This window comes from Manacus vitellinus, unplaced genomic scaffold (genome assembly GCF_001715985.3).
Source record: "Manacus vitellinus isolate BGI_N305 unplaced genomic scaffold, ASM171598v3 scaffold_112_pilon, whole genome shotgun sequence".
NCBI lineage: Eukaryota > Metazoa > Chordata > Aves > Passeriformes > Pipridae > Manacus > Manacus vitellinus.
Window position 1 is genome coordinate 395,126 of NW_021938853.1, and position 69,947 is coordinate 465,072.

Consider the following 69,947-nt stretch of genomic DNA (forward strand, 5'->3'; position numbering starts at 1 on the left):
TCTTTCGGGGTTTCCTTATTAATTTCATCCTACTGCTCCTTTTTCATCTCTTTCTCTTCCCCCCTGGGGCAGAGGGAAGCAGCAGCAGAGAAGGAGAAGAGGGACGCGTGTGACAGCAGCTTTTCCCCAGTCTGCCCTGCAGTGTCACTCCATACTTGGAAGCACAGGACGTTCCCAGGACCGGTTCTCATTGCTGGAGGAGGAAAGGCAGTGTCTGAAGAGGCAGTGTCTGAGCCAGGAAAGATCAGGATGTTACTCAGCCAGGGCCTGTAGTCCCCAGTGTAAGGGCTGGGCTGAGAGCACCCGCAGGTGTGGTTGTGAAACTGGCAGTAAAAGTTGCTTCCAAACTTTCTTCATGAGTGTTAGAGATCACACAGGGAACCGATTGAAACCAGGAAGGAAGGGAGAACTGCTGGCATGGCCTTGGTTTTTTATATTATCATTTCCCAAGGAGCTGTGACTCCACTGTGACACTGGAGCAGGAGCTTTTACAGTTTTAAAAACATTCCAGGCTCTGGACGAAGCATCACATGAGGCTGGGATAAACCATCACTCCTTTGTGCAAGCCTTTGGGGCAGCACTGGTCTGTTTGAGCTCAGACAGTTCAGGATCACTAAAACCCGGGGCCCAGCCTTAGCTCCAAAGCAATGGCACTACTTTTCTGAGGGGTAACAAGTCACCTTGTCCCCCTTGCATCCCTTCTGCTGCTCCTGCCTCGGTTTAGTCACCTCACTCTGCTGTCCTCTCGTCTCCTCAGCTCAGTGCCTGCAGCAAGGGCAATTACTGCAAAGCCACGGCTGGCTGGCTGCTGGAGAGCAGAGCTCTGTCATTATTCCTGCCTGCCTCTTAAAAGGGTGAGCAGGGCTGGTTCCTTCCTTCCTGCCCCTGGCCTGCCTCCCCACGCGCTGCCTCACCTTGCCCATCGCAGCCTGACGCGCCGATGGTGAAGGAGCTTCCCCTCCTCTCCGAGCACGGGCTCCTGGCAGCGCTCCCCATGCAGGACAACCTGCACGCCCTGAAGAAGATCCTGGCCTTCTGGACCGTGCCACGACGGTGCGTACCCAGCTCCACAGGCTGCAGCAGATCCCTTTGGGATTTTACACCTCCCTTGGGCACCCGGGCCTTTTGCTGTGGCTTCCGCATCCCTCGGGAAAACTTAAGCTCCCTTTGGTGACAGTGGAAAGCAGTTCAGTGCTGCTCATTTTGGGAGGGATGGGACGCTGCCTTTTGCTGTCACCTCTCGCTCTGTTTGGTGTCATTTGCTTGTTCTTTTAGGCATGAAGCTGTACAGGTGAGCCCAGTTGTGCTGGTGCAACCAGCTGGCCAGAGGAGATGGCATTTAGCTGCGAAGCAGTGCCAGCTTGCACCAACCCGCGCGTGCCTGGTTTGCTGGCTGCTTTGTGTCATGCTCTGTATGGGCTCCATGTTGTGAGAATGAGAGTTTCTGGTGTTTAGATGATGACAGGTTGATCAGAACAGCATCATATCACCTGGGAGCTTAATCACAGGTGGGCATTGTGTCACTCAGACAAGTCCTGCCTTGGCTTGGCTCTCGTGTTTGATCACCAGCTGTATAAAATGCATAATATTTGCTCCTTTCCTGATGGTTTGTTTATTCAGGGGCTGGGGATGAGATTCAGGAGTTAGTTGAAGTACCAGAGATTGCAGAGATCTGTTTTGCAGCCCCAACACTGACTTTGCAATCCTTCCAGTCCGATTCTAGGAAACAAACCTCTTTGCCTTTGCAGGGACACAGAAGGTGGTGGCACTGAGGATTTTCACCCCACAGGAGTTAGGGCCTAATGATAGCAGGTGTGGAGCAGCCTTGTTTTATAGCACCAGTGTAGCTTATAATTTAATCTTGAGTCTATAAAATTCCAGGACACCTTCCTTTTCTGCCAGGGCACTGTGCCTGCCAGTGCCACCATACTTAGTGCAGATTGCTCCCAGGTGTCTGGCTGTGGATTGAGGGCATGGGCTTGTTTTCAGCTATTAAATGAACACTCTTTCAGTGCTCTGTTGCCACGTAGTCTTGGATTACTGTGTGATTCCTGAAGACATCACTGTTCATTCACTCCTTTTCTTGGGGTGGAAATGTTTGAGAATTAAGATACACCTGGCTTGGCTTTTCAGAAATACTTAGTATCTATGACAATCCCAAGGCAATTATCATGAGTTGCAGCGTAGATATACTTAAATTGAGACATTTTTATTTAGAGGTCAAAGATTTTAAGTGTTTTACCCAACCCTGGGTTATGTCATTCTCTACCACTTACAGATTCAAGTGTTACTTTTGTTATTTAAGTGCTAAGTGTGAATTCCTCTACTTCCAATGTAAACAAACCACAATTTGTTTGAGTGCTGGAAGTTAACAAGAGTTTAATTGATGTCAGCACAGGGTGTGTTACATCAGGGTAGCATGGCACAGGAGTTCGATGTGGAGCAGTTCCCTGGGCATCCAGAGAAGAGGGATTTTCTCTCTGCCAGAGCTGTTGGATCACAGGGCTGGATGGGAAACAGCAGGTTCTGAAAGTGCCACTGCAAAACTTCCGGAGAAAGTGGATGGAACTGCTGGGCGTAAGCATGGGGGAAGGTTTTGAGACCAGATTTGAAAGTTAAAAAAAGATCAAGGTTAATTTAAGTGTGCCTTTACACCTATGGTAAGTGCAGTTCTCCTTCTGGGAAGGAGCTGGTGAGGTGCCTCTCAGAGGACTAATGACAGGGTAGAGCAGATGGAGTCCCTGCCGTGGGAAACAGCCCCGTGTCCTCGGAGCAGGCACAAACAGTGACTACCAGCAGGGCCTGGCACAGGCTTGGCCACAGGCTTGTTCCTCTGCGTTACAATGGGACAACTCATGGGCTTCTGGTTCTGGGGAGAGGCTCAAATGAGCTCAGCCTATTCTGAGACAGAGCATGAAGATCTTCCCAAGGGATCTCCTAGGATAACAAATGAATTCATTTCATCAGCATCTTGAAACTGTCTCAGCCCAAGTTCTTTGCTGGACAGCAGGTGGGACCGATGTGCTTCAGGGCTTCTGTTCAGCTCAGTGATTGGCATTTGAGGCTCCTTTTTTCGTTTTATTGGCTTGCACAGTGGCTACTTGTGAAACAGCATGTGGAACTATTCTTCATGTGGAACTATTCTTCATGTGGAACTATTCTTCTTACCGAGACTTTGAGGGATCCCACATGTATTTTAGATTCAAATATATTAAACTCAGGCAAGCCTCGGGCACTTTTGTTTCCTTTTATTACATAATATCCTTCCTTGCAGGAAACAAATTCCAGCTGCCTTGAGCTCTCGTCACAGAGGGGTCCATATATACAAGGGGCAACTGAGCCCACAGCTCTCACATTCTGACAGAACTAGACCTGGATCAGAAGCCTCGTGCTCCTGATACCGTTCCAAGCGGTTTTCTTCATTTTCCCTCACGCCATTCAAATTTTTATTTCTATTTTTGGGCCATGTTTTCTGTGCTCTGGTGACTCTCCCTTTCCCTCCTGGTTTCCCTGAGCTGTGTCAGTAATTCAGTGTAAACTACCCCCCACTGCAGCTGTGAGGCTCAAGGGACAGCGCCTCTCGTTAGTCACCAGGCTGCTGCCTGGCACCCAGGAATGCAAGCAAAAACCCCATTTGTGCCTTAAACCTTTAGCAACCCATTAAAGCAGGAGTGACCACTGACCTAGAAATGTGGCAGCTGCAGCCCTGGCCAGCACTGCAATAGCCTCCTGCTGACCTAGTTTGTCCCAGCCCCGAGCATCTTGCTGCACAGGGGTGGATCCTTCCCAGTAAACTCATCAGCAAATGCTTCTTGCTGCTGAAATTTGGGAGAGGTTGGAAATTAAATGGTTAAACGGCAGGAACCATGAGGTTCCTTTTTTAGGAGCCTTGCTGCTTTACACCCAGCTGTCAGCCTGTCCTTATCTCTGTAGTTACAATAGTTACAAAGGCCTTAGACATGCACTTAGGAAGCCCCTGAAGAAGTTGTCCAGCCTCACTGGCACACACCAGGCTAGAGAACTCCCTCCTATACATTTATTTTGGTTTAATTATCCTTTTGCGCTCCCCCATTTTGGTTTGTGCAGAGCAACAGTGACATCCATTGGCTTATTAAGCTAATCCAGAGTATTGTACAGACACCACGTGTTTACTCAGGACCACAGTGTGTGTGAGAGATTATAATATGTTGACTTCTCTGAATAATTTTCAGTGCTGCAGAACCAACCCAGCTGGAAGATGTTAGAGCAAATTTCATTCAGCTTATTCACTCCTGATAATATCTCAAATTTCAATTCTTACCAAAAAGTCTGTTTTATTTTAAAAGCTGCATCCTTTCTTGAAGACAAGAGGGTTTAGAAGGACCACAGGAGAAAGAATTGGGAGAGATTGCGGTGGAGGAACTGACAGCCAGAAGGTTGTAAAGAAAAAAAACCTGAATGAAAGACTCAAAGTCTGAAATAGAGGATTCAGTGACAAAAAAATCCAAAACAAAATAAATTATTCATGTGAGAGGGAGATCTGGAGGATTCTGATTTCATTCCAAAAACCCTGAAAACAGTTCAATTTATTTTTAACCTTGTGAGTGAATCAGTAGACATTTCCTGCAGTATTTCATTGAACAGAATCAGTGTCTGCAGTAAATTTTTCACCAGTGTAGTTCCCATCCCATTCCAAGGTCCAACACTGTGTCTGTGACAGGGAGTCCCCATGAGAAGGAGAACTGAATTCATGAGCCCGGGGGCCTATTTTTGTTGCCCCACAGCACAGGGCTGTGTCTGCAAGGAGGTGCAGCCTCTGTCTTGTGACTGGGACAACTGGAGCTTGCAAAGGCACCACAAGGGTCTCCCTTCCAGCATCACCAGAGACAGAGGAAAAAGGGAGTTATGCTGATTGATGCTGTGGCTCTTAGTAAGAAAGGGAATTGTAAGTGCTGTGCAGGGCGTTCGTAACTGAGGGGAGCTGCAGGTGCTCAGTGTAAGGGTTTCCATCCCATTCAGCAGCTTTGGATCAGGTATCACGTCCACAGCACCTAAGAGGGATTTTCCATTTATTTAGATGGTCACTTCCAGTGGGAGAGGCCAGGAAGCATTCCCAGGTGATGCTCAGTGTACTGGAGAATTTCAGTCTGCCCTTTGTGGGTGTGTGCACAGCGAGCAGTGGGGAAGCTCATGAAGAAGCTTTGCTTCCTGTCCCTCCAAACTCCAGCAGGCTGGACATGCTTTCATCCAGCTTATGTGATTTTAGCCCTTAGAATCTCCCTCCTTTGCCTGCATGCCTCTTGGATTGCCTTTGGATGCCCTCACAGCTTGCAAATCTTTCTGCTGGATACTTCATTGACACTGACACCTTACTGAGCCCAGTCTAGCCAGTCTGTTCCCTTTGGAGACCCTCTCTTCTCCCTGCCTGACTTTGGGAACTTCTCTGCAGAGATTTGGTGATGCTTTCCTTGTTTTTTCACCTCTTTCTGAAGTGCTTCCTTGCCTCTCCATGGCTGCATGTCTGCAGCTAATGCGAGGGCATTGTTGCTGTGCTTTCAAGGACTGAGAGAAGAGCACATAATTTCTTTTTTTCACCTCTCTTAGTCATTCTCTGGCTGATTTCTCTCTCTCTCTCTCTCTCTCACACACACAGGTTCTTTGCAGGTTGGCCCCACACAGCATTTGAGTTTGCAGGGGCTGATCTTCCCCAGCCATTACCAAAGGCTGAAATTTCCCTGGGTGTTGACTTTTTGGTGCCTGTTGAGTTCCTTTTCTCATTCCTGCACTGTGTTTTCCCGGGGAGTGGCTGGCTGTTGGCTCAGTTCCTTTGACTACACCATGTATACATTTTCCATGATCAGAGGGGAGGACCGGCGGATAAAATCCTGCTGTTTGCGGATAACAATGGATAACATTGTTGTGCTAAGAGACATTTGCATGAGAGATATGAAAACAGCCCCATTCATACCCTTCTGTGACAGTGCTGAGTCTTACAACTGCTTTGAAATCTGAGGTGAGCTGTTGGCTCCATTAAGGCACCGTCATTGCCACGGCTTTCCACGGCCTGCAGGTGCTCTGGACTTGTCTGTCCTGGCTCAGCCTGCCAGCAGCAGGGGGATAAGGACAGCATTCCTGCAAAGCTCCCGGCATCCTGGGGGAAGCTACAGACTGCTCACAGGTGTCTTGTCTACAGATTTCCAAAGACAGAAGGGAAATATTTGCACTCCAGAGCAGGCTTAGCCCTGTTCTTACCCATAACATGGGATAACTAGCAAAACACCACAAGTCTTGGTAAGGAATAAGCCAAAAAGGTGGGCTTCTTCCACAGAAAATCCTGACATTTCATTGAAAACCAGAACCCCCCCAAAGCACAGCTGCACATCCAGCACCACGCACGGCACAGACTGCACCGACCAGTTTTATCCCTGCGAGGCCGGCGTTCAGTCGGTCCTTCCGGCGAAGACAAACACGGTTATCACCTCGAGGGTGCTTGGAGCTGCCATGAAAGGAAGGCTTTCTTCCCCATTTCCGAGAGGAACCAGGCTTGATGCTCTCCTATCACTTGTGGACCTTGTTCTGCCTGTTTGTCCCCAATTAATGGCATCCGGTGCTGATTACTGGTGGCACACAGTAGCTTCCAGTACTGCCCACTCAGGTTCTTTATTTTCCTTGTGCTGCTACACCAGATTGCCAAAATGGAGTTGATTTTAGGCAGCAAGGAAGCTTTGATTTAGAAAATTCAGTCCTAGGGTTCTGCTGGGAGCTGCTTTAGGACTGGCAGAGGTGCCTGAGGTGGCACCATGTGGCCCATTCCTCTGCCCTGCCTGGGTTGTGGTGGGGCCGAGTCCCTGCCGTGGGCTTTCATGGCTCTGCTGTGCCAAAGGGGAACAGCTCCCAGTGTTTCCTTGCTCTCACATGCTGGAGCTGTTTGCACATTTTGAGCAAATAATGCTTTATTACTGTTTTTGTGAAAGAAGGAAGGCAAAATAAATAAAAAAATAAAAGAAGAGTGGGAACATCTTGTGAACCTGCTGTTCTCAGATCTCCCCGATAAGGACAGTTCCAAGTGCGTGAGAAGTTTCCTACTCCAAGATTTATTTACTTCTGAAAGAAAAGCCACCTCCATCTCATTATTTTATTTTCAATACAGGTTTTAATTTGGTGAGAAAATATCTTCCCCATAAAGAACCTATTCTGCCTCATTAACTCCTAAAAAAAGCACCCCCCCAAGCTCAAAATGTTAAAAGAAGCATAAATTAAGGCTAAGTTTGTTGTTTGCCGCTTTAATCAACAAACAACCTTAAAAAGGACTCACAAAAGGTTCTGTAAACTAAATTTATTAGTGAACAGGAAAACAGGCCCTCAGCTGCAGCCTCCTCCCCTTCCCAGCCCCCTGGATTTGGAAGGGGGTGGGTTTTTGGAGTGACTGGTTTTGTTTAGTGTCTTATTCTCTTGGGCAGGTTGTTGTGGTCCCATGGATCTCTGTCAGACTTTTGTGATGCAGCTGAACTGAAGTGACTTGGGACAGTCTGTTAATTATGTCTTCAAAGCCTTCTCTTTTTTTCTTCGCTGTACAAATGTCCTTTTTTCCTCTTCTTTTCCCTAAATCTTCTTGTCAGTAGCTCAGAGGCAAAGAGGGGATTTTTTTTCACAGCAAGAGAAAACTGCCATTCCATTTGCCTTCCTTTCTCCTCTCTGGGATGCTGGAGGAAAAATAGGTGGACATCTCTTTTCTGCTGTTTTCCTCTCCTTGAAATGTTTAGGAACCCTTTCACTGTTTCCTCTTTGTGCTACCATCATCCTCATTTACTTCTACCCTGAGGGATATCTCCACTCACAGAGTGGTGCTCCCAGTGACTGTGGTACCAAGAACCAAGGAAAAACGTAGGGACATGGTCTAGGAAGTATCAGTTTAGAGAATGGGGTAGTTGGATAAAAACATTAGGAATTAACTTTCCTGAGTTTGCACATGTAAATATGTAATTTCTTTCTGAATTCCCCTTGACATTACGGTGAACTTCCTTACAAACCTCTTGTGTTCAGACTCAGTTCAATCTTAAACTGTTTTTTTGAGAGAAATCTCCATGAGAAAATTTAATAATGGATTTTGTTCACTGCTGCAAGATTTGGACTTCTTCAATCCTTATTTTTTTTCACAGCTATCTTAAGCTCAGTCTGAGATATGCAGTGTAAGAGAGATCCAAGAAAAATCCCTTTTGTTCACTGGAAAAAACAGCCTTGACCCATTAGAGAGCGGTTTCTGATATTTATCTGAACAGCTCCTCACCTTCCAGGAGTTAATTTGAATTGGAGATGAGCCAATGGGGAGTCTCTCTAAACTTCCCCTGGCTTTATGGGCTTGGATTCAAACAGTCCTGGCTCTGAACAACTCGTGGTTCAGGTCTGCAAAACCAAAAGGCGCCTGGGCACGTTTTGGAAAAGCGGAGCCTCCCGGGGAGTTCTGATCGATGGCCCTGGCTCCAGCCCCTCCATACTCTCTCTCGCTCTTCATGGTCCGTGGGTAGGTCAGCACTGCAGGCACTCCCCAAAGGAAATCATCCTCCTTCAGTGCAGCCCGTGGCTTATTTCAAAAACCAATTCCTTCTGTCCATCCCACGCCTTCCCTCCCTCCACCAGCAGACGTGATGCAGGTCTCGCCTTTCACACCAGCTGCCTGAGCAAATGTCCTCAGCCTGGCATCTGCAGCAGCCAGCGAGCCAGGGGCATGGGTTACAGCCACAGGACAGGCTCCTTTGGGAGCATTTATCATTGTCCTCTCAGCCTTAAAAAATAAGATCTTTTTCCATCTCTGTGAACAAGAGCCCTATCCCAGCTCTGTATCCAGTGGTACTGTTGAGGGTCCAGGTGCATCAGGGGAATACAGCCTCCCAAAAATGCACTCAGCACTCCCCTGCTCTGTGACACCTGGGCTTTCTCATTCTGCCATTTAGTCTTTAATTTGCTGTTGGTCCTCTGATGAGTCTCTCATATTTTTGATGTTCATTTGGGGGTTTGAAGGGTTTTTTTGTGGTGACTAGACAAAAGCAAAGGAGAAAAGACTCCTGGATGAATGGCCGAGTCCTTTGGTTTCCCACAGCAGAGTTATTCCTGTCATCTCTGCTGGAGTATACAGGGAAGTGGAGGGGGATGTGGATGGCACATAGTACTAGAGCATCTTCATCTATTCCCAAAAGCAAATGCAGCCAGTGCCCATCACAGTGGTGTGTATACTTTAGGGTTTTTTAGGCTGTTAAAAACAGCCCTCTGAGTCTCCTTCCTGATTCTTAACCCTTGCAGGATATAACATTTGATACTGGCCACAGGAGTCACCTGGTGGAGAAACCCTGCTTTGTTACAGACATTCTTTCATTTGTTTGTCTGGAAGGGCTTTTCTTTGCAGAGTAAGCCCCGAAGGCCATGAAGCCTGGTCTCTGCAGCACCTCAGCTCCCTGGCATGGATGTTTTGCCCGTGCCTGTTCAGTCTAAGGGAAGCTGTGGTCGCTGCTCCAGGGTGGCCTGGCTGGAAGTGGTGTGGAAGCTTTCGTTTTGTCAGCACTCTGTGCTTGTTGTGATCCCTCCCAGTGAACTCCCACTTGGATTAGCTGCCTGACATCTGCCTCAAGGCAAGTCCCTGTGCTATCATAAGTACTTGATGCTTCAGTAAATACTCCAAGGTTATGGGGAGCCTCAGGTTTATGCTGCAGGTGGTAATGCTTTTGTTGTTGTTTTTATCGCAGAAGGACAAACATTCACGGGCTTTTATGATCACATCCCAAAACTGGACTTTGTTTCATTGCCTGGTAACGTCTGTGAACCTGTTTGCCACCCGCTATCTCACAGAGTTACTGGCCAAGATGCAAAGTACACTTAAAATGTTTAAAATCCCAACAGAACCATCTGGAGTGATTTCATGAAGCAAATTAGTGTTGGTCCCTCTGGCTCCTGAGTAGGTGACATGCCCTGCACATGCCAGTGTGGGAAGGTACAGCGTTCCACGTAGCTTTCCAGTGAGAGAGAGGAGAAATCCTGCCATCAGGAGGGGTGGTAGCCAAAGCCATGCCTTTAATGACTGCCATCTGCAAGGGGACAGGCAGGCAGGAAGGCGCCACCTGAGTCATCCCTCCTCCCCGTTATTACCAGGCTGTGTAATCCTGCTTCCCAAACCTGCCCTTTCCTGTCATAAGAAAGTGATTTGGAGCTGTTGGAATTATTAACCCATCCCGATGACGCATCCCCTTAGGCACGTGCTCGGGAGGAGGATCGTGGTGTCCCCGATGGAAATCTGGCTGTGAGGGCTCGGAGTCCTCCCAGACCAGGTGTGTGAGAGCACCTCGGATTTTATACTGACAAAATATTTTCCCTAGGAAGCACCAGTGGAAAAAATACAGGGAATGGTACCTAACCTGCTGAGAGAGGTGCTACTTCATGTGGGTTTCCTAGTTAGGACTCGGAGCTAATGCTCTCTGCCTTTATAACCTCACCTCAAGTGTTTCTTCTGCATCTCCCACGCTGGTTTATCGCTATGATTTCTGCAGCTGGTGAAGCAATAATCATTTCAGGCTGGTGGTTATGAGTTTGCAGATAGGGAGAGAGACGTCAGCATGAAAAGCAGCACTGGTTGAACATAATTTCACCTGATACAGATGCACCCATCAAATATTTTAGTTCAAATGAGACTGACAGGAACCACAGCTAGGCCTGAATAAGTTACTTATAAACAGAAATAAAATTATCTGTGTAACCTGGTGTGATAGCTTAATGGTGGGTGAATAAATGGCCTCGGGGCAGCCCGTGCCTCTTGAGAAGAGCATGTTGGGAGTGGGATCCTTTCCTGCTCAGGTTAAGGGCACATTACTTTTCCTCCCTCTATAAAATATCAGTCTCCTTGTATGTAAAATAGGGATACTTTTGGGTGGCCTTTGGACATTCCTGGATAAAAGATGGGTCAGATACTCTTGTTGTGAAGAACAGCTTTTTCAGTATCTCCTTCAGTCACCTCTTTGGGATCAAAAGGTACTTTCCTTCAGGGAATAAGCATCACATTCCCCCACAGACTTGCCATCTTCCCTCTGCATAGTTCTCTGGTGCTCCCAGCAGCCTGCAGAGGAGCGCTCATTTCGTGCCAGCCAAGAGCAGGGCATTGGAAGTACAAAATCCTGCCTTAAACTTGAACTCCTTCCCCTGGTGTGTACCAGAAATCATTCTGCGGCTTGAAAGGTTTTGTTTTATTTAGTTATTCACAGCAATTTGAGAAATGGGAAGGGTTTATTTATCCTGTCCCTGCCTGTCATGAGATCTTTTCATGAGATACAACAGTTGTTTCATGTAGCTTTTAAACTAATTTCACGTACCTCATTTGCTGATTAAATGAAACAAACGTAGCAGGTGACGGCAGATGCTGTTAAAGCCACCCCTGCAGTGGCTCGCTGTGGCCGGTGACACTCGCTCTCAGGTACCCCGGCGGGACCACCGAGCCATGGACGATCAGGGCAGCGCAGCGTCTGGTTTATGGGATGCTGCGGCTGGACTTCTCTCGGGGAAAGAACGGCAGCGCTTCGGAGAGAGCGCAGTTCAGTGCGGTCCGGGCCGGCGGAGGGGGATGGCGGCTCGGTCCCGGCTGCGGGGGCCGGCGGCCGGGCTGTGGGCGGGCGCGGGGCAAGCCTGGCGGGGTTTCCTGCGGCGGGGTTCCCGCGGCGTGGCCTCGGGGGGCTGCCGCGGGCGGGGTCGGTGCTGGGGCCGGGCTGCCCGCCGCGGCACCTGCCGGGGGCGGCCGGACACGCCGCCTGGGTCTCGGCGCCCTCGCCCGGCGCGGCTGCGAAGCGCGGAGGCCGCCGGCGCGCCCGAGGGCACGGAGTGAGTGCGGCGCCTGCGGGGGGCACCGGGCTGCGGGGGGTGCGCGGGGAGCGGGGTGGCGCGGGACCCGCGGCGTGGCGGGGGCTGCCCCGCGGTGGCGGGGCGGACCGCTGTCTCCCTCTGCCAGGGCCGGGCTAACAAAAGGCGGCGGCCCCGCAGCCCCGCCGGCACCGGCGGAGCTTCCCGGGCAAGGGCGCCCGCCCCCTCCCCTTCCAGCTGCTGTTTTCTTGCTTGGTGTTTTCGGAGCCTCTGGATGCCGGGAAGGAGCGGTCGGGGAGGGAAGGGGTGTAGGATCAGACCCCGCGTGTGAAGCTCGTTACTCGGGAGGGATTCTCCAGGTGGGATTTAAATCCCGTCGTTGTGCTGTGATTGCACGGACACTTCTTGGACCGCGTCATCCGCTGCCCTGCTGGGTCCGGGCTGCAGCTGGGCGAGAGCTGCCGGGTTTGAGGGTCCCTTCACAGCACTTTCTCTAGAGGCAATTGCCAGGCATCAGAACAGCGGGAACTTTCGTGGGTGCTCTCACCGTGTTGCATGCTTTAGTAAGCAGTGTAGTGTTCCTGGAGGGAGTTCTGCTGGCAAGCACCTTGCAACTGGATACGGGGACAGAAGCTGAGAAATTTTGTCACCTGGTTGGAATGACCCCCAGACTCCTTAAAATGGCTAAGAAAAGAATTGTGTTCAAATAGAATGTTATCAGCCAGCATCTGTCTTTGTAAATTTGGGAGGAATGTGACTCACAGACCTCATTTGCCTTCACTCCAACTTTCTCTTCTTCTTCTGCCCAGGAGGTGCAGAGGTCCATTTTCCTCATTCCCTGCTATAATGCCTTTTAAAGACTGACCTCTGCACGTTCTTCTGCCTATACCCAGCCTTAAATTAGGGTGACATTATGTGACACCAGCAGCACCTGTTGAAGCACATGCTTTTTCATCCCAAACCTCAGCCCTATTTTGCCTTCTTCAGCCCGGTCAGCAGTGGGGTGAAGCTCAGATCCCAGTGTGTTTCCTCAGCCATGGAGGTCTGACTCGGGTCCTGCATGATGCTTGTCAAGATTTTCCTTGACTCCAGCACAAACAATGTTAGGGAAAAATCAGTGCCCTAAAAGTCCTTTGACTCAGAGAGGTGAAGTCCAGGCCAGCCTACAGCTGGGAGAGGGAGGGGTGCTCTGCAGGTCCATAATATGGGGATTTAGAGGATTGAGAGCTTGTTGGCCCATACTGAACGGTGCTTGGCACCTCTGGTTCTTAAATCGAAGAGGGAAGTTCAGTTCAACTGAAATAAGGATTACTGTAATTTTTTATGGGAAAGTTCAGGCTGTCATTTAACAATCCCAGAGGCTTTTCTTCCAGAGGTCAGCAGGCCAGAAGTTTAACTATAAAACATTGCTCAGAAGGCAACAACTGCATACAGGGTCAGCTCCAGCCTCCTTGGCATTGCTCCTTGGAGAGGGCCTGCTGCCACGGAGTGTGGGAGTCCTGCCCCTGGGAGATGGGCAAGCTGTGGTTCTGCAGCAGCCAGGAGCCTCCACAAATGTCTCTGTGTTCAGTAGACCTGAACAGACCCCAGGGGGTTTTATGAGAAGAAAAGCAGGGTGATGTAGAGCCCTTCTTGCTCTGGAGAGCGGCCTTGCTCTTGGCAGCAATGGGAGAAGCAGGATGTGTCGGTGAGCAGATGGACTCGAGAGGGGTGCTGAGGGAACAGCAGTGATGGGAAAGATATCCTTCCTGCATTTGTTTAGTTAGGGTGGACCCTACTTTAATGGTCAGCCCTCTGGGTGAGCAATCATCCTTCCCTTGGTGTTTGCAGAGCAGCTGGCACAGTGGGGCCTGGTCCCTCCCTGGGCTTCCTCTCCTCAGCGGCGGTGTAAGTAAATAAATAAGCAGGATATGACATCAAACAGGGTATAATGCCCCTGTGGGATTCCCACTTGGCTAACATTTGTTCAGACAGAGGGTTCTTATGGCTGGCACTGGGTGTTTGGTAACCACAGCTCGGTGTCTGGCCTTTGGACATCCAGGTGAAGCAGTACCTCTGCTTCTGGAGCAGCATTATGGGTGTAAGCTGATGATTTAGGGGGCTGTTCCCAAGTTTAACTGGAATGAAAAGCTTGGCTAACTGTGATGTGCTGCATGCTTGCCTGTGTTCAGATGAGAGCCACTTCTCTAATCCTTTACATTCTAGTTGCAACAAGGCCTGAATTAGTGGCAGTGTCCTTTGGGTTTAAAGAACCATGAGGAATTCCAGTCATCAGTTGTTCGTGATGGAGAGGGACTGGGTGGGCTTTTGATGTAGCAGTAACTGCTGTATTGGCTCAGTTCTAGTGGTCGGGATCAGAAGGGTAAATTTGTGCCTTTGAAAGAGGAATCTGATGGAAATGAAACCAGCCCACTTCACCCTGATTAGATTTCATCGTGCTGTGCCTTCAAAATGCCTTCAGCATCCTGGCAACAAGGGCAGAGATTTGAGAAACATCCAAAAGTTAAAAGGACACGGTTCCGATGGATTATCAGTGCGTCTGTTATTTAAAAAAAAACCCTCATCTTTACTATTCTTTCAGCAACTTAAAACGACGTTGAAGAAAAGTATTCAGGGAGACAATAAAAATAGCCAGGCCAAGTGCTCTCCAGCAGGGACCTGATCCCATCTCGTGTGCTACGGAGGGCACAGATTCCTTTGCAGTTACAAGCAGGCTCCGGGCTGGAGACAGACTCCATTTCAGCCTAAATTAAGCAAATGTATGATGATAACTGGTGGCCAGGACAGTTACAGTTGGGCCGGGGCCCCCATGTGAGATGGCTGCATCCTCTTTGTGCCATGGCAGCTTAAATTTCCCTGGATACATGGGAGCAAATGTGTGCTGTAGTAAGGCATGGCTCTAAAAGCTCTGATGGAAAGATCCAGCCTGGAGCGTATTTGTCTCAATACTGTGTTTTCCCACCTAGGCAGAGAGAAGGAAACGGCATATACCACCCCCCAGGGGCAGGAATGATGCACAGGGAGAAGGAGAAGCTGGGATATGTGAAGTGGCTCTTGCAGTCAGGGAGTTTGCCTTGTGAAATCATCCTTTGATTTGTTTGTTTTCCTGTGCAGACATTGTTTGCCTGGGAGCCCCTTACCCCGTGCTAGTTTGAGAGCTTAATTCCCTGCAGCCCAGACTTCAGGATGGGTCTGCTCTGTGTTGGGAAGAGAGTGGTTGAGCCAGCAAAGCCTCTCTGGACCAGAGAGAGGTGTGTGTTGAGAGGAGGATTGAGAGAAAAAGGTTTTATGGGGCCCAGTGGCTTTGCTGTGAAGGATGCCAAACCTCCAGGCTGGAAACTGGGAGCTATCACTGTCCAGGCAAAAAGGGAGCTTAGTTTCTAAGTGGCTAATGAGTTTACTACCTTGTTTCTGTCAAGGGGTTTGCAGGAGTGATGCTGATTAATGTTGTGTCCTTCCCCCTAGTCTATCTATCCCTTTCCTCTTCCATCTCACCACACTCAGTCTGACACCATTTATTAGGCCACTTGTCCCTGATTTGTGTGGAATAAATATTGACACTGGTGGCTGCTTAATAGGATTTGGGTTTGTTGTTCTCTCTGTGAAAGAGTTTGGCACTTGTGACTCAATCTGTGTTTGGGACTGGCTCCACCAAGGCTTCATTTCGGGAGGGGTGCTTGTAATGATGATGGTAACAGCTTGTCCTGTGTACAGGGAGAGGCTGAGACTAGGGGTATGTGTTACTCCCCTTTTTTCCTACTGACATGCAGAGATTTCCAGGCTGTGGCTCCCAGTCACTGCATGTCCATAGCAAAGATTCAGCTTCTTTTGAGAGGGTGCTGCTGCTCCAAGAGGAATTTTTGATGCCTCTTGTTATTGTGTAACTGCTGTGGAAGAGCTCAGGTCAGACTGCCACTTGGCAATGCAGTAGGTGCTCATCTCCTCCCCACTTTCTTCATGTGCTTGCTCCAAGGAAAAGCAGTTCATACTGTTTCAGAGTGTTTGGGGTGGATTTTTGAGACGTGTCTGAAGTGAGGAAAGTCCCACTAAACACTGATAGGTATTTAGGCTAAGTGAGGTTTTCTGGGATTCCCAAGAGCTGTGAGACGTTTTTCATCTACAGAGTAGCACCTTCATGTTACTGGAAACTCAGGAGGATCTGAGAGTTTTTCCCTGGACGTCAAAGCCATATGCTAATCTGTAGTGGAATTTCTCTTAACTGTTCCTGGAGGTGCTTCACCTCATTGGTACTTGAGGGCAGCATCACTGGGGAAGCCCCTGACCTCATCCAGGTGAGCTTCCCAAGCCTCTGCAGGCGCTAATCCAGTCCCACAGTGCTTGCAGAGAACACCCCGAGTTGCAGATCTTGCTTTGAGCCCGAGGAATGATTTGAGTCTGGAGTCAGGATCCTTGGTCCAAAACACAATAGGCAAGGTGATGGGAATGAGATTTCCTGCTGGCACTGAGCTGTAGGAGCAGGTGAGAGGGGCCAAGGGTTCCTCTCTCCATCTCCTGTATATTGTCATGGCTGCAGTCCTCATCCTTGCCCAAGCTCATCTCTGCCAGACTGGCAGATGCTAAAAATATTTTGAGTGACAAGCAGACACTTATTTATTTATTTATTAGCTTAGCAGCCAGCATTTCTGTACCTTGCCTGGGGCACTCTCATCAAGCTGGCCAAGTCCTCATCTCCCTACTCAATCTATCCTCATTTCTCATTTGAGCAAATCTCCTGCTGAAATCTCCAGGAAATAAATGGAATGCTGTGTTGAGTTAAGTATTCAGGAATGTGTCCAGGAAGAGGGTGATGAGTGGGATGGAGAAGCAGCTCATAAGGAGTAGCTCATATTCTGGGATTAGGCATTGCTACACCTGTAAAGGGATTTAGGTCTGTGCACTCCACCCCTCAAGTCACTGCAATTAAAATCTGGAATACCAGGAAGCAGTGCAAAATAATCAGGAGAGACAACTCAGCTGCAGACTAGATTTTTCGGTGCTGAGTGTCCAAATGTGAGTGCCTGTGACAAATGTGAGCATGAGCCTTTCTTCTGCCTCCTCTGAAGAGATGCTCAGATTGTCACTCCTGAGACCAGTTTCTCCAAAAAGCAGCTGAGCCACTGTTCCAGCACTTTGGTAACATCCATATTTCCATAGGAGAGCTGCTAGGGTAGAATTTCAGGGTGTGTTCTATAAAGTGCACCACATATGCAGGTGAGGAAAAGAGATCCAGCTGTGCTGGCGGAAGAGATTAATGCCCTCGCTTGCTCATCGGTGCCAGAAACCTCATCCATCTGCCCTTGGAACAGTTCCTGTAAGCACTCCCTTAATCTTTAGCTTTAAACCATTTAAATTGTTGGTCTGAACTGACCTAGTTAGGTTTGTGTGGAACACATTAGGAAGTGCTCATGCAAACCACTGCACCAGCAGATCCAGCCTGGTCCCAACTCCAAGCTGCTGCTGGAAAACGCTCCCACTGAGGGCTGGGCTTGCCTTTCAGGTCTCAGGTCTGCACCCCAGGGACGGGTCCCAGGTGGGACACATCTTGCCTGACATTCAGACCCCTCCCTAGGATGGCCCTTTTGTAGCTGGAAAACATCACTGTTCTGAAGGGTGAGTGTAAATAGAGTAATTCTGGGGAAATATCCTCTGCTTATCCAGTCTCTTGCTGTGAACATCACTATTCCTTCAGCATGCTGGGTTTGTAGTCTTTTTCCATGCAATCATTTTAATTCCCAAATCCTGAAAACTAGTCCTTATTTATAAGAGTATGACTTTTGCTTCCTCCTTGTGGCTGCTTTTCTTCGTAGGAGCTGCAGTTATACTTTTTGTTTCACTTACGCTTGTCAGTTAGAGCCACCTTGTGCTTCGGTGTGTGTTACATAAGAAAGGTTAAACGTTGTCATTTTTACAGAATGACTTTTGATCCCCATGATTCAGCGTTGGGATACCCCAGAACCTGGCAAGACTAACATTACTGATTGACCTTTGTGTGATGCTGATCCCCCAAGCTGATCCTACAGCATCTCCAAAAGTGTCTCTGAAAAACCTCAGGAGATGTTCAGTAATGGTCAAGAGTTTACAGATAGTCCTGTTCGTGGTGGGGTGGAAAAGAATGAAAATGCCATTGCTCTATATTTTTATTCCTGTTTTGACACAACAAGTAGGCAGATCTGTTTTCTGAGGGGGTTTTCTGAGTACAAGGTGCAGGAAAGCATTTTCCTTTTTAGTAGAATCAGGGTGCAGCATGGATCCCACTCCACTCTTTTGTGGTGGGACCATTAGACAGATCAAGACAGTTGTGACCTCCTGAGAAGGTGAGCTCTCCCCTGAGCAGGCAGAGTGCTGCTCAAGTTGGTACTAATTTAGAGTTCTTTGCTTCCATTGAACCACCTCCCAAATTAGTACTTTACAGAATTAAGCCACAATCCTAGAAAGATTTCGGGCAAAGCTGCACAGGGCACGCTTTGCCACTGTGGGAACACCAGGCTCTCTGGGTGGCACTGGGGCACAAACAGCTGTAATTGAGTATAACCATAAACTTCTATTACAGAAAGCCAGGAACTGAGTAGGGATAAAAGCTAATTCCTCATCCCTCCAGGTTCTTCCTTCCAGCTGGGATCCAGGTCTTTTTGGCAGGCAGCCGTGCGCTCCGGCTGGCAGCATAAGGAAGGGCTGTGGGCTCAGGGCTGTGTGCCCAGCTGAATTCACACAGGGCTGCCAGGGCCAACTGCTCATGCAAAGCAGAGAAGGCCCCAATTCAGAAAGCGTGGGTTTAGGGTGCCTTTAAAAGGGTGGCAGTCTCTGGGGTCGAGGTCTGGGTGCAGTGGAATGCCTATTGTCAGAGCTAAAGACCAAAGGGAACGCTACACATTGTGGACCCAAATGCAGCTGGCACGAACCAAAAATGTGCATGTGAGTGCCTTTCTAAGTACCCAGTAATCCTCCAGGGCAAAACGGGGATTAGGTCTCTCTCTCCCAGACAAAGAGGGAGTTCATTTTCTCAAAGATCCCTTGGCCAGTGAAGTGAGGAACCCAAATGAATGCCAGCGCTCCTTTCAGCTCCCTGCTTGCAAACAGGTACGGCGCTGGAGCAGCTGGTTTGTGTGGGGCTGTGCAAACACAGCACAGCCACACTGGGGGATTGAGGTCAGGTCAGCTAAAACCCATCCAGTCTCACAGAAAAGGGATGCCAGAAAAATGCTGGACAAGTAGGACCAGGCAGCGTTGCACAGGGAAAACGCGGTTCCCTTTCTCCAGACTTTTTCCGAGTGGATCTGAAGGTCAGCTCTCATTGAGGTTGTTTAAGTTGGAGTCGCATGAGTGAAGAGCCCTCCAAGAAGGAAAGCTGTGGGTCTGGATTAATTCCAGGTGACTTCTCAACCCCTGTTGCTTTGCCCTGAAATTCTGCGTGCTCGGAATCACCGCACAGGAGCCGTTAGACTGAAAGGGATGGCTGCCTCAATAGGAGATGCATCCATTTAAAATTGGCCATCCTGTGACTTCTTTAATTTGCCTTCAAGCAACGGCCTGTGCAGTTAGGAAAGCACGAGCTACCTCTGTGCTGTGCCTGGAAAACTTCTTCTTTTCCCTTTTGGTGATTGGCTTATGGCACACAGATCAGCTCTAGTAATCCTGATTTAACAGGTATCAGCAAGCTTGTGGCTGTGATGTGTATAGAAAATGTGTATTAAGTAGTCTTGTTTCTTAGAAGCAGCAGACAGCACCTCTCTGAATGGCTTTGGGTTGTGTGAGGCTTTTTTCCCTGAGCTTTACTGACCCATCTGAATCCCAGACATGGATATTCTTACTTCTGCTTGAGACCTGGATCTTGCTGCAGAACTCTGGGAAGAATGCCTAATTCGGTCCCAAGATTCATGTGCTAAACGAGCCTTATTGAGATTTCAAACCTCAGGATGAAAAAGTGCTTCCAGTGGTTATACAGGTGGAGCCTGTTGGCATTTTGAGGTATCCATGAAACAGTCTTGAATTCCTTATGTGCTATGTAGGCTGTGGACTTGAACCTGGCTCTTTCCCATCTCCAGTAAGTGTGCTAAGTGGCAATCAAGAGATTTTACCAGGGACTGAGAGACTTTCTCTAGCAAAAGCTTTAGAGGTTATTAGTGCAGGAGGTTTCAGTTCAATTGATAAATATTTTTGATATGAAAAAGTTGTTTTCTCTGCATGTTTCCAGCTGGTCCTGGCTCTTGGTGTGGCTCGGGGGTCCCTTGAGCACAGACTAACAAACCTGTGCAGGCACTGCTGCCACCAGGAGAGCACCTGGGCCTCTGTGCTCTGACACATGGGGCACTTCCAGTGCAGCTCAAGGAGATTCTGTGAGCGTGACAGAGATGTGGATTAGGGGCTATTTCTGGAGCAGCCACAGGAGGTAACAAAATAAGAAATACGTAAGCAATCCAGTCTTTTCCCTTGAGGCGGAGCGGGAGGATCTGCCCGGCAGGATGGCCGCAGGCGAGCACAAGGTCGGTGCCCAGGATGAGTGTGGTCTCACCCCCCAGCTCTGCATCCCTTCCCCAGGGGAGCCCTCTCCCTGATGTCATGGAGGAGGCAGGAGGGCTTGCTGTTTGCTAGGAGATGGGGGACTGCCGTGGCTGCGGTGCTTTCATTGCCAAGGAGATGCAATTCCAGCTCCTCAGCTGAGGAGAGCCAGAGGTGAAGCTGCCCAGCTCTCCTCATGTCACTGGGCTGGGTGGGGATCTGGGGCTGCCCTGTGACATTGTGTAATGTGGGGTGCTGTGAGGATAAGCCAGCAGCTTTAACTCCTCCGGATCCCTCCTGGTTGGCAGAGCTGGGTTTGGCTTTGTTGCTGCTTCTCTGTGTTTTTGTGTCTGTGCTGTGCTGTTGGCTGTTTCTGTAGTGGAGGAGGGTTGCCTCTTAGCATCTGATTTAAGACAAAGGGACAAAAATAACAGGAAATGCAGCTGTAGAAGTTGGAAGAGGAGCTTTAATCTCGATTTCAGAAGAATCAGCCTGTGAGCAGCTATTTTTCTTTTAATTGTGACAGTGGTTATAAACACTCCCGTTGATCCCAAATGATTTAAAAATGACAATTTGACCTCCATCCTCTCTTCTAGGAACAACACTGGACTTAGAAGTAAAGAGACATTAAAAATTACTAAACCTATTAACATTTGGGGATTTTATCCTCTGGACTTAGGGTCTTCTCTTACCGTGGCAGCAAACCAAACTCAGTAGTCGTGGCTCCAAGAGGTGGGACCATTGAAAAATACCTGGTTTAAAATTTTTTTTAAAAACCCAACCAACCTTAATAATTTTTAAACATAGTTCCAAGTGCTGTTTATGGATAATCTCAGCCATTCTTAGATTCATACCTGGAACTACAGCCAGCTAAGCAAAAAAGCAGAGTACAGGATGGTAGTGCAGCCAAGCGTAAGGCTGCTGTGCTGGAAAAGAAATGCTATGAGCAGACAAAACTTCCCAAGTTGGGTTTTGTACAGCTCCCCCTGTGCAAAATCTCTCTCCTCTTTGGGAATTGTAGCCAGGCAGCTGAGCTCACATGGCAGCATTTCCTCAGTGAGAGTGCAGCACTGATTTATGCTGCTGTTGTTACGAAATGTGGAGCTTAATTAATTAAGAATATGATCTCTGCAGACTCAGAGGTAATTTTGGAGGGATCTGCTGGGCAGAGGCACACACCCACACTTACTGCCCAGGCTGGATTTAGGAAACCAGTCTGTACTGGAATGTGAAAATTATAAATAAGGATAAGGAAGACTGAGGAAAGTGAGGAAGAAGAGCCAGGAGCCCAAAAGGTTAAGATAAGTGCTGTGAAACGTTCCAAGTATGCAGGTGATGGGAGGTCAGCGAGGGAGGCAGATAAAGCAATCAGAGGAGGTCAGACTCAGCTCTGGTCAGAGGCAAAGGATCTCCCAAAACCAGCGACTGAATTCCGCAGGGATTGTGGCAATTCGGGAAAGACATGAGACATCGATGGCAGCAACTGGCAAACCAGTCTTGTAGGGATTAATATAAAATAAGGCCACACATGCTCTCTTGAAGAGCTCTGAAGAACGGGGTAAAAAATAGGGAAAGGTTTTGCAGATGGCTGCTGCAGCAAGGCTGTGCAAAGAGAGAGAGATGTGGGCTCAGGACGTGCTGCCTCTCTTCTGGAGGGGCCACTGAAACTCCTGAGGGGCAGGCTGTCCTTAAAAAAAGGCTTAAATCTCTAGTACCGTGTTCTTTTGCATCAAGGAAAAAAATCCTACCAGGTCATATTTTTAGATGAGGGAAGAGCTGAGCAGACTGTACTCATGAACATGTGTGGTATTAAATACCAAAGGCACTGTGGAACTGGCAAGTATAAATAACAATTCATAATTAAACATGAACTTTGCAGAAAAGGAAAGATTTCAGAGGCAGCTGCCAGCCTCAGGTGGGAGGTAAAGGAGTTTTAAATAGACCGTGTGTGCTGGGTTTCCTGTCTCCCACTTGAGAACTTCAGAAACAGCATGATAACAAAAGGAACAACTGCAGGCCCCTCCTTGCCAGGGATACTTTTTAGCTATGGAATTGTGAGGCCCTTTGCAGCATCCCGAAATAAAATGCAGCCCAGGCCTTAAAGAGCATCCCATTGGGCTGAGTGTTCTCCCAGAGAGCCGTCCCAGGGCAGCTCCAGCTCTTGGAGAAGGGTCACTCGAAGGAGAAGACGGTGAGTGGTGATTGCCAAGAGGAAAGGTAGGCCCTCAACCCCTTTGTACCAGGGTGGCTGTCTCCATGTTATGGTGGAAGAAGTGTCTTTATAGAGATGAACACACTCCTGGTTGTTAGACTGAGCTGCCTTAGTTAGAAATGGCACGGAAAACCTTCTGGGAAAAGCAGACAGGTAAGGCAGAAAGCTGCAAGGGGAGAACAGGTGCTGGGTTTAGGGTCCCCTCAGGTATTCTCCCTGCTCCTCCAGCTCTGCTCTCACCAGGGACACCCCTGCATGGGGACCATCCCCTCTGGCTGTGCTCCATCCCTGAGGTGTGTGTGCTTCCCGGGTGGAAGGGTCCTCATGTCTTGTGTTCCCCACAGGCCCTGATTAATGTTATTTATAGCCTGGCTGATTAGTTTTCAATGTCTTCCTGAGCCCGCCGTGCCACACAGAGCTCTGTAATTATAGTTTTTTAAGAGGCTGGAGAAAAACTCTGTCGGGTTTCCCTGCTCCCCCCGCACAGCACCTCCAGAGCCCACACCGGCACTAATTAACGGGTCTTTGTCTCTGGGAGGTAAACCCCAAAGTTATGTGTGCTGGCAAGCAGGGCTTGCTCCCTGGGAGGGGGAACACCCAAGCTGATTACCTTCCTTCCCTCTGCCCACTGAGGGTCGGAGCTCTGTGCATCCATATGGGAACACTTGGAAGTGACTTAGAAAGCTCTGCTCGCAGCAGAGTTTAGAGTCTGCATCGTCTCTTGCTTCCTTAACGTGCTTCAAAAGCTGTTTTTTCTTAAAAAAAAAAAAAAAGAGCCCAAGTGCTGAAAGATCACTAGGCTGTGGTGCCCAGGGAGCTGTTGGCACTCACAGCTTTATATCAGTTTCTCAGGCTGCTGATTACTCTTTTTTTTTTGGCACGGGGCAGTTTCCCAGTCCTAAATATTGTTACTGGCTCCTTTGGAGACAGCTGGCCAGAGAGAAGGCATGAGCAGCTTTCCTCACTGTAGGAGTACAGCTGTGGTGTGGCCCCCGAGAGCCAAACTCTGCTCTTTAGGAAACAGGGAAGTTATGACAAGCGCTCATCAGGAAAGTTAGGAAAGATCCAAGACCTCTCCTGTAACATGGCAAAGATCTGCTCTGGCAGTATCTGCTTTCAAACGGGTTGGAACAACAGTCTGAGGATTGTGTCAAAGAAATCACCTTGGCTCTGGAAATTGGTGATTTCTCATGGTAAACTCGGTGAGCAAAGGGAGTTGGAGCAGTTGAGGGGTTTGGCACTGGCGCTTCCCAGAGCTGCAGTAGAGGAGGTTGTGCTCCAGGTGTACAGCGAGGCTGGAATGGGAGCAGGGAAGGGAATCTTTCTTGTTATGATGAGAGACTTGACATCATCTCAGAGGAGAGGGGTGGCACAGACAAAGCAGGACGGGATTTGGCACAGGGAAAGAAAAGGCAGCCAAGGCAGGATTTGGGGTGAAATCTGGATGAAGATAAGCAGGGCGAGCAGAAAAGGCCGTTCCAGACCAGTCGCTTTCCCTAATCTAGGTGAAAGTGCTGCTGCGCTTCCCTGGGATATCTCACCCGCTGTGTGAGGCTTAACATTCCTGCCTGGCACGTGGGGGCTCGGGGAGGGAGCGTGGGGGAGGACCCAGCCGGACACAAAGACGGCCGGTCTCTCACCGGAATGGCATCCAAGCCATCTCAGCTATCCAAAGCCCCAGATGCCGGCATGTGGGCTCAGCGCACAACAAGAGGCGATTCCAGCTTAGCCCGGGCCAGGCCTGCCGCGGGCAGGGACAGGCGCAGGGGGCCTTTCAGCCCTGCTTTTATTCGGCGCGGGGGGTTCCTTGGGCGTGCCGAAATTTCCAGTTTCTCCTGCGTTTCGGTGCTAAAGTGGGAATACTGGAGCGTTGTGGGCTCTCCTGTGCCTGGGGGAAGGAAGGAGCTGAAGCGATGCTCGCACGGTGTTTGTGTGACGTCTGCACGCGTGTGCTGGACTGGGGTAAATATTGTGCTTCCTGACTTTGGGGAAATATCAGTAGGGGGAGGATAAGTTTCTCTTTCTCCCTCCCACTGCATGGACCTTTCTCTTAGCTTCTCTCTTGTGTGTTCAGAGCATTCCCTGAGCTCTTGCGAGGTGTGGAAAAGGCATGTCCCACGGTGGAACCCCTGAACTCCCCCTCTGGGAATTTTAGGGTCCCCAAATGCAGCTGTAGGATAATGAGTTTTGTGCCGTGGGTGCTGCAGCTGATCTCGCTCCTGTGTGGGGAGAAGCAGCACTGTGGGATTGTGCAAGGGACTCTCTCAGGTGCTGAGCACTGCTTGGGTTAGAGAAAAACAAGGATACACGTGGCTTTACACAGGGGATACATGTGGCTTTCTGTGACATGTTCTTTGCGCTTTTTTAAAAACTAGACTGATGCTCCTGCCTTGCCCCCTGGGTCTGTATAATGCTGTCTTTCCTAAAATGCTGATGAAACATAGGATACAGGGGCTGAGGTTTTTGTGTGGTGGTGTTTATGTGGCCTTGGTTTCTTCTGACAGGGACACACATGCAGCAAAGGGATGCACCGACCTGTCTCCCAGCCCACTCGGTCCCGACTGTGTGAGCACTGACTTCCAGCCCAGCAAAGCCACGTGGTCTGGAGGAGTTAAGTTACGGCTGAAGAGCAGGTGAGAATGTTCCCCTGTGTCCCTGTGTGCAGGGTGTGTTTCATGGCCTCTCTTCTGGCAAACTCCACGGTGGAGCACTGGCAATCCCCAGTGCCTGTGGTGGAAGAGGTCCAGGGCTGTTTCTTAACCTCACAGCCACCTTTTCCCAAGGTTTCCTTGCCCTCAGCACAGCGCCAGGGAAATGAATTCACCCTTTGGACCATCAGCATTGCTGGATGTCCATCTCCATAGGGCTGGATGTAAAATAGTTTCTGCTTTGGATACTGATGTGCTTGAGGGGCACTCACTGGTCCTGGAAGAGGTGTCCTTTCTCCTCAAAAGCTCTTGTCAGTGCTGGTAAAGGTCAACAGAGATGCTGGACCAAAATATCTCCACAGAAGTGGTGTAAGCCTGCTGTGATTCCCCACCTTGAGGTGCCTGGCTTTCCAAAATCACCTGGCTTCTTCTGAGCCTGGGAGCTTCCGTGGGAGCTTGGCATTCATGGTTGCTGAATGCCTGTCTGCAGTTTTAAACAATTAAATGTCTTCAGAAATGGGTTTCCTGAATTGCTCTGGATTGGCTGGTGTTGTGGCAGAGCCTGATTCCCTTCCTTTGTCCGTGCAGTTTAGGACCAAATCCTACAGCATTTACTCAGGCAGAGCTTTTGCTGGCATCAGAAGGGCCTCTTACATCAGTCAGATGTAATCTGGATGACCTCATAGATTTTTTGTCTCAGTCTTCTGAGGTTTGCACCGTGAAGTCAAAGCAGTGCCTTCTATTGGCAACACTGCATTTGGGCCAGACCTTGACTTTTGAAGCTGCACCCACTTCCTGGAGCTGGAGGAATGTGTCCTGTGAGTGAGCAGCTGAGAAGGGAATGTGACATTCTGATCTTAGCGGCAAGGACACACCTCTGAAGCAAACTTCTGACCTTAGTGGAGATGCTTCATCTTTTGGCCACTGCAGTTACAGATGCTGGTCCTGCCCAGCCTCGGCTACAGCAGATTTTAGAGGCTGAATTCTCAGGGTAGTTTTATCAAGGAGAGATTTATCTCTGACTGTGGAGTGGGACTCTGCGGTTCCCCAGGTATGTGACCCACGGTGAATTTGGGAAAGGAGCTCCCAGACATCCACCACTTTCCTTTAAGCAATGAATCATTCAGAATATGCCCTCTGTAAATCCTTCTTGCCCATCAGTTTAGTAGCAGATCTTCACAGAAGCTCCAAAGTTTAGCATTTCACTTGGATTAATTTGTCTTTGGGTGCAGAGCCAATGTTTTGCTTTACTTCTCCAGCGGTGTCAGAGGCTGTGTGTGCATGCACTCAGCTTAAGTCAGGCTGGAGCTTTGGTTACAAGCAGGAAGTTGCTTTAATGTATAAGAATTTCAGTGTGGGAGGGTATTTCAGACTCAGCAGCCTTTGCTTTGGCCACAGCACGGGGTGCAGTTCCCTGCCAGGTTCTCTTTCTGCAGACTCGCTCTTACCCCCCCAAACACATGTGTACAGCCCCATCCATCCACCTAGAGGACCTGCTGCTTCTCTCCCGTTTATCATCCCTACAGGAGCACTTGAATGTGGAGTTTAGGAGCCTTGCCTGTGATTTGTAGCCTGGTGGCTCAGAGGAGAGCCCAGCTGCTGCCTGAAACACTTGCCCTGCGAGTCCCCTTGGTTACCTGCCGTGCCTCATTGTCCACGTTCCCGTTGGATAATCGGGCTCTCAGGGCAGCGTTCCTGCTGCCAGCCACCCACTTCCTCCTAAGCACCGAAGGAGACAGGGAAAACACATTCCTTCCATTGTTTCCAAGTCTCTCCTGTTGCAAGTTGCTGTGTGTTGGATATCGGGGTGTGAAAGAATCCAAGCTATGCTTGGGTTTCTGTCTTTTTAACTAATTTACTGACTGGAGAAGAATGAGAAAAAATTATTTGAATTGAGCCCGTTGGGCTGGTTCATCAGTCTGGCTAAATCAGTGCAGCTCTGCAGAGCCACGGGCAGGGGAAGTCGCTGCAGGCTCTGGCTGCTGGGATTTTCCACCCGTGCTCTGAGAGGTGATGTGAATCCCTGGAGAAGACAGGGAATAATAGGGTCTTTCTCAAAGACTGTAAGTCAAGTCAGCTGCTTCTTTTCCACATCTGTTCTTTCTTCCTCTTTTTCCAGCAAAAGAAACAGAGAAAAATCATAGCAAGAAGAGGAAAGTTGCAGAGAGTCTTCCAGTGCTTCCCAGCTCCTCACTGTAGCCTACACATGCTCTAAGTACCAGGCTGGAGACTCTCCTGGCTTCTCCATGTCTGAGCTGCAGTCCTGAGGGACTCTATCCTGGTGGCAAGCACTTTCTCAACAAAGAGACCAGAAATATCCCTTATTTTGCAATTTAAATCCTACTCATCATGTTGCTTGGTAATACTGTCTTTAAAATAGAAAGCTGTCAGAAGATCCCGGTAGTAATCAGCCAGAGTGAAGTTTGTGTACATCACCTCTGTTCCCACTGAAGCCTGTGTCTGGGTAGTGTCAGGGAATGCCAGTGGGACCCTTGTGTAGGGAAAGGTCCCCAGTGTAAATATCACCTGTCAGCCCTGTGCTGGGGCAAAGGGAAGGTGAAGCGGCTCTGAGCCCTGCACTCTGTTTCCTTTGCTGGAAAATGGATAAATACCCCCTTCTTGGATAAGGCAGCCTGGGGGTTCCCAGAGAAACGTGATAACACAGAGGTGTGACATGCAGGACCAGTAATCATTAATTACAATGTTTGACTGTTCCTAAGTTCAAGGAAGGAGCACCCGTTGCTCACAGCTGCCATCACCTTGGAGCGATCCCAGCACTTCCATCTGCAGCCTGGGCTGGAAAGCACTTCTGTCAGGAAAAACCAGTAGAAAAAAATCTGGCTGTAGATCCAGATGCATGATTCTCATCTCTGCTTCCACACAGGGATTTTCTTTCCAGGGGCATGGTGGGGAGTTTTTCTCAAAGAGTTGATGATGGTAATCCTAGGAAATCTGAGCAGAAACCTCTGATTCTCTGCTTCCTCATCCCAGAGGGACTTCAGGAAGCTCGGTACCCGTCTCCCGGTTCCCACATGGCACTCAGGGCCTGGGCTATTGCAACACAATTTTACTTTTCCTTTATAGATGAGGAGACACTCTTGCCCAAGATCCATCATGTGAAATATTTCATACACTTCAGTTCTCTCTAAGGAGTCTTCTTTCTTTTTAGTCAAAATTGTGAAGGAACAGAGCTCACTCCAGACCTCTCCTGACCCAGAATTTACCAGAAGGGCTCTATGAGCCTAAAAAGAGAGATTTAGTGAAAGACACACCAAGCTGACGCCTCTCTGGTCCGACTCCTTTCTAATTGGCCTCGTCTGTTCTGCTTATTTTTAGAGCCATGACTGAACCTTAATTAAGAGCGACATTGCTTTGAGTAGATTGTTGCCTTGCTCTGTCGAAAGCCTAATAGGCTTCCAAGTGCTTTAGTTTTCCTTCATCTCCTGCCCAACAGCCAGGCAGAGGGGCTGCAGCAGCACGTTCGGGTGTCTGGAAAACGTCTCCCTGTTGTGCTCACGCTCCTTTAGATGTGTCCCTCTTGGAGACAGGTCCATGCTGGTGAGAATTCAGATGGTTTCTGTGGATGCAGGTGCACAGTCACCCCGGAAGGAGAGTACAGGTGAATTGCTGGGATCATGTGTACAAAGGTCCTGCTACTCCATGCAGTGTGGCACAGCTTAGGACATCCTGCCTCTGCCATGTGGGTTTTGTTAGGTTAGAATTATCACTAGCTTGAAATGTTGCCCGCTGTGAGGAGGATGAGGTGAGGATGGGCACTGCCCTCTTGGCTCACTCCCTTGTAACTCAGTGCCTGGGATCGCAGCCTGGAGGCACAAGCTTTGCACTCGCATCCTAACTTTTCTTCTTTCCTGCAGGAGGAGGGTCTGTGCTGCAGGGCCCTTCCTACCTCCCCAGATGGTGGGCTAGGCCATGGCTATCCCTTCCAGGCCATGGCTGTCCCTTCCAGCTCCAGTAACCTCCCACACAGCCACCTGGCCACACGGCTTTGGGGACAAGCACATCCACAGGGATTGCAGTTAGCTTTCTAAGGATGTAGGAAAGGTACAAATGGCAATTTGAGGAAGCTGGGTTGTGTGCTTTGGTTAGAGATGGGCCTTTCACACCAGAGTATCTGTGCACTCCTGGAGGATGCTGGGCTGGAGTGCTTTTGGACTGCAGAGCGCTTGGGTTGTGCGTGTGCTCTGGAATCGGCGAGGAACAGTATGTGAAGAACAGAAGTCAGACTGAATGCTCTGTTCTGGATGGGTTTAGTTTGTAACCTTGGGAAAAAGATAACTCAGCCTTTCAGTTGCACTGTGAAGAAAGCCTCTGATGCTGATTCATTTGTAGTGTTTGTGCCAAGGTGTCCTCGTAAAATTCCATTCCTGTTTTGCATACGAAGTAAAAAACCCAGGGATTACGGAGAAGACCATGCTCAGCTCTTCCTAATAAGAGAAAGCTGCAGAGCTGTTACTGGGGAAGGGCCTCAGAGATGTGAGTGTGATCCTTGCAGCCCAGACTGCAGCCAGCCTGTGCCAGGCTGCCTCGAGGAGCCTCTAATGGGCCAGGCACGTTTCCGCCTGCAAACGCTGGGACCAGCGTAGCAGCAGGGAGCACCCAGATAACAGCAGCTGGGCAAGATTAAAGACTCTCCTTTTCCCTTTGGTTTTCCAGTGTACAAGGGTGAATTTGGCAGTATCAGGTCTGCAATCAGTGTTAACAGCTGCCATTTAGGTGCCAGCATTGCATCACGGTCCGCTGATTTCTCCAGGTGTCTTCTGTCCCACGCATTTGTCGTGATGCCAACCTGACCTGGATGCCCAGGTTATCTGATCACTGGAGGTGTCCATGAGGAACCTGGAGTCTCTTTTTCCAGCCTTGGCACTTACAATAGAGGGATCACTTTCTCTATTATCTGGAGTGGGGAATTTTTTAGTAATAAGATTGTCCAGACACCTTTGCAAGTACAGTACAGGTGCAGCCCTTGGGAATATATAAAAGATAAGGCAATGAGGTTGGTTTGTTGTTGTTGTTGTTATTATTACAGTTCTGCACTTTTAAGTCCTACAACCTCCTGAGACAAAGGCAAGAATGTGGGTTATTCTTAATAAACAGTTTTGTCAACTTCCCATCTGGCAGTTTCCAGCTTCCTTGTTTTCTGGACAAGGAGCTTAACAGAAGAGGTCTGTCTCAAACACACCTACACATGTAAATGTAAAATGGTGCTGGGTTCAGCTTGCCCTCTGCAGACTTTAAGTTCAGCTTTCCTTGAGACAGTCCTGCCACAACAGATGTTAAAAGGAAAAGCATGTCCCTTTTTCTTGCTTCTTTTAGCAGATGAGAGAATGACCAGCACTTCTGACATCTGCATGGAAAATCACTGGAGAAATGGTTCTGCTTCTCACTCTCATTTCCATCCTGGTGCCAGTGTTAACTGGTGTTAGGAAAGGACCTGACCCTAACAACCATTTTTTGCTCTGTACACTTTCCTGTATCGTTTCTTCTCACAGTCTTAGGCAGTGGAGAGTCCTCTCTTGGTGTCTGGGTTACATCTGCCAAGGGCATTTTAATCTATTTCCTGACTTGTAAAGGACATGCTGTACTGTGAATTTTCAGTGAGACAGAACTTTAAAGGTGTGTTATATCCTCCTGTTGCATTTATTTAGTCAGCATTATCCTGCAGGCTGTCCCATTTCAGTGGTACCCAGGTCCAGTGCTACTCCTCCTTCTCACAGGAAGAGTGAGAAACTGCAGAGCAGAGGAGAGATCCCCCTTGGAAAGGAGCAGAGGATTGAGGACAAGCCCAAAGGCTGGGGCAAGGAAGCATCTGTGTGGCCTGTTCAAGGGACTCACTAATCCCCTGCTTTGACTTTCCATTGCACCACTGTGCTTTAAATAAGGCTGCTGGTGGGTTGTTTCTCCTCAGTGCTGACAGGGCCAGGCCTTGGCGCTGGTGCTTGCAGCCACCGAGGGCCAGCCGTGCCTGGGGACACACCCTGGGGACAGCTGTCCAGCCGGGGTGGGATGCGAGGGACACGCATTGCTGGAGCTTGGTTGTCACGTCTCTCCTGCGTTTTTAGGAGAGATCAAAAGAGCCTTGTGCAGGCTCCCACCCCCTCGTGGCATGTGATTCTTTCGATGGCTTTGCCAGTCCTCGCTTTAAAATGAAGGGAACCTTTGGAGAAATCCTCCTCCAGCATCCGTAAGAACCACATCAGCCACCCTGCATCGTGTGGATCCAGGCACAGCCCAGCCTGTAAACTGATCCCTGGGAATGGGCCCCCAGGCTTGGCCCCGAGGAGTGAGGCTAGCTGGGAGGTAGAGGGGAAGACCCCCCGGCATCCAGTGATAACCCACTTACCTCTTGCCTTGGAAATCCAAGGGGGCATGTATTGTGTGAATGTCAGAGACACGTCCCATGGTTGCTGCGGGATTTGCTTGGAATAGACAAGAACATAGCAGTGAAACACGAGTGAGCATGAGCAGTTTTAGATGTTGGTGTTAAATGTCGGTGCTACTTCACATTCCTCTTCCTTGGAGGAGCTGGCCTGTTGCTGATGTGCAAAATCCTTCTGCTTCCACCCAGGCGGAGTGAAACTCCAGGCCGACCTCACTCCTGGCATTCAACCAAACTTGCGGAGAACCAACCCGATCCCAGCATGATGCAAATATCTCAGGGTACGCTTGGCACCCCTTGGCATCAGTCCTACCACTCCAGGTAAGCACTACACGGCTGTGGAGTGAAGGAAAGGGAGACAGAAGATGTGGTGGCAGAGGCAGGTGGGAAGCAGTGCCCTGCAGGTTGGGGCTGTTCCTGGCACATTCAGCACTGGGGCAACTGGAGGAGGGACAAGTTTAAATTCTGCCCTTGAAGGATTTTCCCTGGAAAGGCAGAAGGGTTTCAAACTCTCCTTACAGACTGTGGGATTTAGACATCATTTCTTCTACAGGCAGGGCTGAGCCTTGGCAAAGGGGAGGGAGGAGAAAACAGAGCATTGAAAAAAGTGAGGGGATGGTTGCAGGAGAAATGTGTATTGGTCTGTGGCCTCAGTACAACTCATGCTGGAGCATACTCCTTTCCCACCAAGGGGCTTTGCTTCCCAGGCACAGCTCCTGGCAGAGCCTTTGGCAGCACAGTTCTGTCTCCTGGGTGCTTGAAGAGGAGCACGGGGAACATCTAGTGGCCAGCTGGCAGGGCTGTGCTGGGCATTGCCAGGGACGTGGTTACTTGAATCCAAAATAGAGTGGTGCATTTAAATGGATAAAGCAGCTTTAATCTGACATTTGCCATCTCTTCCTGCCTGTGTCTGTGTTCCTCTGCATCCCTCTGCAGAGCTGCTGTGACCACGCTTCCTTCTGCCCTTCCTCATCCTCATCAGCCTTCTCCACACCACCCATCCTTTGGCTGGGATATGATCTGGAGGAAGCTTCCAGCTCTGTGCCTTGCCCTGCCACAGCCTGTCCTTTCCTGCTGCTTCTCTGTGGCTCTGCCAGGACAGTGCATGTAGTTGCACAGGGAACTAGAGAAAGTAAAATCTGCAGAAGGGCAGCTGGGAACAGAGGGAAGAAGAGTGAAATCCTCAGGTTACACACTCTGATCCTCACTGTATTTGCCTGAATCTGGGAGGGGAGATTAGCCAGAGCAAACTCCACAGAAATCTGCGATGGCCCCTTGTGAGGTGTAAAAAAAGAACTGTGGCCAGCACAAGGAACTCCCTTCCCACAAATAGAAAGATCTCTGAATATCCTTATTTTTGATCACACCTCTGGCAGCCACAAATCCTCTTTGGACATATGTGTATCTCAGAGGAGGTGCCAAGGTGAACCTGCACCTGCTGAGCTACATGAGTAGGCGGCTGTGCAGAATTCCTGGGCGTTCTCAGACTGTGGCTGTGGCTGCACCCCACTTTCCTCCAGGCACAAACACATGCATCTCTTCCCTGTCTTGTCAGTTTAGTTTTCTCACAGCAAGCAAACTATCCTTGGGACAGCTGAATTTCCAGGAAGCCTGCCAGGGCGTAGCCCTCATCTCCATAAAAAGAAATGAAATGGGAAAAAAAGAAAGAGATTAGGTTCCCCCCAGAACACCCCTCGTGCTCCTCTCCTCCTCCTCGGGGGCGTCGGTGCTCATTCAGCTTTCCAAGGGCTTTGGATGGGTTTGCTGGGTGGGGTTGATCCTCCCTGGCTCCAGAGATGCACTGTCTTTCTGTCTGTATTTCCCTCCCACCCTTCTGTGGTAAATAAGAGCCATGTGTTGCAATGTCAAGCAGTTCCTCTTTGTGAACTGGGATGACTCCAAACAGGGGATGGAGTAAGGCCCAAATAAGGGTTTTCATCTCAAAACTAAACATCTTGCTTCTGAGCTCACTTATAAGTAGTTGTGCCTCTCCTCTGCTGTCAGTGGGTTTTCACTCTTGTCTCGCTCTCCCCCAGCTCCTCCACCAGCGATCTCTCTGGCTATGAGCATGGCTATCTGAGGAGGAGTCCGGATCAGTACAGCTCCCGGGGCAGCATGGAGAGCTTGGACCACTCCTCCCCCGGCTACCACCCTTGTCACCTGTCCCCGGCCAAATCCACCAACAGCATCGACCAGCTCTCCCACCTGCACAGCAAGAGGGACTCTGCCTACAGCTCCTTCTCCACCAACTCCAGCATCCCTGAGTATCCCGCCACTCCGTTCGGCAAGGAGCAGTGCTGCTCCCCGGACAGCGCGCCGTGCCGGGCCGGGCTGCAGGAGGGCCTGAGGCAGGCGGACATCAGGTACGTGCGGACGGTGTACGACGCCCAGCAGCGCGTCTCCGAGGAGTACGAGGTGAAGCCCTCCCTGCTCCCGAGCGGCGATGCCCGGGCCTCGCTGGATGGCCGCGGCCACGCCAGGCTGCTCGGCTTGGGCCGGCACGGCGCAGCTCCCTCCTGGGCACAGCCCGACAGCAAGAGCCAGCCCCCCAGGGGACCCCCCTTGCCTCCCGCTCGCAGCGACAGCTACGCGGCCATCAGGCACCACGAGAGGCCCGGCTCGGGTGCCGGCCTGGACCTGAGCAAGCCTGGCCGGACCCAGCCTAAAGGGGCCTGGGCGCCGCTGATCAGCTCCCTGTCCCAGGGCCCGCTGCTGAAACCCCCCTTCGGAGATGGGCATCTGCACACCGTGGTGGAGAAGAGCCCGGAGAGCAGCCCCACCATGAAGCCCAAGCAGAGCTATTCCCAGGCAGCCCAGCCGGGGCAGCCCCTGCTGCCCACTGGTGTCTACGCCGTGCCCTCCCCAGAGCCGCACTATGCCCAGGTGCCCCAGCCTTCTGCGGGCAATCCCGGGACGCTTTACCCAGCTCTGGCCAAAGAAAGCGGGTACTCTCCATCCCTCCCAGTCTCTTACGACAAGGCCGCAGCCAGCGGCACCCTGGGCTTTGATGAGAATGGAAACCAAAGCGCTACAAACAGATCGACCGTCTTCTACCAGCCCCCTGCAGCTGAGAGAAAGCTGGAAGCCAAACTTGTCCAGCAGAAACCTCCCAGTGCGGCAGGCCCAGAGCTCTCCCTGGCCATGTCAAGGAAGGAGGAGCTGTTACCCCTTTACAAGGCAGCACAAAGCCACCGTGAGACCCCAGGTACCACCCAGGCCTCAAAACCCATTTTCCAGGCTCCACAACCCCAGCCGAGGGATGCCAGTGAGAGAAAATCCCATTACCAGCCCAAAGAGGACTGGACACCTGGATCCCAGGAGAACAAAAATGGCAACGGGCAGTTAAACGAGAGAGAAGCTACTACTCACCACCAGTGGGGTCACGGCAAGGCCAAACAGTACGGCTTCTCCTCCCTGCAGAACATCCCAGAGAGCTCCAGGAGGCAAAGCAGCTCCGAGTTAAGAGACATGCAAGCAGGCGAGTGTTATTCCAGCACCAAACTGTCCTTCCTGAACAGCAGCAGCAAAGAGGAGAAGGATCACAGGGGACAGGGCTACAGACAGTGGAGCGATGTGGACCCACAGGCCTTCACAAGGCAGGAGGAGGAGGATGTGAGTGTGACTCTGTTCCATGCTGTCGAGCCAAAGTGCAAAGAGCCTCCTTCTCCACAGCACCCAAAGACCTCAGATTTCGGGAGGAGCCGGCTCAGCTCCAGCAGCACCCAAAGCTTTCCCTATGGCAAACCAGAGGCTGGCAAGTCCCGCTGCTCGGTGCTGGAGAAGGTCAGCAAGTTTGAGCAGCGGGAGCAGAGCACCCCCCGGCCCCAGAGTGCTGGTGTTCCCAGCTTCGGCCAGCACTACGGGCCGAGCAGGACGAGCCAGCCCTCCGGCACGAGAGGCTCCCTGCTCAGCCCAGAGGACATGCGGAGCAAGATGCCCACGGAGCTGGCCAGGGGCTCCAGCCCCTCCATCAGGAACGGGAAGCTGGACGAGGCTGACTGGCACCCCATAGAGCTGCAGATGGCGGCTTCGGTGAAGCAGGCGAGACCCAGTGACTACTACGGCCTGTGTCCTGAGAATGAGGGGCAAGGAAGGGCGGCCCAGCTGCCGCGGAGTAAAAGCACGTTCCAGCTGGCAGGGGAGCCTGAGAAGGACATCCTCTGGAAGGACAACATCCAGGATGCCCACGGGTTGCAGCTGGACATGCCATTTAACAGGGCCTACAGGAACAGCATTAAGGACGCTCAGTCCAGGGTGCTGAGGGCCACCTCGTTCCGTCGCATCAGCCCCCCGTTCGGGAGCACTCCCAAGAGGATGCCCCAGCGTCCTGCCTCGGCCCACGTGGGCTTGAGGAGCACGGCGCCGTCTCCGCACACGCCCAAGGAGAGGCACAGCATCACGCCCACGGAAGACGGTCTCTCCGCCCTGGACTACGCCAGGACACAGCACGTGCTGCGCATCGGGGGCCGCAGGCGGCTGACGGCGGAGCAGAAGAAGCGCTCCTACTCGGAGCCGGAGAAGATGAACGAGGTGGGCATCTCCGATGGGGAGCCGTCGCCCTTCTCCTTCCAGAAGAAGAGCATCCATTTTGTCTTCCCGGAGAACACGGTGGCTGACCGGCGGAAGATCTTCGAGAGGGACGGCAAGGCTTCCTCCACAGCCAGCCTGTCCAAGCCCGAGCTCAAGCAGCTCCAGCAGAGCGCCCTCGCTGACTACATCGAGCGGAAAACAGGGAGGCGGCCGTCCTCACAGGACGTGGGGCTGCTGAGGGAGCGCTCCCACAGCTCCTACCTGCAGGTGGGGGGCACAGACAGCCAGAGCCTTTCCTCTGCCTCCAGCATGAATTCCCTGCAGGACCAGAACCTTTACCGACGGAGAGAGTCCCTAGAGCGGATATCCAGGACGGGACGGATGTCTTCTACCCTTCCACCTGGGCTGGTGGACTACTTGGACACGAGTGGAGATGAGAAGGTGGGGCGCCAGGACAGCTCGGGCACAAGCTGGCCAAAAGCAGAGAGGTGCCGGGATTACAGAGCCAGGACGGAGCTCACCAAAGGCACACAGACAGACCCACTGGGCATGCAGAGCCAGCCTCGCTACAGGAACCAGGAACAGGTCTTTGAAACGCCCTCCACCGCCAGGAAATCGGGGAAATCGGTGTCTGTGGAAGACCTGCTCGATAGGTACGACAATCAGCCGGTCCCTGTGCACGTGCGTTCCAGATCGTCTCCCACGGCGGACAAGAAACACCAGGTATGTGGGAACGAGGTCATGTGCACCCACAAGCAGGGCTCTTGCATCCAGGGAATGGGGGGGGTGTCAGAGAACAGGCTGATGTTCAGTCATGGCAATTACTCTATTGATTGGAGCAAGGTTCAGTGCCTGCTGAGATAGACACAACTTCCTGCACTTAAATTAAAAGCTTGCTGGTGGAGTTCAGCTTTCTCCCTGCTGGGGCTGTTTCAGGGATGGCAGGGATGCTGGGATTTCAGTGCATATGCTGGTAGTGTGCATGTGTCCTTGCTGCTTTGGACATTCCACCAGGACATCCCTGTCCTTACCTGCCAGCAGCACTGGAGAAGCACTGAGCACCTTTCTGGGGGGGTGTCCCATTAAGGTGGCGATTCACTGTTGCTGCTGTCCTACCTCAGCCCGTTTTCCTGGTGCAAAGCAGAGAGGATTAAAGTCTGCTTGGAATTGCCTTGGCTCCCACTGTGCCTGACAGTGCTGGGAAGTGCTGGGCAGAGGCACTGCCAAATAACCATTATGTTTTGCCTCCAGCCCTGGAGGGAAACATCACAGAGAAAACTCGGCAGAGACCCTGGCTGCTCCATGTCCCCTACTTGGTGGTTGGGAACATTGCACTGATGTCACAAATGGGGAATTTGACTGACTCTGAGGATGGTAAACAGTAGAACCAACTAAATTCTTAAAGAACAACTGCCCAGACCAGCTCTTGAGCTGAAATCTGTTCAGACCTATTTAGGGAGCTGCAACTGCTCGAGCCACACGGATTTGCAGCAGTGGTGGGTCTGCTGCCCTATCCCTGTTTCCATGCCAAGCTCCATTCATCACAAACAGGGATGCAAACTACCAAAATGTGTGGACAGGCTCCTTGCTCCAAATAGGCTGAGTGTTTGGAGAGGCTTACATATTTACAGGGTAGCTGAGATCCAGGACATCTCCTTCTGCTCTTGCACTTGCTCCTGGCCCAGAACAGATTCTCCAGGTGCAGCAAAGTGATCCCAAGTCAAGTGACACGGAGGAGGCTCTGGGCAGCACCTCACAAACAGGCCCAACCCTCCCAAACTCCCCGTGTGCTCCATTCTCCACGTCCTCCCTCAGTAGCCCTCAGCTCCCACACCATGTCTTTAAATAGAGGGAGTTAAAAAAGCAGCTTGTGAATATCAAGTGACCGGAATGCACTTCCAGAACCACTCCTGTCTCATCCCACCATCGGTATTTTTCCACCCCAGCCAGGCGTCAGGCTCATCTCTGTGCCATTTTGTCACACTTGCTTTGCATTCAGTAAGGGTCCAGAACGAGTTAAGCTGAAGGCCAAGCTGTGACCCTTCCTCTGCCTCCCAGAACAGTCAGAGCAGCAACAAAACCAGACATCCAGAGAGAGAAAAATCACCAAAATGTACTTGCCAGTGACAGGCTGGACAACAAACAGCTCCAGTTCATTTTTCCCCAGGCCAGTCTCTCAGGGCGGTTCTTGAGATCTTTATTTCCCCCTTTTGGCTCATTTTTAATCGTTCATATGTTCAGCAGCCAAACCAGAGGTTCTGCCTGTTGGAAACCAACTTGAGGAAGAGGGTGAACAGCCCTGCAGACCTGTTCACAGGGTCTTAGTTCAAGTACAGAGGAAGGGAGAGCCCTTACTGCTGTTTTCCAGAGGGATTTAGCTGTATCCAGTTCTGGAATGAGGATTTAGTCCCACAGGCAGCAAAGCACTTGTGAAAACCCTGCTCTTAGATTTGTCTTCCAACATACACACCAATCCATAGGGTCTGTTTGAAAGGGAAGTATATGTTTAAGTGGGTTTTTTTCATTAGTTTTCTTTCTGATCCATCTCCAGTGCAAAACCACAGCTATAAGCATGGGGGACAAAGCCAAACCAACAGGGGGATTTTTATTTATTTATTTATTTGTGGTCTTTTGAGATTTTTTGTGGGAAGTGTTTATTTCCAGCTTAGCAGCAGACTTCTCTGCCTCACTGTACGTTTTTGAGGGCCTTGTGTACAGTGCTAAATGTTCCTTTCAAGCTGCCTACAAATCACGTTGCACTGTCACTGCAGGAATTTGTTTAGAGATAGGAAGGAATGGATAGCCATGGGGAATGACTTGCTCTCAGGCTTCAGAAAGCATTCTCATCAGTGTTTTGGTATTTTGTTTGCTTTCTGCTCGCTGTTAACGCTGTCTTTGTACTCCAGGAGCTGCTGAGAAGGGAGAGCAGTGAATTCGGCCCCATGGTGAGGGATCCCTTCTACGTGGTCAGCGCAGGAGCCAGGTAGGAGTGTGTCCATGTCCCCTCTGCCCCTGCAGGATCAGCTCTGGCCATCCAGCAGTTGTCATGGATTGTCTCACACCAAACTAGGGAAAACACCTGCACAGACACAGCTCTGGGCGTGCTGTGCCCAGCACACTTAGGAGGAGTTGCTGTGAGCTTTGTTTTCACTACAGACATTCATTTACTATCAAGTTCTCCTCATGTCATCTTGGGCCACGTTTCTGCAGCAAATTTCCAGTTCCATAACTTCCAAAATGTGTTTGATCTGCTGCTGGAACTCACATCCACGTGCCATCATAATTGAAGGGTCCCGAAGGAAAAAATACCTTGATGGTTTTCTCCAGCTGCCTCCCCAAAAGCAAGGGAACATTTGCAGGGATTAAAACCAGGAGATTTCCCCCATCTTCCTGAAGTGGGGGCTGGCCTTTAGGCTGCTTCCCTTCCTGCAGGCAGGATGTTTTGCTCAGCAACAGGGGGAGAGAGAAATGTTTTTAAAAATAGAAAAGTGTAATCACAAAACTCATAGTCTTAGGACTTACGTAACTCTCCACTTAGCCATGGATTGTTTTGAGGTTAACTAGAACTGAAGTTGATCGTGCTGTATTTACATTTAAATAATAAATAGATGTTTGCCCTAAGCCCTGAGTGCCCAAACAACCAACTCCCATTACAGTAAAAACCATCAAGAGGGACTAAAAGAATTGTTCACAAAGGAGCTCTGTTCCTCACAAACTTGCAGTAAAATGCCAGCCTGCTCTGTGCTCACAGTGGGAGTTAACACTGCTCTCTCCAAAGGTTTCTCCGCACAGCTCTGGGGCACTCAGTGACAGCTGGAAGCAGAGGAAAGCTCCTACTCTGGCTGGGCCATTTTTGCCCCTAAGAAGACATAATGTTGTTTTAAAGGGACCCAATCTACCTTCAGGCACATCCTTTTAGGTTTATTTAAAACATGCCCATTTGCTGTGATTTGGAATAACTTTTTTCCATGTTTTTTCCTAAGACAACAATGCAGCTGTTTCAGTTGCTCCTGCCTCCCTGTTTTTCCTGCAGATGGCATTTCATCCTGCTGCTCGATCACTACTTGCAGCTTCCTTTTATTTCTTTCTTTCCCCAACCTATTTTCCAAGTAATGGGATTGAACACCCAGACTGAAAACAAGTTTATTGGGGCACGAAATGCAGGTTTCTCATTTTCCTGCTTCACTGCACAAAGATTATTGGTTATTAGCAGTTTTGTGGCGTTTCTGCTGCGCAGGCATCCCTCATGCTTCGCAAGCACATTTCTGCTGGGAGACGGGAGTCGCTTTCTCTTCTCGCTCAGAATTGGATTTCCCAGAAGATAAAATGAGGATAGGAGAAGCGTTCTCCATGCAAGGAGGCAACACCAGGCAGTACAGGTTATGTTTTTCGGTTTCCTTGGGACACAGCTGCCTAATGTGCTGCAGAGGAGATGGTACCACCCCTCCCACAGCTCTTGCTCGAGGAGGACAAAAACTTGTCAGATGATGAAGTTAGGAAAAAACCTTGGTCAGCAATCACATGGTCCAGTCACATGTGCTCTCCCACTGCTCCCCAGGTGCCACACAATATTGGGAACGGGTGTTGCTCCATCAGTTTTAGAATCCACAGTTGCTTCCACAGTAGGAGAGATCTTTCAATTAGAGAATTGCCATCTGGTGTTCCTGAGGAACACTGAGCATCTGAAAAGAATACACACTGCTACTGTCCAGGAACCACAGACAATACCAAGAGCAGCCTGTCTGGAAAGTTTCCCCAGCCCCAGGCGCAGGCTGCCAAATTCTATTCTCAGTCACACCAGAATAAAGCCGGAACAACCCACGTTTTTGACAGAGTTACTCTTAATTTGTACCAGTATATCTGGGAACAAATCTGGGGCCCAAGTCTCCAGCATCACAGATTGGCAGTGTTGAGAGTGTTTGAACAATGCATCTCAAGAACAGAAAACATATTGGCAGTAGAGCTTTATTGTGTTTTATTGGTTTATGGTACGGCCTCATGTGTTCAGGCCATCTTTTCTGGCATCTGCTGGTGTCATTATTACTGCTCGGTTTGTTTTCCAGCTAAACAGCCATACAGGCAAGTAGGTTTGGCTCTGGATTCCGAGCAGGATCCTCACTCCAAAGGCTAGACACTGTTTCTCAGACACACCTTAGAACATCCTAAAAGACCTGGAAGGAATAACTCACCCCACTGGCTTTGCAGCCTTAACATCTGCTCACAGATGGAATGTGTTGGCTTTGGAGTTTGTCACACCTGCCTGTCTGAGGGAGCTCTGTTTTCTTACAGGGTTCCAAGGCTGTAGGAGCCTTTTTTAATTTTCTCTGGAGTCAAAATAGTGCATTTTTTGGCCTTGTCTTGTTCTTGGAGACAGTTGAATCATTTTAATGGCACCTCTCCAACAGGAGCCGGATAACATTATGGGAATTTTTGGCTCATAGAGCTTAGAATTACCAGCAATTGAGAATGAGGTTTGATGGGAGATAATGTCAAATAATCTGTCTTACAGAAGTTACTACTAAACCCATCTGTAACAAACCAAATTGAAACCAAGGCTGGAAAGGAAGCCAGGCATTAGGTTTTCCTAAATTTTTTTTCCATTGAGTTATTGTTGTGATGCCTGCTCCACATGTGTGTATTGTAGCACACACTGAGAATGATGGGAGATGGTGAGTGGAAATGGATCCGGCTCAGGATTTGACTTCCAGTTTCATAGCACAGCTGCACCTCACCTAGACCAGCAGGCACAGACACTGGCCTCTGGTAGGGTTGATAATTGATTCATTAAGGAGGTGCACAAGAGCTTTTCCTGCCCATTGATTAATTGTTAATCTTACCATGGTCTGTCTCTTGGTGTTTAGGTCTTTCAGCAAGAAAGAAAGAAGCCTCTCAGAGAGACTGGCATTCACCAGTTACTATCCCCACCCTCCCCGCAGCAGTGACGTTGTCGCTGGGTCCACCACGCTGACAGAGAACCACAAGCTCTCAGAACTTTCCAGGCCAGATAGCAGGACTTCTGCATTTTTCCCCGCCCCAACAGAGGCAAGGAGTCACTATCCTGAGCAAAAGCAAGGCTTTAAACCCTTGTTCCTTAACCTTACTCCTTCTGGATCGGGCCAGCCCTCCCCCAGCACACCCACCCAGGCTCCCTCAGACTTCCAGAGCACAGGCGAGGGCCAGGCTCTGAGACAGCACCATGCCAAACGAGAGGCTCTTCCCCCTGAGGGCAACGGGAATCTCCAGCCACAACCCCTGGATGCTGTGCAGGATAGATCCCCAGAGACTCCCATCGAAGAAATGGCGTGGAGAAGGAAGGCCGGGCTGCTCCACAGATCCTTGCCCCCTAGAGCGGCGTGGGTTCCTCCGGTCAAGGACAACAGCTCCGCGAGGGCCGTGGTGTCTCCCCCAGCGGCTGGGCCCAAGCTCTCCCAGAGGTGGCAGTCCCTGCCGACACAGAGCAGCACTTCTTCCGACCCGGAGACTCCTTCTCCCCAGGGGACCACCCAGCTGCGGATCTCGGAGTCGGGGCTGCAGCTCACACCCCCGCCCTTGCTGCAGGACGAGGGGGACGATGAGGTGTTCGTCGCGCCTTCCCAGCCACCCTTCTCCCCGCCGCCACCATCCCGTCCTCTTCCCGAGCTCAGCTCTTGCACTTCTGCCAATGGCACAGGGGAATTCCCACCTCCCCCTCCAGCCGTGGCACTTGAGGGGAAAAGGGCAGCTGGAGACAAATCCCCCCGGCTCCCAGAGGAGGCCAGTGTGAGGTAAGGGCAGGCTGGAACGCGGCGTCTGGGGCGGTGCAGGGCCATATACAGTAAGATATGTGGGGCTCAGACAGCTGGCAGTGACCCCGCCTGCTATGAGACCCCCCAGCTGCCAGCCGGATGGGGAGCTTGCTGTATGGGCACAGGGACAGACAGACTCACTGCCTGGATGCCAAGAGCATCATCAAACGACGTGGCCAGGCCAGGGCACAAAGCTTGGTGGGCCACCAGCATGTCCACTGGCAGGTGGTCCCCTATAACCCCCAGGAAAGGGGGTTATGGAGGAGAAAGTTTCCTGATCTGGTTCTCCCTGCAGATTTCAGTGGGGTCGCTTCTGACTTGCTCCAGCATGAGGAGTTGGAATGGCTGCTGACTCCTTCCAGTAACTGGTTTTTGAGAGACAGCTGTGAAAATCCATGATGGGTTTATCCGAACAGTTAGAATCCCCCAGAATGCATTTTAGACCTTGCACAAAACAATGCTGTTATGAAACAGTGACCATCTGCCAAGGAGTGACAACACAAGTATGTCACAGTCATGCTGTATAGGGCAAATCTCCTGAAGGATGGGACTTTGGGCAAGGTGCCCAGCTGGTTTAACTCAGCACAGCTTCACACTCCCAGGGAGCTGCTCTAATATCCATCCAGGAAGAATCTGGCCGGGGCTATAGCAGTGATTGGCTTTTCCAACATGACAAGGACAAATGGGTAGGGGCTGCTCAGGATGGCACTCCCAGGTAGGGGGACACAATGTCCTCCAGCTGTCAGCAGAAAACAAAGTGACATGTTACTCACTGGTTCTTTTTGTGTTGGAAAGACAATCCAGCAGTGTCCAGACTGGGGGGATGAAATGCTTCTGGTGCCGGAGCTTCACACTGTATGCCTTTCTGTGTTGGAATGAGAAGTGAGACACAAAAATGAGAGAGAAGGAAAACTTACTTGTTGAAGTTCTTCACCATGTGTTCACAATGGTCCTGGGGCGTAGGTTTATCTTCATCTCACAGAATTTTTCTTTCCATAGCAGCTTCAAAAGCTTTCCCAAAGCACCAGCTGAGAGGGGGATCACAGGGTTGGGCACCAGTATCGGTGAAAAGAACCGGCCCCTCTCACCAACTGCAAAGAGGACTAGCTCTCCATCTGCTGTGGACCAGCAGCACCAGTCACCTGCCGCTTCTGAAGGGCCTCAAAGCACTGATACACAGCCCATAACTCAGCCTGAAGGTGACCCCAGAGAGCCAGAGTCAGAAAACACCAGCCCAGACTCCGCGATGCTCAGCACAGCACCTCCAGTGAAGGCAAAGAAAAAGACCCCAGAGGATATTAAGTCAGAGGCTCTGGCAAAAGAAATTGTCCACAAAGACAAGTCTCTGGCAGATATCCTGGATCCAGATTCCAAAATGAAGACTACCATGGACTTAATGGAAGGGATTTTCCCCAGTGGAACCAGCTTGCTGAAGGAGAACAACATGAAGAGGAAGATGTCGCAGAAGCAAGTCAGCAGGATGGCTGTCAGGGAAGACACGTAAGTACTGCGGGATGGGGATGAGGGCTGGCACAACTCCCTGCTCCCTCACTTTTAAGGCCAACCTGTGCCCAGTGTGTCTGCATGTCTGCAGGTGGGCTCTGGTGGAGAGCAAGTTCCGCAGTTCCCAGGTACAGGGCCTGGCAGGGCAGTTCCAAATACCCTTTCTCATGAGCTGGGCTGTGTGGAAGGCAGTGCTGAGCTTGGTAACGGGAGGAGATGAACCAGCCCTAGAGATGTTACTTGATTTTGCTCTCTGGACCTTTACAAGCTGAAGCAATTCAGTCCAAAGTGCAGGAACAGACACGAGAGTAAAATCCAGATGAAAATAATGACAGGCAGAAAGATAACGAGAGGCCAGATTTTGGAAGGAGGCTTGAGGGGACCTGCTTACTGCAAGGTCAGCCCAAGTCCTCCAGTGTGGGTTTTTTTAAGATAGAAGCTGCCAAGTGGCAGCTGGAGAACCATCCAGGAATCAGTTGTGCTGCACCATGCCAGCTGAGATGGCCGGTCTGGCCACCTCCAGCCGAGCTGTGCTGACTGACCCCCAGCAAGGTAAAGCCTGTCCAGGGCTGTAACCAGTCACCTTTAAACCCAAGGGCTGTGCTGGGCTGTGACAGCAGCTGACACGCCCCCTCTGGTGGCAGGAATCCGCCTTATCCTTGTGGGTAATAACGCTGGGAAGGTACCAAACGGGCAGTGCTGGAAAACCATGGCACGGGGAAAAGTCAGACTCCGACTGAACTCCTCCTTTTTCTTCACTGTGGTGTAGGAGAGAGGAAAAAGAAGCTCCCGTCACCCTGGTCACCTGTCCTGCTTATTACAGCGTTTCAGCACCCAAAGCAGAGCTGCTGAATAAAATCAAGGACTTGCCAGAAGAAGTAGGTGAGGAAGAGGAGCTGCTGGACATCAACGAGAAGAAGGTAAATTCAGCACACACCACCACTGGCTGCTTACATTGCTGAAATAACAATAAGCCCTACAGTGAAGTGCATTTCTATTTGGCAGCTCTCAGGTTGCGTGGGAGCGTTTAGGCCACCGGTGAAGCTTCATTAGAGTGACCCAAATGGAATGAAGAGAGTTGATCTGAGTACTCACTGCAAACTTGAGTACAAATCTTGCACCACCCCGAGGCAGGCCTGTCCCATGTCAAATGCTGGGTGTACAGGCTGTAAGGAGCAGTCCCAATCCTGTAGCAAGGAAGGAAAAAGGAGAGGTAAAACAACTTGAGCAAGGCCAGCTCAGTTTGAAACAGGAACAGAGTGTAGCTAGTGACTGCACTGTCTGAGGGTACGAGGTTTTCCCCTAAGATTTTCCTCTTCAGTGAAGCCAGTTCACCCATTTCACCTGCTGTCTGTACTTACTGCTTCCAAAGAAACATTGGTTTCTCTTTTTCCCCCACACTTTGTTTCTCTGACCCACTGAAAGCCACAGGGACCTTAGTGGTTCAACCTCCATGTGATGGCTTGGGAGGGAAGAGAGCAGGGCAGGAGGGGAGGAAACATTTTCCTCTCTCGTGGAGGCTACATTTCACTGAGGAATGGCCCCTCCATTTCTCGCTGGAGGCTTCTGTGTCCTGCCTTCCAGGGCTTTTGCAGGGCCTTCTAATTTGCCCCTGTGGTTGTCTCACATTAATCACCTGGTAATTACAGACATGCTGCCTAGCTCCCAAATCCTGAGGAGCCACAGGGATTGGGAGTGACTAAACAAGATGAAGATGCTCCAAGCGTCTGACAGGCTTGCAAGTAGCTGTGAGCCTGCCATGGACAGCCAGGCCTCAAAGGTTACATTTGCATGGAAAACCAGAAATAGATGGGAGTGATTAGGCCCAGGCAGCACAATCTGCCTGGTGTGTTTGCTCATGGTCTGTGTGCAAGAACATTCTCACAAGGGTTACCTGAGAAGCAGCTCCTCTGGGAGGTCATGTGGCTAAACCAAGCTCATTTGCACTGTAAGCATGCAAAGGTTGGTTGGCCTTTGGGATCGCAGGAGAGTCACTGATTAACAAACACAAAAGTATTTTTTGCAGGCCCCTCCAGCTCCCCCACCTTCTGAACACAGGTACGTCACTGCCAGCAGTCCCTGCCTCCTGCTCTGGAGGGCAAAGTTCCTGGAGCAGGGAGGAACAGCATCTCAGCCCCTGGGAAGGACAGGTGTTAGGCTTTGTCTCTGGGCACTGCTGAAGGGAGAATCCACAGAAAGGAGTTCCTTTTGATTTAGTACCACCTTTGCTGCCTCTGCCCCAGAACTACCCTGCACCAAGGAGTGACTTAGTGGTCATTCCGGGGAGCTGATGTTTATTTTAAGGGAATATTCCTCACCTTTTGTTCAGCCTCTGCGTGTGTGTGGCAGCTGAGAGCAGGCTGTAATGCAGCCACAGAACAAAGCACACCAAGTGTTCCATCTAGTGGTGCCTGGCCATACACCGCCGTGTGCTTCCCATTGCCAGCCCAGCCTTGGGACCCCACTGAGAGGCCACCGTGGGCATTAGGGCCAGCTCAGTGATCCCCCCTGCCTCACCAGTGTTTGAAGATCCTTCCTGTGCTGGAGCAGACTGCTCCTGCCTGCAGTTTGGATGGAAACAGGACTGTGAGACAGTATTTTCACAGCAGATTAACACACGGGTAATGGGGCCTCAGCAGTGCACAAGCTGGAGACACTGAAAATCCTCACCCCTTGTAGGAAGAGCTTTTCCTGCTTGCAGTTCTGAGTAAATGGAAGCAAGAATTGCAAGCCCCAGGCCACAGACTTTCTTTTGCATATGTCTTTCCACTAAATCCTAACAGAAATTAGGATCTTGGGCACATGTGCAGCAGTGCTGTTTGTGGAGTAACCGAAGCCCGGGGGCCTCCTTTTCTTTGGCAGGGAAATAGTTGCCAGCATTTTTCTTAGAATGGGTTTGTGCTCTTTGTGTCTTTGCTTAGACACTGAGTAAACTTAGAGCATCATTGGTGTAAACTCTTTGTTGATGTCTCTGTGTGGGAGGAAGTTGTTTTGTACAGTTCAAGACGTTTCAGGCTGGGGCAGGGAGTGGGGAACATGCCGGAGATGTGGCTACAGCTCTTTTCCCTTGAAGGTTTTAAAGAACATACATCTTTCAGCTGTAGGTAGCTGGGTATCAGAACATGGTACACCAAATCTGAGATCTCTTCTATAAATGTTCATGGAGCACATACACGTTCACACAATCTAGTCAGCTACCTGGATTAAGTCCTAGATGAGGAATTCCAGTGTTCTCTCCGTTTCCTCCTTAATATCTTCTTTGTCAGCTGTTGCTGACATGACCCTGCTCCTCAGGAACCACAGCCGTATCCTCCTGTTGTCGTCATCCATGTGGTCAGGGTGATGGTAGCAATGTGTTTCCCCTCTGACAGGCTGAGCTCATCGGGAGCTTGACCCACAAGCTGGAAATCCTGAAGGAAGCCAAGGAGGGCCTGCTTGCAGACATTAAGATGAATAACGCCCTCGGAGAGGAGGTGGAGCTGTTGATCAGCACGCTGTGCAAACCCAACGAGTTTGACAAGTACAAGATGTTCATTGGCGATCTGGATAAGGTGGTGAACCTCTTGCTCTCCCTCTCAGGACGCCTGGCCCGTGTGGAGAACGTTCTGAGTAGTCTGGGGGAAAATGCCAACAGTGAGGAGCGGGTACGTATCCGTGGTGTCTGGCCTTACTGGGATGTGGGGCAGCAGCAGCCATCACAACAGCATACCTTACAAGGACTTCCAAGGGCTGCCAGGAAGGTAGCACAGGTGTCCTGGAGCTTATGGATGAGCATTAGCAAATGCAGGGTTTGTCCCTGGGAACCTTGATCCCGTCTGTATAAACGTCAGGGATCCTGTGGCTTTTGTCTCGCCGCAGAAGGGCCATGCTGGGGACAGCCTGTCTGTGCCCCGTGGCCAGAGGAGAGCTTGGATGGTGCTGTGCCTCCTGGAATAACCCACTCAGTTAAAGCCACATTTTAACATTCTTTGGGTGGTTTTTGAAAAGGCAAAGCTGGGTTTTCCTGGTAGTTGTTGCTTTCAGGCAAGTTTTACTGACTTCCTTGGAGCACTTTCTGCCTCCCATTGACTAGAACATTCAGAGTCTGATTCAGTGGGATTCACATTCAATCCATAATGAAGGATTCATCCTCCTCTCCCAGGCTTTTGACTGCGTGTCTGGGAGCGTGGCAGCCAGCCGTGGAGGTGGTGCTGGGAGGAAGGAGGGGGGGAGCAGGGATTTTGGTGCTGCTGGTGCTGAAGGGCTCTCTCTGGTGTGTGCAGAGCTCGCTGAACGAGAAGAGGAAGCTGCTGGCTGGCCAGCACGAAGACGCCCGGGAACTCAAGGAAAACCTTGACCGTCGGGAACGGGTGGTCTTGGAGATCCTGGGCAACTACCTCTCCGAGGAGCAGCTCCAGGACTACCAGCACTTTGTGAAGATGAAGTCTGCACTCCTCATCGAGCAGCGGGAGCTGGACGATAAAATCAAACTGGGCCAGGAGCAGCTCAAGTGCCTCATGGAAAGCCTCCCCACGGACTTCACACCCAGGGATGCAGCAGCAGCAGCTGCCCTGGCTGCAGCACTTGCTACCTCCACGGGGGTCGGTGGTAAAACACCTCCAGCAGCCTCTTCCTCATGCTAACCTGTCCCAGGTGGACCTGGGACATGGTTCTGCTCCAGTCTGTTTAATCCAAGTACTTGGCAGATGGTTCTCTACAAAGACAATGAAAGGAGACAGGTTTAAAACAAGATTTTAATGAAGGAAAAAAAATAGCAATAATAAAGGTTTTGTTTTCCTTTCCTTCCACCTCTGCTTCCTGGAAAGTTACATCAATGTGGAGGGAAATCTCCTCCTGCCAGAGATAAGGAAGAGTCTCACAAGAATTAAACACATGACCTTTAATAAAACACATGACCTCCTCTCTTCCTGCCCTTTCCTGCCTACCTGGCACCTCATTAAATAATGAAGGATCTAAAAGAATGAAGCCTTAAAAATAAAACCAACCCATTTTACTGAACATTATTGATATTTATATTTTTTAAACAACAAGACAGAATGTGTAAGTTTTTGTACATACTCTAATCAGTTACTTGATTCTACTTTGTTCTGTACGTAGAAAAAGACATTTAATTTTGTATTTTGTGAAGACCTTAACAAAAAGAGGGAACCCCAAAGATAGTCATGCAGTAGCTTGGAACATCTCATCGTGGTTTTGTTGCTATTGTTGTGGTTGTTTTTTAATATAATAAAGGGCTACCAGAAGCAGCTTCACCCTGTTTCAACACACGCTAAATATACCATTAAGTGGCCTTGTGAAGGAGATTTTGGCCAGGAAAATACAATCTTTCCTCTTCTGGATCTTGTGATCCTCTGAATCTGGACTTTAAACATCTTTTATGGCAACCTGCATCTCAGGAGTCCCAAGTTAGCCAGAAGTAAGGAACTCACTGCAGGAACAGGGAGGGAATTCTGTCTTTGTTTTGAATCATCAGAACTGTGATCCGTGCTTCTGTTGCAGCCTGAAGGGTCTCCCTGAGATGTGTCAGGAATCTCTACTGACAAGATTTATAGGCCTGGTTTTGTGAGGGGATGATGTACACTAGGACTTCTTTTTTTTTTCCATACAGCAATACCTCGTTTGTCTGAACACACTTCATCAGGAATTATTTTACAAGCTACGAGAAGCATTAACTTGAAATCCAATACTCTCTTCCTGCCCACGGAAATTATGCACATGAAATGATGATGGTGCACCCAAGAGCTTGCTGTAAAGTACATTCCTTCTCAGTTTGAATGTTCTTTAGGCTCACGCAGCATTTCACGACAACCTGAAGCAGCAGAACTGCTACTTATGCCTTAATAGCCAAATCAAAGCAAAACTAGAAAGAAAAGTATCTTTAGGGTCACTCAGGAATAATTATTTGAGTGAAGTTTCAGGGAAACAGTGGGGGGAGCTGTTTCAATCCAATCAACACATTTAACTTGCCCTAAAAGAATTCCTACTCTCTACTGCACCTTAGTTTATTAGGTTTAAAAGCTGTTTTAATTCAGATTCTTTTTTTTGCAACCTCCCTTCCATCCTACGCTGTGCTCCCATTGTACATAGAAGCATCAGCTAATGAGGCAAGTGATAGTCACTGACATTTTTATAACAGCTTATATTTTCAGGTGAAAATTGTGTTAAGGCCCATATTTCTGAAGTAAGCACAAACTGTCTTTACCCAATTTTGTTCTAAAATCACTCTCTTAACTGCAGAGTTTGCTGAGGTTTGTAGCAGCACATCTTGACACTTATTTAAAGGTAATTAAGCATTGGCCAAACCTAAAGATTTACTTCTCAGTACCTTTGGCAAAAAGCAGAACATATTCATTGCTCTTTATCCCACCTTGCTTTTCTCTTTTGCTTATGAAACTAGAGGATAATGGAAACCCATTTCCCAGAGTGAGGAAATGATTTCATGGCACATGGATAGCAGGGACAGAATTTTACACTTAATGTCCAGTCCTTGTAAACTTACACAAATCTGCATTTTGGGTCTGGCTGTGTGAGGTTTTTAGACCTGAACCAGTATTTAAGTGTCTGCAGGAGAGAAAGCCGGCAGACCAAATACAGTAAGTGCTGTTCTCAAACAGTTGGCATTTCTTTGCTAAAAACGAGCCTTATTTCTGTCTGAAAACATCCATTTGGGATACTGGAGTGGAATGCCCCACATCCCACCCTGCTGCGGGGACCTGCCTGGGTGGCCTCTGTCTGTAGGTGACGGTGGGGCTCCTTCCCAAGTCACTGTAGGGTACCTGTGTCAAGTGCCTTGTCCAAAGCCATCTCCAGGGAAGTCATGGAGTGTTAAGGATCGTCTGACAGTCCCCCTCAGCTGGCCACAGGTGACTGGCACAGTAGGAAAGCACAGTCTCTCTTCAGGGGCTTGAGGAAAACCCTAGTAAGGACAAAGCAGTAGCACTTCTGACATACAGTGCCAATTCCAAGCAAAATCTTGTACAGAGGCAACTGGGCACCTCACTGCATTATATGTTTGCATATCAGTTGGAACACAGCCTTTTTCCTGAAATTATTATCTTCAGTCAAAGCAGGTCTTTTAAACCCTCTCAACACCTCCATGCTTTTAGCAACATGCTGCACCCATGGTCTGCTCTGCTGTGCCACGGATATAAGCACTGAGAAAATCTAGTCATCCAACTTAAAATTCACCTTTTTTTATCAGAGCCCTTGGGCAATTGATGGTCACAAGGAATTCATGTCAGATGCTTTCCTCAAGACCAAATCCAGTAAAGAGTGGTTACATACCAGGTTCTGTGGGCTCTAAGTTTACACACAAGATCTTTTGTGAAGGTTACCTATAAAAAAAAAAAAAAATTGGTCAAATGCAGAGCACCAGAACAGTTTATGTGTCAGGCCTGATCCATCATCTTTACAACTCAGCTGCTGTCGTGATTGCTTAGGCTGATAATTAAGAAAAGCAAGTAAAGCAAACTGGATAGCATTCCATACTCCACACAAATCCTGAGTATTAAAGGTGTGGTGACTCGTCATCTGCAAAATGGGAAACAGAGCAAGCATTTCATTAGAGAGCCCCTGCTTTAAATCAGCATGAGCAAACCAAGGCAGAGACCCCATCCCGGGTTTCTCCATGCCTTATTCAACCAAGCCAATGTTTACATAAGAGCTGTTTATTCCTTTCTATCCCTGCAGAGGGGATGTGTGCTGACCGTGGCACAGCTTTATGGTTTGGCTGCGTTCCTACTGAACTGCTGCTCGTGCCTCTGCACACAGACTAAGTGTCATACACCTCTGGTGCCTTACAGGGTTTTTCTAGCAATGTGTTGCTAAACAATCATCCTTTGTACTGCACAACTAAATGTGTTTGTGGCCAGCTTTTGTGCCGCTTGGTGTGCTTCAGTGCCAAAAATCCTTGCAAAAATCTGCTTTCTCGGTGCGTGTTTCAAGATGTTGGGGAGACGTAGCCAGCCAGGCTCAGCACCCTCAGAGGGGCTTGAGGGGGATGTCAGCACAGCTCTGCCTGTTTTGGGCTTTGGCATTAGGAAAAAGGGCTCGTTTTCCCCTACATCAAAGAGAAAATAGGGTACATGTGAACAGGAAACATTTTCCTCTATGGTTTGCAGCCTAAGGCCATGCCCTTCTGCTAAGGAGGCTTAAAACAAAATGAGAAAAGTCATCCGTAACTTTTTAAATTCTCATTTGTTTCAGCACTAAGTTAATTTTGAGGACTGAAATGCAAAAGAAAAAACAAGCAACAAAAAGCAATCACATAATTCAGCTGAGGAAGGCAAGAGCTGGTGAAAGCATGACCAAATACTGAGGAAGCTGCTTATGAGGGACCTGCTTTTGCACAGATTGTTGCGATTCTGCTGAGGTAAAATAAAATTGTGATTAATAAAAGGTATCCAGGGCAGTTTGGAGAGGCTGAAATTGGAAGACGAGAAGGTCTTCCTGTGGTGGGTGGTTTTGGGGTAGCAAAGGGGCTCTGCGCAGAAGTTTCTCGTGGCCCTCCCTGATGGTTTCTGGGCACCATTTTACCTCACGAAGGGTGGAGGCGCCTCGAGCCCCCCGCCGCCATCTTAGGGGGCTGTGAGGGGGGGCTGTGAGGGGAGCCCTGCGTGGCAGGGGGCTCCAGGACACCCCCGGCACCCAGCCCTCACCAACACCTCAGAAACCCTCCCAAACCTCCAAAAGTCACCACAGGGCTCCCTGCCCACCCCTCCAAGTGTTTTTATGGCTAACACCTGTGGGTAATCGGGGTTAACGAGGGACAGCGGTGCCCGGGGGGGCAGCCTGAGGGGAGTCCACACGTGAGGCGCTGCAGGAGGACGCACACCTCAGCTTGATTCTGTGGAGAAAAGGTGAGTAAATTTGTATTTTTATGCATTTTTTTTTCCCTCATGGGACAGCATGACCTGCTATGGAGCAGCTGGGTCAGGGTTGAAGGGGGAAAACGGCAAAATTGTTGGGAAGTAGGTGCTTTGGGTGTTGGGTTTCTACAGGGGTGTCCAAGGGGAGGGAGGGCCCCAGCATGTGGGGATGTGAGGGGGTCTCAGTGTGGCAGAACTTGCCCTCATCCCTTGGCTCCTGTCCAGAGGAGCAGACAGGACAGGTACAGAGTTTGTACTTAATCTGATCCCAAGGATATCCCACTCCAGTAGCATCCAGTTTTATGCTGCCCAGACCTCCATCACACCACAGGAAAGGGGAACTGTGTGCTTCCTATGAGCTGCCCCAAAATGGGGCAGTTATGAGGTAATGCAGTGTAAAGTTTGAGGCTGACTTTCTGAAAACGAGTGATGAAGTTGCTTTTGGTTACTAAATGTTGAAACTGGGTCTGAGGGAGCAGGAGGGGAGAAGACGAGGGAAGAACACAACTGTCACCTCTTGCAGACCTGGTCACCTTGTTGCTTTGTACAGTGAACACCAGTTAATTTCGTATTTGTTTTGTTTGGAGGAAATTGTCACGCACTACTTTGTTTGTAAATTCTGAGGGAAGTGACCTTCCTAGTTTCCCACGCCCCACCTCAACCTGGAGCGCCCCTCAGCTGCCCCAGCACACACTTACCCCAGCACACACTTACCCCACACACCATTTCTGGGTGCAGTGTCCTCCGTCTTTTGAGGCTGTGACAGTCAGTGTCACATGCAGGCTCGTTTAGCCACAGAGTCACTCAAATGGCCTATTTCTGTCAAGTGAAGTTAATGTGAACCACTCAGGGAGAAGTTATTTTTTGAGAAGACAAAGCTGCTGGTCTGTCTTAGCCCTCACTGCTCTTCTGGATTCTGCGTGAAAGTTTAACTCCTGTCCTATCTACCATTTCCAGACTCACCTTTTTTTTTTAAACAGTTCATTATTTGTTCTCCTCTCCTTAAGTGTGAGGTGAAAACATACATCAATTAATCTGTATTGATAGAATCATTTAGATTAGAAAAGACCCTTCATATCAAGTGCAACAGTTAACCTAACACCACTAAATCCACCATGTCCCGCAGTGTCCCTCCACATCTTTGAAATACCTGCAGGCATGGTGGCTCCACCACTTCCCTGGCCAGCTGTTCCACTGCAGACGTTTTTCCTCGTACCCAACTAAACCTCCATGTTACAACACAAAGCCTCACAGCTGCTTCTCAGGAGGTCTCGAGGTCCGATTTCCCTTGCTGTGATGCTGTAAGGAAGTATAGTGGTGACTGCACACTATGCAGGATTTTGATTAAAAAAAAAAAAAAAAAAGGCAAAAAACCAAAATCTGCATCCTTAGGCCATGCTGTGGTTCTTCCAGCTCCCTGCTTTCCCATTCACTGTGTCCCTCACTCTGCCTGCAGCAGGGCACACTGTTCTGGCTTTTCCAAATCGCTCCAGCAGGAGAGAAAGTCTTGTTACCACTCCAGGAGCCAGCCAGGGCACTCTACATTTCCTAGTGTCACTTAGAGGAACAGGAATATTTATAGCTCTGGGACACAGGAGAACAAAACTCAAGCAGCAGGAAGTGCTGGCAAAGGGATGCTTCCTTCCTACCCTTTCTCCTATTTTGTGGTCTCCTTAGTGGTAACTGCCAGCACTAAAAAGCAGGATAGGCCTAATTAATTCTTGTGGAAAGTCCAGGAGGGGGGTAGCCCCCTTGAGGGCACTGTTTGTACCCTGAGCACAGCAGTCAGGAACACTTGGGGCCAGCCTACCTGGCAACCAGGATTGCCAGCTTAAGGGCAAAAAAACAGGATTAGCTTTATTCTTGTCAGTTCTGAGACACAGACCTCACCTGACCAGGGCAGGCAGGAGCAGGCACACACAGACCAGCTGTGAGCTCCTCTGTGCCTCAGCTACATAAGGGCCTTGTACCTTTTCAGTGCTGTACACTGTACTTAGCTACCTACAGCCAGGTAATGTGACAGAGGGGGAAACAAAACCTATCCTCTTTTCTCCAGCTCCCCACCCCAAACACCCTGCAAAATAAAACAATCTCAAGACTTACTGGACAAGGCAAAACATCAGCAAGACTGCCTTCATCCTTTTCCTAGTAAAGGCATCCCAGCCTCTAAAAACTAACCTCAAATGCCATAAGTAATGCAGTAGATGCAGGACAGGAATTAAAAACACCATTATCCATGCCCATCCTGCAGCATGGCCAGGCTCCTGCCATCTCCCATGGGGGTGCCCAGCTCTGGGCAGCTGCTGCAGTACAGGTCAGGACAGTGTTGCTGACATGAGGGCAACAGCCTTGCAGCCTGTCAGCCTTTCCATGAAAAGCCTGGAATGGCTCAAATCCTCCTCAGTGCTGTATTGCCCCTACCCAAGCAGCTGGCCCAACTGCTCAGCTGTTGAAGAAGCAGCAAATGCAGCCCTGCTGATGGATTAGCCAATAGGGATCATATTCCAGCAGTGGAGCAGCATTTGGCTAAGGAAGGCCTCAGCTGTGCAGGCCATTGACTGAGCTGCACCAGAGCAGCACTGTCAGTCACAGAGCCAGCCCCCAAAACCTGGGCAGCCTGTCTGGGCTCCCAGTTCCCCACAGTACATAGGACTTCTTTACCTTCCACCAGGTCCTCAAATGCCACATCAGTCCCAGCTCCAGCTCTCTCCTGGGTCAGCATGGTTAGCAGGATGCTGGGAAGGAGCAGTAGCAGACACACTCCAAGGCATTGCATGAGCAGAAAGCTTGCAAGCACAAGAGACTGTTCACTAAGCTTTTTTGTTCATCTGCCTAACTGGAATTGTTTGGTGCACTTAGGATTTAATACCTGTGGTAACCTAGTTCTGTACAGCCCTTAAGCTGCACCTGGGGTGCAGCAGTCCAGCATTACAGACACTGTCCCACAGGCTGCCACGTGGTCTGTCACCCATACTGGGTATGTTGCTCAGCCCCTGACTTTACGGTACCTGATACTGGGTGTCTCTGTGTTAAGACCTCAATTCATGAGGCAGCACAGACAGCCTGATCCTCTCACGACCTCACACCTAAGCTTTCTGTCAGGCTTCACCTTTCACTCCACATCTGTTTCCTGGCAAGTGCAGTCAGCCTGACCCGCCTGCTCTTTTCTGCTGCTCAGGTATGCTTGTGCCAGCCTGCAATGCACCCGAGTGCTGAGCATGGTCTTGGAAAGCAAAGCTATTTGCATAAGCACAAGCCATGCCTTGTGTTCCCTGTCAGTCCCTCATCCCCAGCGAGGAGATGGGAGCAGCTTTTCTTGGTCAGAGATAGCACAATGAACACCCCACATACCCCTGTTTAAGCTTCCCTGGCTGGACTAATCCCAGATTTTAGAAACCAGACAGGGACCACTTACTGCAGCCAACAAGGTGAAGGGAGCAACTACTGCTAAGGCAGCTTTACTCACAGTCAGTCATGCTTTGCCTGGCTTGTGTCTAAATCAGTACCACCTACAAATCCACAGTGTAAGGAGGCACGTGGTTGGATACATATCCCCTCCTTGCCCACCCCTGTAGCACACACAGGAGCAAGCAGATTAGAGCAGGAAACAGCAGAGGAAGCAGCCATTGCAAGTTTGGGTTTATTTCACTATGCATGGGGCAGAAAACAAAACAAACCAAGCTATAACTGTTAGCTGAACTTAATGGCTTTGACTTTGAAGTCACCCTCCACAGCCAGGTATTGAATTTTCTCCATGCCCAGCCGATTGGGGAACTTGAACTCCGCCTCAGGCAGCTTCACCGTGGCCTCAGTTTGATCGAAGGAGATGCACATCTGTAGAGAGCCACAAGGAGAAAGGTTAACACATCACAGCTCCCAGGCCTCCCTCATTCCCCACTACTCCAGTCTGGGTGTGGGACAGGCGAGGTGGCTGCTGGTGCAAGGCCATGCTCACCAGCTCAGCCTCCTCCCTGCCCAGCAGAGGCATGGAGGGCAGGAAGGGGGTCTGCTCTGCCCCAGGGTCAGCTCCAAGTTTCTGCAGCTCCAGAATAAGACAGACCCAGTCTGAGTCTCAGGGCACTGTTTTAACTGCTCTGAGTTGTGTGGCTTGCAAAGGAAAGCCAGAGTGGGGCACTTAACACATCTGAGCTGTGGGGCATTGGCTTGACAGCTCATTGGCTTTAGCTGCAAGACTCTTCCCCTGCTGCTTATTCCCTTTCCATGCCTGCTCCTTCTGCTCCACAGAGGCACAGGCAGCATTAAAGAGCTGTGCTCTTGGCCCTTCAGTGCTCAGTACCAGGGCCTTGTGCACCCTCAGGCCTCACCTCAATCTTGTCACCATGCTGGAAGGGAAAGTCAGCCTTCCTGTCCTCCTCACCCCACGTGCCATCCTCCTTGGAATTGCACACGATGGTGTTGATGTCCCCATGACAGTCAAAGCGAGGGTTGAAATGCAGCATGAGGGTGTTGCTGTCCTTCCCAACGTTCACAGCAAACCTGGGGAAACAGTCAGTGCCAAGGAGGTGCCTGTGAAGCAGCTCCAGCTACCCAGTGCTGGCAAGCTGAACACAGCAGAAGCTCTGTTCACACCCCAGTGCCACATCAATTCATTCACCGTGATCCTCCTCACTCACCCTTTGGCATCAGACTTGATCTTCCCTTTGACCTTGATGCACTCACCAGGCTCGATGTCCAGCTGAGTAACGACCAGTCCCTGCAGGGCCAAACCACAGGGGTTAGTCTGTCCCAGGGCAAGGCTTCCAGTCCTGCTTGGGCCAGGGCACAAAGCAGCTCTGGCAGACCCAGACACCAGTTCTGTGCTAGAGGAAGGGTTAAGTCAGGCCCAGCTGCCACAGGGATCTCCCACTCCCCTAAGGTGACACAGAGCCTGGTGGCTTGACCCTGGCTACATGCCAGGTGCCTGCCAAAGCCATTCTATCATGCCCCTCCACAACAAAAGGTTCATGAGTTGAAATAAGGACAGGGAGAGGTCACTCACAGATTACTGTCACAGGCAAAACAGACTCGACTTGCATAAATTAATTGAATTTATTATTAATCAAAATCAGAGCAGGATAATGACAAGTAAAACAAACCTTAAGAACACATCCCCCCCACCCTTCCCTCCTTCCCAAGCTCTACCTCCTCTCCCCACCAGAGGTACAGGGAGACAGGGAATGGGGATTACAGTCAGTTCACCACTGGTTGTTTTCTGTCACTGCTCAGGGAGATAAGTCTTTCCCCTGGTCCAGCATGTAGTCCTTCCCGCAGGCAACAGCTCTCCATGAGCTTTTCCAACATGAGTCCTTCCCATAGGCTACAGTTCTTCACAAATTGCTCCATTGCACAGGTTCAAAGCCTTCTTTCAGGGATCCACTTGCTCCAGCTTGGTCTCCTTGTGGATCTCTGCCCCCCACAGACCTCCATGGGCTGCAAGGCACAGCTGCTTTACCATGGTCTTCACTGCAGACTGCAAGGGAACCTCAGCTCTGGCTCCTGGAGCACCTCTCCCCTTCCTTCTTCGCTGACCCGGGTGTCTGCAGGGCTGTTTCTCTCGCGTATTCTCACTCCTCTCTTCTCAGAGTGCAATTCCTTCTGCGCCACAGCTTTTGTTCCTTAAGCGTGTTATCACGGAGGCATCACTGCCACCTCCGATGGGCTGGGCCTTGGCCAGCAGCAGGTCCCTCCTGGAGCCAGCTGGCATTGGCCCTGCCGGACATGGGGGAAGCTTCTGGCAGCTGCTCACAGAAGCCACCCCTATAGCCCCCCCACTCCCCAAACATGGCCATGCAAACCCAGCACAGGAGGGGATTCAAGAGCAGGGGACAGGCACTGCTTTACCAGCTGCTGCAGAAGCAACGTTGCTGACTTGTACCTAACCACATCAGCTCAGGTAGGGAGACCAATTGCAAACTAGTTGACTTGGGCACTGCCACCCAGCCCCAGCTGTCGTTGCCCTCCTGCCTGCTCCCTGCTCTGCCCACACCCAGACTGCCGAGGTCAGGTTCCCCCCCGAGTCACTAAACCACTTATCTCCACGGCACTAACTCTGCCTTCTGGCTCTGCTTCTAGTGCAGCGCTGGAACTCAGCACTCAGGGGGTCTTTCGAGGAAAGTAAAGCTGGGGGGACAGGGGTGGGTTAGAATACACTGCCAGCCTGCTTTCCTCTCCTGTTACAATAGGAGTTAACCCAGCCCTGTACCCAAAAGGCATTTTGCCAGAAGGAAAACACAAAGTTTAAGGGAAAAAAAAAAAGTATAAAGGGTATTCAAACTGTAGAGTTACAAATAGACCCAAACCTTTAGACTACTTGAGGATAGAAACATTCCTCAGCTTTCCCACTTATAACATGCTCGAGGAGGAGAGGAAAACCGGCTGGTCAGTCCTGTTCCTCCCACAGCCATGTATCAGCCTCGCACTTCCTCTCAGCTCATTCTTTTCTCCTCCTACCTCTGGCACCAGGCCCAAAGTCCATACACAGCCCAGCCCTAGTCCTGCTTGTCACACCAGCCAAAAAAGGCACTCACTTGCTCCATGCTGCAGACACCAGCCCCACCAGGCAGGACACCCCCGAGCCCCTTCTCCACAAGCCGGAGTAACGCAGCGCGCAGCTCCAGCAGCTTAAATCCCTCGGGCAGGACCATCACATGATTGGAGTGGGGGGGGCGACGGTGGTGATCGATTGCAGCTGTTCGGGGATGGAGCTTCCCAGCCATTTAAAGGGGACAGCGGGAGATCTGTAGCGATACTGCTCTTTGCAGGCAGAAAGTGTATGATTTTAAGAGCTAAGTGGTTGTTTGCTTCTGCGTGATCCTGGCAATCCTCGCTGTAAGCTCTCCTAGCTGCTATGCAGTGTCTCTTGGCTCCTATCCCAGGAGCCGGAGTGCAGCTCTGTGATAGCAGCGAGGTGCTTTTGTTAAGCGATCTCTGTCTAAAATCAGGATTGGAGTCCTCGTGTTACTGCTGCAAAGTGAGTGCCTCTGTGGATACGTGTTCTCCCAGCCCAGCCTCGTGCCTGCAAGGCCTGGACTGACGGGAGCCCCTGGGTACAAATCATCACTGCCTGCAGTGAAATGAAACTCAAGGGTTTGGTATAGTCCATGTCGGTATTTAAAAAGTGCCTGACAGTTCAGGTTGGTGGTGTGGGGCTCTAGCAGATGTGAGAATTCAGGCTGCATCTTTTGAAAAGTAGCCTGATCTCCCTGGTTCCAGTTGCAAATGGCTCCAGAGGGAAAAGAGAAATGCTTTGTTAGCTGAGGAAGAGGCAGGACAGGCCAGTGTGCAGCTGAGAGGACAGGAGAGGAGCCTGCTCTCCCAGCCAGTCCCTAATGCCTGCTATTCCCCTTTCCTAAATCCCTTAAAAGCACCCAGCATGACTGCCCCGAGGGCCTTTGCGGGGCAGGGCGGTGAAGGTGGGAGCAGCTGCAGTGCTTTGGGGGCCTGTGTCACTGGATCAGCTTGTACTGTGCAGTGGCTTTAGCAGTGTCCTCAGCCCTCCGTGCCTCAGTTTCCCTCCTACCTGCAGTGACACTACTGACATGCAGCTTCACAATCCCACCTGTAAACCCACAGTCAGAGCTGCTGGATAAATGCAGTGTGCTACTTGTTGGCCGAGTCATGACCAGCCTGTGAGACACCTGCCTGCAGGTAACTTTTGGAAGGGCTGCACAGGGCACCTCACAAAACAGTGCAGGAATTTATGGCTGGGTAGCAGTGGGAAACATGGTGCCCTGCAGGGGGCTGCTGGAACTTCGTTAGAGCAGCGTGCTCATGGTTACAGGCACAGCATCCTGACTCCTGACACCATCCTTTGTCCCAGATATCCCCCACACCCACTTCAGAACATTCCCGTGGCATTTCAGCAAAGCCGAGCTGTGTTTGAACTAGAAAGTCACCACCCTGGATTGGAGCCTGTGACTGGGATGTGTAAGAGAGGGTAAAATGCTGACTGAAAGTGCTGCAGGGAAAATCCTGCAAATGCTCTGGCATCCAACTAACTCTCTGGTCGTCCTACACATACACAAGAGTCATACTGCAGTCAGGAGTTAACTGGGAACAGAGTTGGTGCAGGTAGCAAATGCCACCGAGAGCAGGCCTCCTCCACACAGAGCTGGGAGAAGCCCAACTAATTCCACCTTAAGTTAGCCCCAATCTCTAGCAATTTTAGCTGGGATCACGTGTTAGAGACAGGCTTTGGATGCCTGCTTGCTGTGCCTGAGTTACTGTGCAGTTGTTCTCTGGGTCACTGCCACTCGTGAGGGGTTGAGCAAATGCTGTTTGGTCGGTTGGGTTTGTGTATTTGTTTTCTGTTCAGCTCTGTGAAATCCCTGGAGACTTCTCTCCTCCTTTCAGTGCCGGGGCCGTGCAGTGCCACGGCCGTGCAGTGCCACAGCATTGGCCACTCTGACGCCACTTCAGAAATGCACATTTAATGTGAGCTGCTTTTCTGGCCTGAGGTCTCCTCCTCTGACCCTTCAGACAGGGAAATACCTTTCTAATAACACACGGAGACTGCACTGTTTGTTTTTCTGGAGTGCTCTGCACTGGCAGCCCGGTTGGTTTAGCAACAAACCCTTTGGTCTGTAGATTTCAAGCACTCCTGGTTGGATGCCCTGTGAAATCAGAAAAGTGTTTATTCTCAGGCTACAATGCTGAGTTGCCCAACTGCCCTCCATTTTTCCCAGGGATTGAGTGGGGGAAAAGTGGGGGAGTCAGTGGGTCTCCTTCCCTTTCAGAGAGTTTGTAAAGGGTGCAGGCAGAGAAGAGTCACCTTCTGCTCATCCAGAGGTGATGCCCAGAGGAATTTTCTCCTATGGGGAAAATTAAGGGTGCTTTCCTAGTGCTTTGCCTTGCAGGCTTGCTAGAGGACATGGGGGCCTGCCCAAACTCTTCATCCATCTCTTGATTTGCACAGGCTGCAGGCAGACAACTGGCCAGTCTGATTTTCTTGTAGTTCCCTAGAAACACCCCAGATTTGCTGTAGAAAGCTGTAAATACCATAAGGATGCAGCAGGCTGGTTGTTCTCTTTTTAATCTTCTGTGAGAAAAAATACACCCTAGCCATTGGCAAGTCACATCCCTGGCTAATCACTGCTGTCATTAGCAATGGCTTGGCCCTGGTTTGGGAAGGTCTGAGAGCACACCTTGCTGCTGGCTAACTCAGGGACCAGGGTATATCTCCTCTGCCCCGTGTGACACAGGGCCTGCTGGCTCTTCAGGACAAGAACTGCACCAATCCAAGGATCATACTGGCAAAACGATGACAAGGAAAACTCCTCACCCTTTCCTAGTGTGAGACAAAGCTTACAGTTTGCTTTAAGTAAGGGTTTATCTTTTCATATTCTTTAGGGAAGATTTGTTCTTGTCTCTGTACGTTCATTCTCAGTTCATCAAGCAGAGGCAGCATCTTTCTCTCACGCTGTCTTTAGGGAATATTTGTGTCAATACTGTCTGGATGGGATCCTGCTCTCAGCAATAGCCCCTGGTTACTCTTACAACCCAAATATGCTGTTACAGCATAACAGATATATACACGATATTTCTATATACACACACAGGCTGTTCTCTATCTCTTGGAATATCTGGGGACTTTAACTTAAGCAGTCTTCTGCTTCTGCTGTTGAAGTGTCTGATTCTCTCTGTTTCTCCTGTAGCACGTTAGTTTGTCTCCTCTGAGCAGTTTCTGCCTTTTTGCTTGAGCAGCATGACCCCCTGAAGAGTCTGGGTGCACAGAGTTGCTCTGGACCCTTCTACATGGCTGGCTGAAACAGTGCTCTCACCACCATGGTGGCTTCCAGCCCTGTGCTATCCGTGGGCTGGGCTGGAGACCATGGGGGAATGGAGCCATACTCCCAAAAAATCTCTAGCCTGCTCTTGAAAGACAAAGATGACTCAGGAGCCACAGTCCAGTGTGGCAGGAGGTTGAGAGGGCCTCCCAAAGCACTGCCTCAGAGGGAACTTTGTGCAGGTAGAAAGGCTGAAGGTCCAGTCCTCCCTGGAAACCAGCTGGGGTTGCATGGCCACATGTCCCTACAGCGTTTTTGTCCCTGAGGGCTTCCTGATTTCAGCTTTCCCTACATTAAAAGGGAAGCACCTCAATTCCAGGTTAATTATAAATTCAGTTAATTATAAAGAACTTCTTGCACTATCTCAAAGTGATGAAAGGAGTGTGCTGATGGTGTCCCTGGAATTTAAAGTATGTCTTCTCATTTTATTTCCCTCATTAACACTGTGACCCAAGCTGATAATCCCTGTGTTTCTCTCTTCTCTCAGTGGATTACATTTAACTAGAGCAAATTGTTAACTACTCAGAAGAACTGGGCCTTTGTTGTGTTGGACTCATTTCACTTCGGCACCTCCCTCCACACCTTTTAAGTTTGCAGGTGGTGAACACCTCCCCTCAGAGTTTATTGCCTCATCTCTAAGGAGCTGTTTGCATTTGTTCCTCACCTCCTGTGAGGAACACTACTCTAAAGTTATGGATCCAGGTCCATCTTTTCCTCCCCTTTGCAGCTCACCAGAGATCTTGGTCAAGCAGCTATTGCAGAGTGAACTCTCAGCACAGCCCACGGGTTACTGACCCTACAAGGGCATGTTTTCTAGAGGTCTGTCAGCTCTGGCAGTTTTAAGTACTTATTTTTCTTCACAACATAGTTGTTTACTTTACATATCTGACCACATTGCAAACTTCTGTGACAGGGAACAGACCCTGGAACACTTTTCACTGGGATATCGCAGTAGGATAGCAGCACTTCCCAAGCCTCATATATTCCTGTGGTCTAGCCCCAGGCAAGCTGGGTTTGATTTGTACCTCATGATCAGCTGCAAGGGGACTTGTGTGGGGGTTGAAGATGGGGAATTGTGCCTTTTCCCATCCCTGACCTGCTGAATAAAACCTAATCCTATACAGGCCTCGAAGTAGTTCACATGGTGTGCTCTAATCAGTGGGGGAAAACCCCTCACAGTGACTTTGGACAGGGCGGGATCAGGGTCCATAAAAGCATTCCAGCAACCTTAGGCTGACTGATTTAGAAGAGCTCTCTTCTATCCTGACATATAGCACATACAGCATGCCAGGAGGGTTTAGAAACTCAAGCCATCTGGAGTTCTTTCCCACAAAAACATGTGTGTGCCAGAATTGGTCTCCTTTGAGCCACCCACAGTGAGAAGGGATTGTATTAAAGCTGGCTCAAGTTTCTTAAATTCAATTTCAGGCAAAAGAAAATTGTCGGCAAGTACTTGGAAAATGCCTTGGAAAGAACAAGCTGATAAAATGTAACAATCTTTGAAGAAACAGTAACATTGTCCCTTCTGAGCCCTAAGACTCTGAAGAGCCATCAAAGTGATGCTACGTGAAGTTCCTTCCTCTTCCTGTCATCTTCTCCCTCAGTGTTTTTTCAGCCAGATTTAGAGTTTACCTGAAATGAGTCCAGGGTCATGAGGGCTCCCTTAGTTCAGAGGACAGCTCTGTGCTTCCCTGGCTGTTGAATTGCAATAGGCAAAGATACACTCGGGATTTAAGACTAACATTGATGGATCTCTTTAATACAGCAGCTATAAATCAGTATCAAATGGAGGCAGATCATTTGATTGGCTCCCACTATTTGTGACAGGCCATTTTACAGGGTGATATGTCATCTCAAAGGTAAAGAAGGAGGAGCCAGTTAGAAATATGCCCAGGCACACACACATTTGGAGATACAAGTGGCAGTTCAGTAAGTTCTGCTTGGAAGCAAGAGCATCATTCCCAAGCACCATGGGTAGAGCAGAAACCCTGCTCCTAAAGCCTCTGAGGGCTGTGGTGCTCTTGGCTGGGTCCATGAAAGGATTCTGGCCACAGCATGATGAAATGAGGCAGTGGTGGGGAGCCCTGGGCACTGCAGGATGCAAGGAAAAGGGAGGGCAGACAGGATTTCTCACAGTGACAGGAAGAATTGGGAGAGTGTGACTCATGCCCAAGGCCTCAGCCGTGACTCAGGACTGGGGTTGCAGCACGCCTGCCAAAGTCTGCATGATCCCAAAATGCAAGGGAAGCACCACTGCATCCTCCCTCTGCTTTGACCACAGGCAGAGGAGAAGGACTTTCCAGGTGCCATGTCTGAATGCTTGGACACACAGATCCATGGCTGACTGCTGCTCCTCTCGAGCACAGACCATCCAGCAGCTAAAAAGTCACCCAGCATGAAATCAACAGGCAAACACGAGGCACTGCAACTTTGGGCTTGTTGGGAGGCAGCAATGAGGAACCAGGGAGAGGGCAGAGTTGCAAGAGCTTTGCTTGAATCATCTCTTCAGTATTTATAAAGCAAAGAGACAAAAAATCCAAATCAGATGCAAATAACTGCTGAACTCAAGCATCTGCATTCCCCTTGAGCCTGCCATTCAGCAGATGACTAAACCAGCTCTAGTGTTTATGCAAAGGAAAATGTGCAACTTCCCTTGGCTGTGCCCATCTGTGTGCCTGAGCCTGCAGGCCAGGCTGCCAGCCTTACTGACCTCTTGGAGATGTATTTATTAAAGCCACTTGCCTGGAAGCTGCCCTGCCTTGGCAAGAGCACTGCATTCCTTCTTTTTCCCTCTAAAACACTTAAGCCACATCTTGTCCCTGAGATGTACAACTTTGTATGGTGCCATGCAGTGGCTCATCTTTCTCTGGAAACAGATGTGTTTTGATCCATACATACATGCATTGTGAAACAACGTTGCCCAGCCCCCTCTACAGAAACCAGTCTTTATACATGGGGCTTTCTGATGGGTTTTGTCAGCTTCTTGTGCTTGCTGTGAGCTCACAGCTCCTACTGCGTGCTACTTGCTTCTCCCTTGGGCCCCTCTGTCTTCCCTGGCCCATAGCAGGCTTGCAAACAGCCTGGCTGTGAGAGCAAACCCTGCCCTCATCCTTATCAGCTGCCCATTTGGTTCTCAGGCCACTCTAGATACCCTCTCCAGGCAGCGTGAGAACCACGGGGGAGATAAGGAGGGTGCAGTGCTTGCTGACGGGGGAGCACAGCTCTGCATCCCTGTAGCAACAACACTCCCCACTGAGGCCGGGGAGGTACCTCTTGTCCTCTCTGTGAGTGACACTCAAGACCTTCCCATTTCCCTTAAACATTCTCTTCTGTTTACCAGTGACGTGCAACTCCCACGTGGACTTTGGACAACCTGAGATAACGCCCGCCCTGTGCTTGGCTGTGCAAAGCTATTTGTCCCCTGCAGCGTTGTTATGGGACTCCACACACTAATTCAAATTCTTCTAATTCCCACTTTCACTAGAATATTCCAGGCTACATTAAAGACCATAAAACACCTCTTGTGGTATCAAATCCATCAAACATTCCTTCAGTCTAGAACCGCGTGTCAGGAAAGCCAAAAGAAAATATTTAAACGAAGAACTCTTTTCACAGAGGCCCTGCAGCAAGGAGGAAGCCCAAAGGATTTTGGCCCTTGCTTCCCATGGCAGCCTTAGAAATGCCAGCTGAGGCCACACAGCCTGACAGCTTGTGTGGAGAACCTTGCCTATGGTTTTGGTGGGTGTTCCCTTCACAACAGAAATTTTGACTTCTTAAACAAGTTGCTTCTTAAGCAATTCACTTATATTTTATGGACAGGCTGTAGAGTAAAAAAGCCCTGATAGACATTAGGAGCTAAAATGCCTCTGCCAAAATCCAATCCAGATTTAAAGTACCATGAGCCCTAGGCTTATTTAAACCACCCAGAAAGAAGTTTTCTCTACCAGGTCAAATTAATGGCTCTACTGAAAAAAATAACCTGCATAAAATCATGCATCTGCATCTTTACAGAGAGGCTATTGCAGTATGTGCTCAGTTAAGTATTTAATGCAATACTGCCTCACCAGCAAACCTTTCTTGGTATCTTAAAATAAATTCCTTTAAATTAATGGTAACACACATTTTCTTTGCTTAAATAGCCTCATGTTGGGAATGAGGGGTATTAATTTAACCAAACTAAGAATTCTGCTTTTAGTGCTTTCCAGTGGACCCACTTTCCAAAGAAAATATTTTTCCCTGAAAGGATAATGATTTTCATTTAATGGGGAAATTTGGGCTGGAGAAAACTGTACTGTTAATTGGGGAGGGGGGGTTCTTATTGTGAACCCCACTCTGCTAAGCTGCCATCTGCTGCTACTAGCAGGAAATGTATTCATGAGAAATTCTAACTTTACTGGGATTTAGCAGCAATTGGGGTTGTCTCATTACTTCCCAAAAGTGTGCAAGACTTTCTTCTCACTGTGGAGTTGTATACAAACTATTTCGTTCAAATAGCATTCATCACAGTAGAAAAAAGTGCATTTTGTATGATGGACTTTTCAATGGTGGGTTTGGGGTTTTTTTGAATTCTACAAGTTCTCTTTCTCTTTGCTTCATGAAGTGCTGTGATCCAAAGGGTGCCCTGGCCTTTGGCTTGGGTTGCCAGTGCTCTGTGCTACTGCTCATCCTCCTTGCCCAGGGACACTTCTTTAATTGCAAGAAAGCCCCTGGGGTTGTTTGAGCTGGGCTCCCACCACTGCTCCAGCCTTTGGTCCTTGTTCAGAGGCTTGTAAAAAAAACGGAACTGAAGCACAGCAATTTGTTCCCAGATGCTTTCTGCTCTCGGACTGGGAAGCTCAGTGTACATTTGGTGTGTTTACAGGTGGGAAGCTCCTCTTGATTCGCTGAGTGGGAGGAGCTTCGTATGTTCAGGGAATAGCCCTGCCCCAAAATGGGACTGCAGCTGACTGCTCCCTGTCCTGTGCTGGGTGACCCATCCAGCATTGCTGGGTGCTGGTGTAAGCACTGTTCTCCAGCTCCTGGTGTTTAAGAAGCCATTCTGTTGGGCTTAAGTGACAAGGACCCTCTAGGCAAAGGCCAGCTGGCAATGGACAAATAGACTTCATTAGTAGCTGTGCAATCACACTGGACTGCCAGCTCACCTGGGCAACTCCTGAGGGAAGGTTGTGGCATGAGTGTCACCAGAGCCACAATTTGGGAACGTAATCGAGGCCTTCACAAGATGCACATCCAGCTCTGCTGTGCTGTCTGCCTTTAGCAATCTGATGAGTGTGTGCACCAGTGTGTGCCCCAGGAGCAGGGGGGTGGTGACAAGGGGGTACCGTGCCTTCAGGGTTACCTTCACCATAACTTTGTAAGGCTCTGAGTGCTCAGGCCTGGCAGGATGTGATGGGCAAAGGCCACTGTGTGAAAAAACACCCCCCTCCTCTGAAGGCCGTGGTTTTTGGAGTACAAAGCAGTCGGTCAGAGATAAGCATTAAAGAGCAGAGGGGTGGACTTTATCATCAGCAGCTGACAAGTGGGAGGTGTGTCTTCAAATGCAATGAGAGGAGAGGGCAGAGTCCTGCTGTGCATTAATCTATGACATGTCCTGTGTTTCAGGGTGGTGTAAAGTCAGATGCCTGGATTGGGTGTGAATCCAGGAGCCACGTCCAGCTGCAATGAGGAAGCAGGAGGGTGCACAGGTGTGGAAGTGGCCAGGCAGGCTGACAAGTAAGTAGTAAGGAGGTCAGGAGAGCTTTGAAACTGAGATGCTCAGGCTGCATGTGTGTATACCCAGAGGTGGATTATTCCTGGGTGACTGGATCTATGATGCACCAGGGTGGCAATGTGATTCCTCCAGGCATGCCTGATAAAAGATCTGGCCCTGCCTTCCACAGTGGGCTGGAGATGGGTTTCATCCTGTCCATTGCTTATTTCACCAGCACAAAACTTGGAGGATGAGGCTTTCTGTGGGTTAAAAGAGTGGTCATTGCCACAAGCAGTGACTGACTGCTTTTAAAGTGTGGTGTAGGAGCTGTGCAGTATTACCAATATTAACAGTTCTAATATCACTAAGGTGATAAACCAGAGTGAATGCACAATGGATCCAGTATGGAAAGTTTTTTCTCAGTTTCAAACTTCCTGAGAGTTGCCTTGTAATTTAAAAATTGGAGAAAGCAGCTTATCTGTGTCATCTCAACTGGCAAGCAACCAGTGGGCACAAAATTAGGTCACAACTTATTTAGTTCAGCAGCCTAACAACACTGCTAGGGAGAGAAAAGGGCTCTGAAAAAGATGACAGTGAGGTCTGCAACAGTGTGCAGAAAAACAAAGTGCCACTTAGGTTTGCATCACAGAGGAAGGTCATGGAAAGGCTGTAAAATGAGAATCCCAAGGCAGCACTGTCCCAGCAGCACGGAAGGGGAAAAACCTTATCCTTTGGAAGCTGCAGGTGTCTGTGGAGAAACAACATGCTCCCATCAGACGGCTTTAGTCAGCTCACACACTTCTTTCATTTGGGGTTCCTTCCATGAAGTTCCAAGTATAGGAAGGCTCCATAATCCTCAGCTGGAGTGAAGGGGAAGGGAAATACACAGGATTCCTTCTGCTGCAGGGAAGTCCTGGAGGGCCCTCCAGGTGCCCGTGCCAGTGGCTCAGAGGCCACTTCAGAGTTGAATTTCTTACGAGTTCAAGTTTGTGTTGTCCTCTCAGAGAGGAATGATCATTGACAGGACACTGCCTTGGTTTACTGAGCTCTTTCCCCTGTAAAAAGAGAAAACCTAGCTGGGAAAAGGCTCCAGCCTTTCATGGCCACAGAGTCAGGCAGAGTAGCTTCCCTTCTGCAGGAAAGAGTTCCTCCCTCAAATAAACCCGGAGCAAAGCGGAGACCTCAATTAGTGCTTGAGCAAGGACTCGAGGCATTCCCTGGCAC

General features: G+C 49.9%; 2 protein-coding genes across 2 annotated transcripts; one reads left to right on the top strand and one right to left on the bottom strand.

Annotated features, from left to right (window-relative positions):
* The first annotated feature begins 33,416 nt into the window (after positions 1 to 33,416).
* SHROOM3 (shroom family member 3) lies at positions 33,417 to 49,622 on the top strand. The gene is made up of 8 exons (XM_025896798.2): positions 33,417 to 33,478; positions 33,601 to 36,817; positions 39,001 to 39,077; positions 41,956 to 42,858; positions 43,879 to 44,379; positions 45,152 to 45,302; positions 47,754 to 48,026; positions 48,645 to 49,622. The coding sequence occupies exons 1-8, from the start codon at positions 33,417 to 33,419 to the stop codon at positions 49,002 to 49,004; spliced, it is 5,544 nt and encodes a 1,847-aa protein (XP_025752583.1). The 3' UTR covers positions 49,005 to 49,622.
* Positions 49,623 to 56,869: 7,247 nt separating this feature from the next.
* On the bottom strand, positions 56,870 to 59,908 carry LOC103758385 (16 kDa beta-galactoside-binding lectin). The gene is made up of 4 exons (XM_008924638.2): positions 59,777 to 59,908; positions 57,884 to 57,963; positions 57,575 to 57,746; positions 56,870 to 57,083 (listed from the first exon to the last, which is right to left on the bottom strand). The coding sequence occupies exons 1-4, from the start codon at positions 59,891 to 59,893 to the stop codon at positions 56,940 to 56,942; spliced, it is 513 nt and encodes a 170-aa protein (XP_008922886.2). The 5' UTR covers positions 59,894 to 59,908; the 3' UTR covers positions 56,870 to 56,939.
* Between the last annotated feature and the right edge of the window lie 10,039 nt (positions 59,909 to 69,947).

Bases quoted from the DNA above. Each gene is read 5' to 3' on its own strand.
- SHROOM3 (XM_025896798.2), top strand. From the start codon at position 33,417: ATGTGTTGCAATGTCAAGCAGTTCCTCTTTGTGAACTGGGATGACTCC. The intron at 33,479-33,600 runs GTAAGGCCCAAA...GCTCTCCCCCAG, and splicing joins GACTCCAAACAGGGGATGGA to CTCCTCCACCAGCGATCTCT. The intron at 39,078-41,955 runs GTAGGAGTGTGT...CTTGGTGTTTAG, and splicing joins GTGGTCAGCGCAGGAGCCAG to GTCTTTCAGCAAGAAAGAAA.
- LOC103758385 (XM_008924638.2), bottom strand. From the start codon at position 59,893: ATGGTCCTGCCCGAGGGATTTAAGCTGCTGGAGCTGCGCGCTGCGTTA. The intron at 57,964-59,776 runs GTGAGTGCCTTT...TTGGCCCTGCAG, and splicing joins GTGTCTGCAGCATGGAGCAA to GGACTGGTCGTTACTCAGCT. The intron at 57,747-57,883 runs GTGAGTGAGGAG...CTGTTTCCCCAG, and splicing joins ATCAAGTCTGATGCCAAAGG to GTTTGCTGTGAACGTTGGGA.